Source organism: Cibotium barometz, chromosome 51 (genome assembly GCF_041138505.1).
Source record: "Cibotium barometz isolate CiBa-2024 chromosome 51, ASM4113850v1, whole genome shotgun sequence".
Classification (NCBI taxonomy): domain Eukaryota; kingdom Viridiplantae; phylum Streptophyta; class Polypodiopsida; order Cyatheales; family Cibotiaceae; genus Cibotium; species Cibotium barometz.
The window spans coordinates 19622727-19694815 of NC_141096.1; positions in this window are offsets into that span (position 1 = coordinate 19622727).

Consider the following 72089-nt stretch of genomic DNA (forward strand, 5'->3'; position numbering starts at 1 on the left):
GTGAGCGTTCTAGTTGCCAATGATGCCATAGATACTCTGATGAAGGAATGATGGGAAATTATGAATCAACCGGATAAATTGGAAGATTGTGATCAGTGGTGCTATGGTTTCATTAAAGGATTGTTTTAAAGTTAGCTGATGCTAAGAAAAAGGCAATTTCATATTGGGTGTGTAAGTGGTGTGGCTAGTTTTATGTTTGCATGAACTTCCGGCTAGGGGGCCTTGGAACACTTTTCCTTGGTACCCGGGACAAAACCTAACCAAATTCCAAATTGGATCCCATCACTACAGTGGTTGGGCGGTTGGCTAACCCATGGGATCGGATGGGGTTAGACTGGACTGATGGATCCATAAATCGAGACTCAACTTTTGTTATTACGATAGATAAAGTAAATCCCGGACAGTAATTGTTCTATGGATAGGAATCAACGGCTGTGCCTCTTGAATGGGGAAAAAAGCGTTGATCCCAATGATCCAAGTGCAAGTTTCTTCCTTGATCCGACCAAATATCTTATAGATGCAATTGGATCACTTTGATCAGAAATGATCTTGACTACATTAGAGCAAAAAGTTATCCTGGAGGAATCGCCCGTGCTTTCCGGTAAAGGAAGTTTTTCCGGGTTCGGTTTTGGAACAACCGACGGATTAGTCTCTTATCCGGATATCCGTGGGTGAGGCCCCAAGTGTGGGACCCCTGTCCCGCGCGAGAAGTGCTACTTCCGCTGCTAGTACCCCGAATCCGTTGCTCGGTGGGAACAGGGATCTCACAATCATGATAGAAAAGTGGCTAGTTCAAGAATCATTGATATACATCTCAGAGTTTCTTAGTCAAATAGATCCATGTATGCCTCAACTTTGGCACAATGAAGATGTTGTATGTGTAGTTGGAGAGGTACCACAAGAAAATGGAATCACTTTTAAGATGGATGAATGCTTATGGGGTATATGCATGAAAAGGTGGTACACTAGCTACCACTGGATTTCAAGGTTGGGAGCTAGGAGGTAGCTCAGTTGGTAGCCATAGGAATGTTGGGAATTTTAAAAGACTTCAATAAGTTTTTTAATTTATTCAATTCAGGGCGCGGCAAAATCAAAGGAGTGAGGGCACTACCTTTGCACCACTCGCAACCATCATGAGGAGTGCCCGTCGGTTGTTGCAGCAGCAGCAGGGGCCCTCGTTTGGGGGGGAAGCTTGCCAGCATGGAAATGCTAGAAGCTTGAGAGCAACAAGAAAGCATCCGAGAGGGAGGTCAGACACCAGGACACACAGGGGAAATGCTGCAGGTAGAACTTCCTCTCCCACTTCTTCTCCTGCTCCCTCAGGCTTTGAATCTTCACCAGAGCCATCCCCAGCCAAGAAATCTCGCAGGGTGCTAGCTTCCTCCTCTCCTTCCTCAGCTGCAGCAAAGGCCAAAGGAGCTATAAGAAAGGGGAATTATCCTCTTACACCCAAATCACCTACTACACCAAGCAAGAAGTTCAACATGCAGCTGGGCTCAGATGCCACTCCAAGCACAGAGGTGAGCATCTTTACACATGTTGTTGTGCATCCAATTTTTGTTCAGGTGCCTGGCTTGTGTGAATTTTTCTAGAGGTGTGTTGCACATGCATGCTAGGGTATTACCATGCTGTTCCAGGGGGTAATGGAGTGAGTGTGCTCACAATGTCATCCATGAAACAATGTCCCTATTGAATACCTTACAAAACAATTTTTTTGCTTCAATGATGACTCCTCACTTGTCGTGTGTATTGTAATAAGTGTGTTGCATACCAAAACATCCCTTGAAAAATTCAAGTTGTGGGCAATAGTGCTTTATTGAGTTTTAGTGACACTACATTGCATATTGCATGCTGACAACACACTGGAGAACACATTTTCTACACCTTTGATACTCTCACACCTTCTATACATGCACACAAGCATTGTTAATATAAGCATACTTGTAGCCTCATGCATATATATGGAGGGTGCATGTCCAAAGCAAGCAAATCATACATGAAAATATGTTAGTATAAATGTGTTGGACTGATTCTGGTTGTGCTATGGAATGTTGCAGGGCAAATCGCGTTGGTACCCTCCATATGTCCAGTTTGAAAGAAAGTCAATTTCCTGTATGACCAAAGCCCAAGCACATGAAGTCTGCGGTCTTTCAAATTCTGGAGTGGATGCGCGAACATTGGGTGAGGCTAATTTTACAGATGCAGATCATGTTTTGATGAGGTGCGAAGAAGGGGCAGTAAAGTAAAATGCAGGACTTTGAAGCTAGAGTTGTGGCCCAAGTTCTACACCCTTTTTACTTCGGTATATCAGGAACCTCCTAGCAACTATGGGATGGAGGTGACCAAGGCATTTGCAAGAGGTTTTTTGCATGACTGTACAAAAGGGCCAGTCGATTGGGCTTTATTTTTTGAGAGCATGATAGCGGCTATGGATGCAAAGAAGCTACAAGCAAAGAAGCACCGATGGTCTATTTTCCATTCTTCCTCTGCACCGCATACCTCCAGGTTTGAACAGGTGAAGCCTCTTGAGCAATCGGAGACAGTACAAAATATGCATGTGGACTCAGAGGCAATTGCTGTGTTGGACGGAATAATTGAGGTGCTTGAAAGGAAATATGCTCATGCCCTGTCAGAGCTCAACGAAGCTACGAGAAAAGTTGACAAGTACAAAGCGGATATGCATCGAGATGAAGGGGCACAGCTTCTGGTTAGTAGTTTGAAAAGACAATTGGAAGATGCACAATCTGAGTTGCAAAAGGTTGAAAATGCGTCAGGCCCAGCAGATGCTGGGAAGTTACAGGAGCTGAGGATGAAAGTGGACAGATTGTCTCGCTGACCATCCAAACTATGGATGGAGTTGTTATGGGTACTCTTCCTGGTAGTGCGGGCTATGAAAGTCAAGAGTTTCTAGAAAATGCAAAACAAATAGAGATGCATGTCCGTGCTCAGGTGGATTTTGTGAAAGACATGCAAGCAAGAAGGAACAAAGTGTTCCTATCCTTGCCAACACCTAAATTACCACATGCAGATATGGGCTTATCGGATGCGCACAATATTTGTTCTGCTTGTGGATTGGTCATGTATGATGCAGATGGTCTTTGCATGTTTATACCTCCTTGTGGTCATGCTTATCATATTTATTGTTTTGCTCACCTTGCTACAAGCAAAGAGATTTGCATGGCTATGGGATGCACGCAAATGATCTCGCCTGCTCTACAAGGTCTTTGGTGATGCTTGGCCACATTGATGCCCCCGGTTATGCAAGGGAGTCACGAAGCACAGTACCCTCCATGCTTCCAAACACTGCTGCCAAATCGTGCTTTTCCCACAGTACGTACCATACCGTTATGCTCTCTAACCCTTGTCTTCATTACTGGTTTTTTTTGCACCTTTTTGTAAGGTGGGCGAGGGTAAGATGCATGTGGATAAATGGTACCACCTAGAGTTGTCATCTGTAGCATGGCAGCTGATTCTGGTAGCAAGGTAGCTATCTTATGCTACTTGGGAGCTACATTGATGGGGTGGTAGCTAGATTATGAGCCTAGAAGCTACCACAAATAAGAGTACATGTACAGGTCTATTTCTTTGGTGATTGTAAGTGCTTATTTGGTAGTTGTGAGTGCCTACCTGGACTGGTAGATACCAGTGTGGCTGGTAGATTTTACTTTGAAGACTGGTATTAATCCTTGGAAACCTGATAGCTACCTTAGTTTTGAAGCCTGTCAGCCACCTTTAAGAGCCTAATAGCTACCCTGGGAAGCTTGGTATTTTCTTGCTACCTACCCTTGAAGCTTGTCAGCTATCCTTAATAGCCTGAAAGCTACCCCATTGAAGCCTGGTAGGTACCTGGTATCTACCCTTAAAATCTTGGTGTAGCTACCAAGACTTTGCTGCCAACTACTAAGGCAAGGCTACAAGCTTTGAATGAAAGCATGGAAACTACAAGTAGAGCCTAGAAGCTACCAAGGCAAGCCTGAAAGCTTTCAAGTACAGCATGGAAGCTACCAAGGGAATCTTGGTAGCTGCCAATAGAGTCATGGTAGCCACCAATAGAGTCCTAGTAGCTCCCAGTGTAGGCATGGAAATTACCCTTTGATGCCTAGTAGCTACACTTTAAAGATTGCTATTAACCCTTGGAAGCCTGGTGACTATCTGGTAAGCCTATCAGCTACCCTTATAAGCTTGAAATCCTGGTAGTTACTTGGTAGCTACCTATAAAATCTTGAGAGCTACTCCATTGAAGCCTGGTGGCTACCTGGTATCAACCCTTAAAAGCCTGCCAGCTACCCTTGGAAACCTAGTAGCTGCCTATGAACCTTGTAACTACCAAGACATTGACTACCAAGATGAGCTTGAAAGCGTTGAATGAAAGCATGGAAACGACCAAGTAAGGCCTGGAAGCTACCAAGGCAAGCCTGAAAGCTTTCAAGGATAGCATGGAAGCTACCAAGGGAATCAGCTGCTAATAGAGTCATGTGATATTAACCCTTAGATTCCTGGTAGCTACCTAGAAAGGCTGTCAGCTACCCTTAAAAGCCTGATAGCTATCCTTTGAAGCCTGATAGCTACTATTTGAAGACTGGTGTTAACCCTTGAAAGTTTGGTAGCTACCTTCAAAGCCTGTCAACTACCCCCTTAATAGCCTAAAAGTTACATTTGGAATCGTGGTAGTTACCTGGTAGCTACCTTCCAGCTTTTCAGCTACCCTTAAAAGCCTGAGAGCTTCCCCATGGAAGCCTGGTAGGTACCTGGTAACTATGCCTCTCAACTATCCTTAAAAGCATGATAGCTACCCTTTGAAGCTTGGTAGCTACCTTTGGAAGCCTAAAAGCTACCCTTGGAAGCCTAGTAGCTACCAAGGGATGCCTAAAAGCTACCAAGATATGCTTGAGTCTTCCATGCTAAAAGCTACCAAGGGATACCAAGATGTTAAGGCATGCTGAAAGCTACCAAGGCCTCCAAGGCAAGCTGGGAGGTTTGAAGGTAAGTATGATATCTTCTAGTATGTAACTTTTGTAACTGGAATCGGTAGAGCTTGTGTTAAGTTTTGAGGGTTTACTTTCAATTTGGTATGGTTTACTGTCTACTAAGGTGGGAAAATATTTTCTAATGATTGAATTTATTGCAGATAATGAGGATGCCAAAAACATTCAGCTAATGGATGAAGTTTTTTCAACACCAGGTTGTAATGTAGAAAATTTACAGTTGGACACGGAACTTGAGACCGTGGCAGATTTCCTTGGAAAAAACAAGGAACCTGATCCAAAGGATGACACTATCAAGGAGAGAGAACTTGTGGACTTGGGTGTAGAAAGTCCTGTAGATAGTGACATGGACAAGGAGAATCATCAAGAAGAGAGTCCTTCACTTCTACAAGCCTTAAAAATGTTGAAAAGGGGAAGAAAGAGGAAAACGAAAGGTTGTGTTCACTTTTATAATTGAATGTAGACTAATATGTTTTTACTTGCTAAAATGATGATTGTTTTCCATGCAGGAGGATCTTCTAGCCAGCGTCCTCCAACTTCAAGCAATAAGGACCTGTGTATTGTCGAAGTGAAACAAGTGGACTACGCTAGACAACTGTACGGTCGAAGTGTAACCAAAAAAAAAATCCAGAGAGTGCTATTTGGTACCTGAATGTTGTTCCAGCATTCCAGCACCCAATAGGTGCATTGCACCATCCACGAGGAAGATTTAGTGCATTGTCATTACACGATTCAAGAACGACATGAATGCATACATTGTCAATACACGATTCAAGATAGACATGAATGCAATACTATCAATTCACGATTCAATATTACTATCAAAATTTTATGTGTACACATATATACAAGGGAGTCCATATGTTGAAGTAGCCCATGGCTTGAATTATAAACAAATATATACAAAATCAAATTGGTTTGTCTAAAAAAGCCCATGGCTTCAGTTACAAAAATATATATACAACCACATCCTCAATATGGAATGTGATACTATAAGTCTGAGTACTACTCAGACCCAGATGATGACCCACTGCTCCCTCCATGATCAGATGAGCTCACATCGGTATACATGTCCGATGAGTAGTGCTCACGTCCAGCAGGAGCAGTGGCGGCGGGTGGATCATCAATGGCAGGAGCATCAGCAGGTGTAGCGCAGCTTGTGCCTGTTCAAGTAATATATCGTATATAAGTATATATATATGTAATTCAATAAACCAAAATCATTTGTTTAGAGTTTTCAAGTACATGTCGACCGTATGGTCTCATGGCCATCTCAAACTGCGCGTCCGTAATACGTCCCTCAGCTCTGAAGAGAGCCCACGTGTCACATCTGCTATGCCGGCGAGCATACCCAGTATCGTGGGCTGTGGGCTTCCTCCCCATAACCCGTCGCTGTAACATAATCAACACAATTTGTAAGATTAAAACAATCATAGAATCAATGAATTAAGTAAACAATCAAATAAAGTGGCAACATACTTACGACCTCTGCCTCCCATGACTCGACGCTGCCAGATCCGAAATGTGAAGATCCAATGGTCTCCATCTGGATCCGTTGTGCCTCCACATGCTACCTACTCTTCACACCACCCTCTGCTCGTTTCTTTGCCTCCTTCCACTCGCGTTTGTGCGCAGTGGTAGGTTTCTTGGCAAGATAGCCACCAGCAGCTACATTTAGCCCATCATCGTACGCGAGTTTCTTAAGGTGAGATCTTTTATTAATTAAGATCTCCCTTATTCGCGTCCTTCCCCATACATCCGAGAATGTCGCATGTGGGAGATTGGGGTACCAACTATGTACAACATCTATCACCTCCCCAACTAATCGGCTATTTTGATCTTTAAATTTAATAAAACAATTTCTGTACAAGTTTGAAACTACCCCACGCATGTACTCCATTACCTCTTTCCCCCTCGCATCCATCACTACCCCACCCCTATCCGTTACATCATAGTAAATCACTCCCTCCACCTCTCTCACCTCCTCCTCATCCTCACTGTCTCCTCTAACTCTTCTCCCTCTATCTCCTCTCTCACTGCGTGCCCTACTACCTCCCCCACGACGAAAGCACCCACTGTATCCTCCACTCCCACTCTTTTTATTGTGGTTTTTGCTCTCCTCTGTACTGCGGGTGGAGTCACGACTGGGGGATTGTGTACGTGACTGTGGCTGTGAGGGAGTACGTGATGGTGGCTGTGAGCCCTGACGTGACGGTGCCTGGGAGGGTGTGCGTGAGTGTGTCTGGGGACGGGGTATGTCTCCTCGGTGGGCGTGGAATAGGAGAAACTGCATGCCGTCTCACCGGACTCGTAGGCATAGACAGTGGAGTGACATGGATACTCGGGGGCGGGGTGACCATACCAGGGAATCCAGGAGGGGGATGGGCATACATGTACTCTGTAAGCTCAACTGGACCAAGATGGCGCCCAAAATGATTTAGCATCTATTTCATCCAAGTGCCGTACGCAAATGGATCGGATGAAGAACCTGGATCCATGAAAGTATATACATGAAGGATCATCTCTCTCTTGAGCTGGATCGACAATCTGTATGCTTTGGATGACCAAACATGCAAGCTGGACAAGAGGACAAGCAAGACACGCAAGCATGGGTGAACTTTAAGGACAAACACAATCGCGTGTAAAAACCCGTCCAAAAATGTGTGTATCTGCACGTGAACAATCTGTGCAAACAGGGTACACGCAGACATACACGCGCTCGTACACGCGGCCTGCGCAAAAACTTTTTTGAAAACGACAGACCACCGACAAATCTTTCTTAAAAAGAAAGCCCATCGTTCATAAAAATACTGAAGCAGGCACGACCAGAGAAGGACGGAGACAATCACATAAGAAAAAGAGACAATCGCATAAACAAATGGAAGGAAAGAGACACAGGACAAAGGACAAACTCACTCACCTCTGGAAAAGTGAGTCTTCTTTTTGGCTGGTTTCCTTCACCCGTGTCTGCTCCTTGCACTTGGCTTTAGTTCTCTGTTGGAAGAGGGAAGATTTGGCGGCGACGAAGGAGAGGAAAGATGAGTTTGAAAATGGTTTTTGGAGAAGGCGGCGGGTTATGTGTTAGGTATAGACAGGTGGTCATGTGTAGGAGTGCGTGTATATTCGCATGTATAATAATCAGTCGTGTTCATACACGCATGGTTTTCTGCTAGTAAACCTCTCCTCTGGAGTTACATCATGTATGGCTGCAGTTGGAGTCCTGTTCATGATGTATACTGCTGTAGAAATGGCCTCAGAGCCCAATAGCTATGCGGCATATTCTTCTCTTCCATCAATGCTCACACAATCTCAGCAATGTGCCTGTTTTTCTGCTCAGCAACTCCATTTAGCTGCGGAGTGTATCTGCATGTAAACTGTCTCCGAATACCACTCTTCTTCAAAAATTCAGAGAACTCATTGGAGAAGTACTCTCCCCCTCCATCTGACCTTAGGCACTTTACATATTTCCCTGTTTGCTTTTCAACCAAAACTCTGAAATTCTGAAAGTGAGTGAACACCTCACTCTTCTCCTTCATGAAATATACCCACACTTTCCTTGTGTGGTCATCACTAAATGTCACATAATATCTGCAGCCTCCCATAGACATGGTCTTCGTAGGACCCCATACATCTGAATGCACAACATCTAGTGCATTTTTGCTCACATATCTGTTACATGGAAATACATGCTTTGTTTGCTTTCCAAATTGGCATGCTTCACATATTCTCTGCATACCTTCCACTTTAAACTTTGGCAGCCCTGTGACAATTCCTTTAGTCTGCATAGACTTCATTCTCTCCACATTCACATGTCCAATTCTTTTATGCCGAATGTCTGTGTCTGCAACAATTCCTGAACCATTTGCAAACATCGCAGCACTCATTTCAGGCATGTCTACATTCAATGTAAACATTCTGCCCACTCTGTTGCCTTTTGCAACCACCTGCACTTGTCTTTAAAGTCTTCAACATAACAACCATCAGGGTTAAACCGAACCTGCAAACCTTGCTCAATCATCTGGCCAACTGAAACCAGATTCTTTGTTATGTTCGGAACGTGAAACCAGATTCTTTGTTATGTTCGGAACGTGAAGTACATCTGCAAGGTACTTCACTTTGCCATCCTGCGCATAGACAATGGCACATCTCCAACATGGGCAATTGGATGAGCAGTGTCATCCCCTGTTTCCACAAAACTTGGTCTTTCCGGGTTTTTCATCTCTTTGAACCACTCCCCATGACTTGTCATGTGGTTAGAAGTACCTGAATCCACATACCACACATCATCTTTTTGTGCTGCTTCAACATTTTCAGACATGGCATTCACGACATGCTGGATAATAAACAACCTTTCATTATCCTCATTATTTCTACTTGAGGATGCATAGTTGTTTTGCTGCACTTTCCCATTTTGCATGTTAGCCTGCTTCTTATAACATTCTGCCTACACATGTCTAGGCTTACCACACAATAATAGCATTCACGTGTATCATTATACTGCCTTTGCCAATTTCCACGGCCTCTTTGACTCCCCCTGCCTCTGAATTTGCCTCTTTCACCTACGTGTTGTTGTTGTTGTTGTTGTGTATTCTGGGACTGTTGTTGTCGCAGCTGCTGACCATAATTCTGATTACCTGTTCGGCCACCTCCTTGACCGCATCCACGGCCTCCTCTACCTCGTCCTCTTCCTGAACTTGTGTAGAAGGCCTGTTGCTCTGAACTATTTTTGTTTTGTGAAGACTGTTGGTCTTCACCCAAGTTCTTCTTTTCTATAATCAGCATAGACACCAAATCTATAAAGTTGGGAATGTTTTCCTGAGTCTGAATAGACGTCTTGAACGCCTTGTATTGTGGCCCGAGACCACGTAGACAGACTTCCACCTTATCATCATTATCTATACTGACACACCAATAGATGCAAGGGATTTCACAATACCTTTTATCTTCAATGCATAGTCATTCACAGAGTTAAAGTTCAAACAGGTAGCACATGGAAAGCGCAAGGAGGCACATGTAGTGTGAGCATTTATGGACACATGGTTGGCACTAGGGTGCACACAAAGCATGGATTGAAGCCCTTCCCAAGGCTATAAATATGGGTGTATGGGTCTTGATTATCGCAATGAGATTATTGAGTTTATGTCTTTATTATTGTGTGATTGCTTAATATCTAGCATAATGTTATATTAGTATTTTTCTTAAGCTTCACCATGGATTTGATTTCTTGCTATGAGCCACCCTGGACACTAAAAGAAAAGTGACCATAGGTGCATTTTTGACAATGTGGTTTAAAATGTTACGGGCTCATTTATAAGTGCGTCTAAAATCATGTCTACCAACACGTGTCTATAATAGAGGCCATAAGTGCGTCTATATGCGCGTCTATACTACATAATAGACGTGCTTATAGACGCGCTCTGGAATTTAAAAAAATTTTCAAAGAGCTGCCTGTGCAGATGTACAGCTACATTTTCTACACATGCAGCTGCATTTTCTACACATGTAGCTGCATTTTTTGCACATGCAACTCTTTGGTTTAAGGTTTGTGCTTACTTGTACATAGACGAATCAAGATCACCAAAGATATCAACATAAAAACTTAAATTAAAGATAGATATGCACAAAAAGATTTGTGAACACACTTCGAATATTGATTAAAAAAGATCAGAAAATACATTTTATATCCAAAAATGTGTCAATACATGATCATAGCCACATAAGACTTGAATAAAAACATAGATACATGGTAGCCACATGAAGCTTGAAAAAGAAACATAGTTGTATAAACCAAAACTATACATGAAGAAAAACTAGCAGGTGACTACTCGCGGAGGAATCATCACTCTCCGAGTCTTCTTGCCCTCTTTCTTATCCACCTTGTGCCTACACAAAGTGAAGATATATATAAATAAAAATAGAAAGTATTATAAAGGTCGAAACATGTTTTGTAAATAAAAATAAAAAGTATTACCTGCATTGGTGTTCTTCTTGCTCGATTATATTGTTCGTCAGAGATGATCTCTTCATCGTGAAGGTAATCCCATGTATCTCCTCTATTGTGGTGACGATAGTAGCTAGTCTCTACTGGGGTAGGATCTCTACCCACAATGTCACGCTATATCACAAGACAAACATTACAACAATTATAACACAACTCAAATAGAGAGCATACAAAGAAAAGACATGAAGTTGCACTATACATATAAACTTGACCTCCCATGATGCATGACCTCCATATTCGAAGTGCAAGAATCCATATCGCTCCATTTGTATTCGCCGCACTTCTCTTTGCTGTTTGTTCACTACTCCTTCTAAGAGCTCCTTCTTGGCTTTCTTCCACTCACCCTTATGAGCAGTAGATGGCTTACCATGTCCATTTTGACTGGCATCTATTCGGGCTTTCTCTCCTTTGCATGTCTCCTTACTCTAGAGACCTCCTATTCTTAAGTATGTCTTTGATTTTGAGTCGTGCCCTACTGTTAAACCTTTGGTCGTGAGGATTAGGATACTTCCTATGGATAGCTTTAATGCAATCATCCACTAGGCTCTCCCTTTGCTACTTAAAATGTATAAAGAAGTCTTTATAGTGTGCAAGAACTACTTGGCACAAGTAGTTTACCACCTCCTTCCCATGAGAGTCATCAACTATGCCACCCACATCTGTAATATGATATATCACTATGATATGGTGGTGACTCTGAAGAACTATCCGCACCCCCAAAACACTACCCTAGGCATCCTTTATCTCCTCTACCTCCACTCTTAGTGCTAGTGCGGCGTGAGGTACGACCGCCACTATCTCCACACAACTACTCTCCCTACAATGACGACTGCCACTATCTCCACACGACTACCCTCCCTACGATGATGACTGCCACTCTCATGAGAGCCATGATAATTGTGAGGTGTCACATCTCCTGAAGGTGGAGGTGTAGGAGATGTTGTGGCACTAACTGAGGCTAATGGGGATGAGGGGTGAATGTAAAGGCAAGGGTGAAGTTCCTGGCAAGGGTGAAGTGCCTGGCAAGGGACTCTGTTGTTAGGCTGTGGGAGGACCTGATGGTAAAGGGGTGCTTGCTGCATAGGCTGCCAACTACTTGGGAGTGGGAGTATAGCCAAAGATGCCCTCTACCTCCCTAGCAAACCGTCGTTTATGAGACTCGATGAGAGCCTCAATTTGTGGGTCTGTGGGACAAGAGAATGAGGACCTATGTCACATATATACAAACAAAGAAAATATTATGAAATGAAGACTTCCGGGCTCTTTAAGTCAATTGACCCTGGGAATCATCTCATTCCTCAAAACATAAAAAATAATCAAATATTAAGAAAATATTATTAAATGAAGACTTCCCGGCTCTTTAAGTCAATTGACCCGGGGAATCATCTCATTCTCCAAAAAAAAAAACAAACCAAGAAAATTTTAAAAAAATTAAACTAGTCCCGGCTCTGTAAGTCAAATAACCCTGGGAATTAATACATAGACAATGCAATAACCACCACAGGAATTTAAACAACTAGTCCCAGCTCTTTAAGCCAAATGACCCCGCTATGCAAGCCACTATGCAAGCTATGCAAGCCGCTATGCAAGCATTATGTTTAAAGCACTATGCATAAGCTATGCAAGCCGCTACGCAAGCCTTATGCAAGCATTATGTTTAAAGTACCATGCATAAGCTTAAAATACTATACCTTATATTTAAAGCACTATGCGTTATGCAATCCGTTATGTAAGCCTTGCATTAGGCCTTATGCATAAAGCATGCATGAGGCCTTTTGCATAAAGATTTAAGCATAAAGCTATGAATAAGGCCTTATGCATAAAGCTTATACATAAGGGGGTGGTTGCGAGATCAGGATGCCCAGTTTTATCCACTCAGACACCCTGTAAATAGTAAAAAAATAGGCAATTGTTTATCTTTAGTGGCCAATCTCTCTTAGCTAACGAGGAATTTCCTTTCAAGTTCTTTTGTTGGAACATCATATGCAAAGTTGGGAATATATTTTCATAATCTAATTAAGAATTATATAGTCCAAAGTTCTCATTTCCTTAGGTACAAAGTCAATGTATACACCTTGTCCCGAATTTGGACTGATTCCATGAAATGCTAATATCTTTTACATATAAACTCATATGAGATTCCCACTTTGGACCTTATATATTCACATAATATAGAGCTTTTAACTTGATTTTTTGAGAAAATTTTAAGGTGTTTTTCTATTTTCTTTAAATATTGCAAGGTCTTTAAGGTGTTATAATATATGCCACTTTTTGCACCCATAATAACTACCACTTAAAATGCTCAATCTTGTAGATCAAAAGAGTGATAGATAGTGAGACATTAGTAGAATGTTATCGTTAGTCAAAATTTCAAATCTAATGGTTGGATTTTTAATGATTGCTTTTCTAAAAATCTTCCAGGCTATCACAGAAGGCCTGTAAATATTAATAATCTAATTATTAAAATTACATTTTTGATCTAGATCATCTAAAACATATAGGGACTATTGTACTTGTAATGGTAAATCTATGGAAAAAAATTTGGATCACTCTTAAGTATGGAAAGATCTTTTTTTAATCATTTTATCATGTTTTTGATTAATTTTGATTAATCAGCTAATTTCTATTAATTTAAGCTATATTTGGTTAATTTGAGTGCATGTATATTTTCTCTTAGTTTCTTAATCTCATTTGAAGTACCTTGCCCTCCCCAAATTTTATCTCTAAGCATTGTCCCAATCCAGCAAAAACTGGACAAAACTGGATACCTCATCTTGCAACAACCCAAGGCTTATGCATAAAGCACTATGCATGAGGCCTTAAGCATGAGGTCTTAAAGCATAAATCTATGCATGAGGCTTTTTGCATAAAGCTTATGCATAAAGCCTTAAGCACGAGGCCTTAAACATAAAACTATACATGAGACCTTATGCATAAAGCTATGCATGAGGCCTTAAGCATAAAACTATGCATGAGGCCTTATGCATAAAGCTTATGCATGAGGGCTTATGCATAAAGCTTGCATGAGGCCATATGCATAAAGCATGCATGAGCATTATGCATAAAGCTTATGCGCAAACCTACAAAACAAATCCCGAGCACCCAAGGGTGCAATAATAATAGAGGAAAGAGAGGAAAGATATGAAAGAACTTACCTCTTTTTCGTGATGTTGAAAGAGAGGATTAGAGGACCTACAAAACCAACAAAAGGGTGAGGAAAAGATTATTAATGCATACATACACAAGCTTATGCAAGCCCCTTGCAAGCCTTAAGCCTTATGCAAGCTACGGTAAAGCTTATGCATAAGGCATACATGAGGCCTTATGCCTAATGCTTTATGCATGAGGCCTTATGCTGCATAATAAAGCTTTAAGCATAATGCTTTCTACATGAGGCCTTATGCATAAAGCACTATGCATGAGGCCTTAAGCATAAAACTATGTATGAGGCCTTATGCATAAAGCATGCATGAGGCCTTATGCATAAAGCTATGCATGAGGCTTATGTATAAAGCATGCATGAGCATTATGCATAAAGCTTATGTGCAAACTGACAAAACAAATCCCTAGCACCCAAGGGTGCAATAATAATAGAGGAAAGAGAGGAAAGATAGAAAAGCACTTAACTCTTTTTTGTAATGTTGAAAGAGAGGATTAGAGGACCTACAAAACCAACAAAAAGGGTGAGGAAAGGATAGTAATGCATACATACAAAAGCTTTATGCAAGCTATACCGCTATGTAAGCCTTATGCAAACTATGCCGCTATGCAAGCCTTATGCAAGCTATGTTAAAGCTTATGCATAAAGCTATGCATGAGGCCTTATGCATAAAGCATTATGCATAAGGCTTATGCAAAAAGCATGCATGAGGCCTTATGCATAAACCCTATGCACAAAGCTATGCATTAGGCCTTATGCATGAGACCTTATGCATAAAGCACTATTGTTAGATTATTGTAACGCCACTATGGGCGTTACCACAAGAGGGAATGGGCCTCTGGCTCACCACCCAGCCATAGAGAAAGAATGAGGATTGCCCCTCATCCCCTAGGCTATATAGAGTGTGGCCTTCCGTCCACACTAGCCTAGCTGCCCATGACTCCGCATGGGCATCCTCTCCCACTGAACCCTGGATGGCCATGTCCTCGGTGCTCCGACCGAGGCGTTGATGCTAAATCCCCGTCTGGCCATCCGGTCTGCCGGTTTCACAGGCGTTACAGCCTACGTGACATTACCCCTCCTTAAGAAGAGTTTCCTCGAAAACAAACTGGGGAAACCTCTTGGAAATTGCACTACGGTGTTCCCAAGTAGCTACCTCCTCATCCTTGTATGTCCATTTAACAAGTACCTCCTGGTACACTTTATGTCGGGTTTGTCTGTCACGATACTCTAGAATCTTCTCAGGTTCATGTGGTATCTTTGGTGGCTCTATCAAGTCCACCAAAATCTTTGGAGAAACTGTGTTCTCTAACCCGTGAACTGATTTCTTCAGTTTACTGACATGGAAGACATGATGGACTTGAGAACTCTCCGGTAACTCAAGTTTATATGCTACGTCCCCAATTTTCTTAAGGATTTTAAATATCTCGGAGAAAGTTTATCACACTTTCCTGTTTTCATGGTTTCTGACTACACAGGAACCTTAAGGAATACAAAGTCACCTTCTGCAAAGGTCACCTTTCTACGTCCTTTATCCGCATCATAAGTTTTAGCGCGATCCTGAGCGCTACAGATGCTCTCACGTGCGGCTCTGAGTATATCATATCTTCAAGGAAATCCTTGACAGATTGAATCTTATCCTTTTCTAGGCCTATAGCATCGGAGATCTCGGCTGGAATCCATACATTAACATGAATGGTGTAAATCCAGTTGCCGCTGAGTGTTTGGAGCTGTTATAGGCAAACTCCAATAAGGGCAAGTACTCTTCCCAATTAGATTGCTTCTTACTAACATAAGAACGCAACATATCCTTTAGAATTTGGTTAACTCTTTTAGTTTGACCATCAGACTCCAGATGATCTGCCGTGCTCATACTCAGAGTGGTATTCAACTTTTTGAAGACTTCCCTCCAAAAATGACTTTTGAACTTTCTATCTCTATTCGACACTATATCTACGGGCAGGCCATATAGCTTGTAGAGATGTTCAATAAAGAGTTTACCCATCGTCAATGGAGTAATTAGCATATTTCTCCCTCGGACGAAGTTTATCACTCCCCTTTGAAGCCGTGGCAGTCAAAGGTGATGAAGGGCCTACGTCAAAGGTGATGAAGGGCCTACGTCAAAGCTCTCCGGCTCCAAACTATACCCAGAAGACACAGCTAGTCTCTCCGGACTAACTCTCGCTTCCCTTCCCGTTGCACCTTCGGCCAGTCTCTCCGGACTAGCAATCCGTGCCAATGAGGGAGGTGGTCGCATTTGTGAAGAATTCCGTATGCGTACAGCGCGCCAGACCTCTGTAAAAGATGGATCGTGCTCACATAATCCACGTAGTGACTCCAAGAAATCATTCTTGAAGACTGTGAAACTAAGTTCATTAATCTGTGGCATGCGACTAAGTGCATCTACCACCACGTTATACTTACCTTTCTGGTAACATATCTGAAGGTCAAACTCTTATAGAATCTCCACCCATCGAGCTTTTCTACCCTTTAGTTTTGAGTAGAAAACCATTTCAGATTTTCATGATCTGTCCGGACCTCAAAAGAAGCACCATATAAATAGTGTCTCCACTTTTTCAGTGCATGAACTATCGCTAGCAACTCTCGCTCATAAGCTGAGTAGTTATGCTGTGCACGATCTAACTTTTTACTCTTAAATGCAATTGGGCATCCCCTTTGCATAAGTACGGTCCCAATGGCCTCATTACTAGCGTCTGTTTCCAAGACAAACGGCTCATTTGGATCGACAATAGTCAAAATAGGTGCAGCTACTATACGGTCACCTTGAGCTTATCAAAGCTCTTCTGTTGGGCTTCCCCCCAACTAATGTTTTTAGTTTTTGACCGTAACTGGTCACTCAACGGGACTGCGATCTTCGTGTAGTCCTTCACATTCTATCGGTAGAACCCCGACTTGCCAAGAAAAATCTGCAGTTCCTCAAGATTCTTTGGCGTTGGCCATTTAAGAATAGCCTCTACTTTTTCTGGCTCCATCCGCGTACCATCGAGACGGATATAATATGGCCAAGGTAGTGAATTTCTGTTTCAAAAAATTCACATTTGCTCTTCTTTGCAAATAGTTTGTGCTCTCGCAACAACTCGACACTAGATGCAAATGCTCTATGTGTTCTTTCTGTGTCTTACTGTACACAAGAATATCATCTAGGAAAACTACTATGAATTTTTCCACATATGGACGTAAAATGCTATCCATCAGCGTCATAAACATTGCTGGAGCATTGGTTAGCCCAAACGGCATAACCAAAAACTCAAAATGCCCGAAACGGGTCCTAAATGCTGTCTTCGCAACATCTTCTGCTTTAATTCTAACCTGATGATATCCTGATCTCAGGTCTACTTTTGTAAAGTATCTCAATCCATAGAGTTGATCAAACAACTCATCCATGCGTGGCATCGGATACTTGTTCTTAATCATTGTTATTTGATTAAGAGCCCTATAGTCTATGCACATCCGCATAGATCCGTCTTTCTTCTTTACCAGAAGAATAGGCGATGCCCCCCACAGACTTGAACTAGGCCGAATGAAGCCTTTGTTCAAATATTCCGTCAATTGTTTTTCCACCTCCTGTGCCTCGGAGTGGCTTAATCTATAAGCAAGTTTGCTTATGGGTTTTGATCCTGGCATAACTTCGATGCCATGGTCTACTTCTCTAGATGGTGGTAAACCATCTGGCAAATCATCAGGAAAAATATCTTGAAATTCCTCTAATAAATTCATTAAAGTATCTACGTACTTTTTCTTTAATGTCTCTTTCACCTTGGATTTTTTCTTGTTTGAATTGCATGCATGCCAAACAGGGTTTTCAAACAGTGGGTCTCGTCCAAGGCTATTTTGTTTTCCTTGTTTGTCTATGCAAACATCATTTACAGTTTCATCTACGAAAACATAATTTAAAAGAGGGTAACAAGCATATACCTCTGCTATTTGGTCTCTACGGACCGCTATGCACAGCTCCATGGAGGAAATAAGTGGTGTAGTAGGGATAGTACGGTCGCCGTGTAGGGTAATGTCTCTACCTCCATGCTCAAAACATAGCGTATTATGTAGGTAATTCCGAGCTAGACTAGGGCCTAAGCCATATAGCCACTCCCTGCCTAGATATACGTCAGCTCTGGCTAAGTGCATGACCTGAAAGTCAAGTGGAGCCACGTAGTCCTGAGATAATGGGACCCCCAATACTACGGTATTCCATACCATTTTGTCATACCCGTTGGCTAGGCCAACAGTATACTCATGATCGCTCTGGGTCTCAGTCAACCCCAACTTCTTGACTAATGCCGAGTAGTTCAAGAAGTTGTGGCTAGCACCATCATCGATAAAAACTGTCTCTACGGCCACCTATGGTGCCATACATGCGCACCATGTCATGCGGACCTACAGTAGGCTGCCATCGTTGGTGTCACTGTACAAGCGTGATGCTCATCACAATGACACACTGTCACCTCTCTGAACTCTGTGGAACTGAGAGGGAGTCTCTGCACTATATGCAACTGCCTAGAGGATTTACCATCTTTTTTGGGCTCGTTGCCACTCGTGCTGGCTTTAGGCTTTGGACACTTAGCCTTCGTGTGCCCTACATCATTGCAATTAAAGCAGCGATTTTCCTTTCGTGCTTTAATATACTGCTCTTTCTTTTTGGATTTTGCTGTCTCTTTTCTTCTTGGATGGTCGCGGTTTTTTAGACCAATGACCACCCTGTCCTTCCTGGTCCATCCTGTCCCCTTGCTTATCACTGCAGAACCCTTTTCTTTTAAGACCTGACCTCCTCTTCTCACTACCCTCAGCCCTGCTAGAACCACCACGCGCACTACGGTGCTTGATGTCATCAAATATCTGCGCATACTTAATTGCCTCTGCTAAGTCTTTAGGCTGTAAGGGCTCTACGTATTCAAGGTAATCATCTTTGAGGCCTCTTTTAAAGCCTCGCAATGTCTAGAATGCATCTATCCCCTTTAGCTTGAGTACTATCTCCCTATAGTCTGAGATGTACTGAGTTTAGGGATTTGTTCTCCATCGAGCACTTGTCCCACAACTCCTAGCTTCTCTCCGCCTCATTAACAAGTAAAAACTCTTTTTGAAACATCGCTTCAAACTCCGTCCAAGTGGCAGGACGAGTTGTCAAACTCATCCACCACTTGAACGCTTTGCTGGCTAATGAGAGGCTAGCCTCTACGGGCTGTATCCAGCTAGGCTGTATTCGGCTAGGCTGCTGTCGCAGCGCATGCAAGTCTGACCACTTCGCTAGAAACATGTTGACCGAGTCCTTGTTTCTCTCCTTCTCCTCGCCACCACCAAAACTAGGCGGCTTCAAGTCTTTCAATAACGACGAAGCTGTCTCTACGGAAGGCCCCGCAAGTGCATCGGCCTGTACTCCTGCAAGCACTGGCGAGGCTACGCTCACCCGTGTTGTAGGAGCTCGTCTATCATGAGGAGTCGGAGTACTAGTTCAGGCGACTGTCAGTGCATCTAACCGTGTGGAGATGCTCTGTAGCATCGTGACTAAGTCAGCCTGGACTTTACCCTTATTGTTCAGTTTTGCATTAAGATATTTAAAAAGTCCACTAGAGAGCTCCATCTCTGTCAGGACGTCGGCAGCATCCAATAGGTCATAATTGTCATCGTCATATTCCAAGAGGTCCTCCTCGGTCCCCTCGGTGACATCGGTGTTCATGTCATCTGGCTCATCCGGCCAGAAAGGGTCATCTGCTACTACTGCGGTCACTCTGCAGGCTTGCTGGTCCTAAGGCGGGGTCAATAGACAAGGAGGGCGCTGGTGGATCACACGTGATTGACGAGCGCACTCCGGACACCGGACAATGGTCGCACGTATATGGCCTAACAATTCGGTTGGGGTCAAACCCGCGAGACGACCGAGGACAAGAGGCTTGAAAACCCTAGAGAAGTAGAAGGCGGTGGGGACACACTACGCCTAGCAGACATCTTTAATTCTTGCACAAAAAACAATGCGAGAACTCAGAGATTACAAAAAAAAATGCTAATAAAATGAGCAGTGGTGTAGAGAGAATAGTCACCCCCTTACGGTCGCTGTGACTGTCGTCGAGACTGCCGATTTGTGTTGCGTTGCGAGCCTCAACAAGATTCGCTACTCCGGGATGCTCTGATCCAAGAGAAAAGTGCCTACAACTCATGAAAAAAATTAATCTTCTAGGGATCCTGTGCCTGAACCACCTAGGCTTATCCCTTCATCTCTGGGATTATCCCTCCACTGCCGGGAGAGAGGTGTTCGTTTGGTTTTTTTTTAATAAAATAAAATAAAAAATAAAAAATATTAAAAAAATGGATGGCCGTCGGCTACTGGCTTTGGGTGGCCGCCTGCTGCACTGGCCTAGCTGACCGCCACCACGCTAGCCGCCGCCGCCGTGTTAGCCTGGCTGGCCGCCGCCGTGCTGGCTTGGCTGGCCGGATATGGTCTGGCCGCCATCGCGCTGGCCTGGCTGGCCGGATATGGTTTGGCCGCCGTCGGTGCACTTCACAGCCCCAGACAGATCTTCAGCTCCACAGCTCGAGACAGCGACCTTACTACTAGCGTCGAGGCCAGACAATTTGACAAGCTCCAGCTGACTCTCTCTTCACAACCGTTCTCTCACTCGAAGTCGACACCACTCTCTACATTAGACGAAAAGCTTCTCTTTCGCACAGACAAGCTCCAAAAGCAAAAACAACGACATTGCTTACCTGCAATGGAGCGATTTGGTGTGTGCGACGGAGAGAGACAGAGAGAGAGAGAGAATTCTTCCTTCCAGCTATGGCCGCCTCCCTCCACAGAATCGATTGTGGAGATTAGGATAAGATTTTTTTTTTGAATGGTTGAAAACCATTGAGTGGGCTCCGGTCCCTGGTCACGCGCACGGACCCTGACCCAATTGAAACTGACGCTCTGATACGAGTGTTAGATTACTGTAACACCACTACTACGGGCGTTATCACAAGAGGGAACGGCCTCTGGCTCACCACTCAGCCATAGAGAAAGAATAAGGATTACCCCTCATCCCCCCCAGATTATATAGTGTGTGGCCTACCGTCCACACTAGCCTGGCCACCCCATGACTCCGCTTGGGCGTCCTCTCCCACTGAACCCCATATGGCCACGTCCTCGACGCTCTGACGGAGGCGTTGACGCTAAAGCCCCGTCTGGCCATCCGCCGGTCTGCTGCTGTCGATCACAGGCGTTACAGCCTACGTGTGACAACTATGCAAGCCACGTTAGCCTAAACTAAACCGTACCCCGACACTATGCAGTAAGCATGCATGCATAGAGATTAATGCATGCATAGATTAAGCTCTATGCATAGAGCTTAATCTATACATAGATCTCTATGCATTATGAATGCATGCAATTCTGGTTTTCTGCTAGTAAACCTCTCCTCTAGAGTTACATCATGTATGGCTGCAGTTGGAGTCCTGTTCATGATGTATACTGCTGTAGAAACAGCCTCAGCCCAATAGCAATGCGGAATATTTTTCTCTTCCATCAATGCTTGCGCAATCTCAGCAATGTGCCTGTTTTTTCGCTCAGCAACTCCATTTTGCTACGGAGTGTATCTGCATGTAAACTGTCTCCGAATACCATTCTTCTTCAAAAATTCAGAGAACTCATTGGAGAAGTACTCTCCCCCTCCATCTGACCTTAGGCACTTTACATATTTCCCTGTTTGCTTTTCAACCAAAACTCTGAAATTCTGAAAGTGAGTGAACACCTCACTCTTCTCCTTCATGAAATATACCCACACTTTCCTTGTGTGGTCATCAATAAATGTCACATAATATCTGCAGCCTCCCATAGACATGGTCTTCGTAGGACCCCATATATCTGAATGCACAACATCTAGTGCATTTCTCCTCACATATCTATTATGTGGAAATACATGCTTTGTTTGCTTTCCAAATTGGCATGCTTCACATATTCTCTGCATACCTTCCACTTTATACTTTGGCAGCCCTGTCACAATTCCTTTAGTCTACATAGACTTCATTCGCTGCACATTCACATGTCCAATTCTTTTATGCCAAATGTCTGTGTCTGCAACAATTCCTGAACCATTTGCAAACATCGCAGCACTCATTTCAGGCATGTCTACTTTCAATGTAAACATTCTGCCCACTCTTTTGCCTTTTGCAAACAACCAACCTGCACTTGTCATTAAAGTCTTCAACATAACAACCATCAGGGTTAAACCTAACCTGCATACCCTGCTCAATCATCTAGCCAACTGAAACCAAATTCTTTGTTATGTTCGGAACGTGAAGTACATCTGCAAGGTACTTCACTTTTGTTGAAATTTGAGCTAAATGATGAGCTAGGGTGGATCATACACTAGAATCAACATGATTAACAAAGTGATTAGCAAGTGATTAAGACGTAATTAGTGAATAATTATCAGATAGATTAATGTAGGCATGGATACTCAAAAACCAGCAAATTATCATTAGGGCTATGCCTCAATTTATAGTGTTTACATCAAGCATCAAATCCCCTTGATTTCTCCATGATTCACTCCCTGAATATCTCCACCTGCCTGATTCTCTCCACCTCTTCTCTTTTCCCTGAATATCTCCCAGAATAACTCCACACTCCTAAATTCCCTCATGCTACCCATTATTCTCTCCCAGTAGATTCTCCTAACCTTTTCACAGGTTCTTTCACAATTACATCTCCTCTTTTACAGCCTCTATCCAAGAGCTTGTTCCCACACACACCCTATTCACTTGTATATTTCAACACCTCCCCTCAAGTGAATACTCCTAGTACACCTAGACCCTATACCAAGTTTGCCACCCTTTACTTGGTAGTCCGCGACCAGTGTCTACTCCTCCCCTCAAGTTATCTCAGCACACCTGGACCCTGTATCAAGTTTCTTTCTTACTTGATAGTCCGCGACCAGTGCCTCAAGTCCCTAAACTCCATAGTCCTTGACACTCTCTCTCTCTATGTGTCCAAGGCTACTATAAGTGCCCGCGACCTTGACTAAAGTGCTCACACATACATCTACCACGTGGCCTACATCATCGGTGGCTCAGAGGTGGTTTTACTTTATTGGGGCAGGTTACATTGGGTTGTGGGGTCTCTCTCTCTCTTTCTCTCTCAGACATTTCCACATGGCTCCTCACTCTTTGGAGCCTCACATCTTCTCTTGTCTTCAGTCTTCTTGTCGTGGCAGCATCTCTCCACGCGTCCGTCTCTTCTTTCAGTCTTCTCAGGGCAGCTTCTCTTCTTGTGGCAGCTTCTCTTCTCGTGTCCATGTCTTCCTTCAGGTCTTCTTCTCGGTGTGGATCCTCTTCTTGGGAAGAGATATTCTTCTGCTTCCATGGTTGGGGCCATGAGCTCGTTCGTCAGGTCATTTTGCTCCATGTGAGCAACATGTTTCAATGTTTTGCTGACAGTTCCTTTGGGCTTTTGATATTCATCTTTTATCATTATGCAATGCAAACCCAAATTTATGCGGGAGGTCTTACCTCTTGCCTTAATCTGGACAAGGGCAGTGTCTGTTCCCATTTTTACACTGATAAAATGTGCCCAATACATAATGCGTATAGCATTCATTCTCATGCACATTCCCAAATGCAACTCTGGCTGTGAATAATCTTGAATTTGAGTGAGATTTACAGGCATTAACCAAGGGTTAAATGCAAAATGATGATTTTCACAATTTTATCAGCACAATTTTACCAGAAATTACACTAAATTAAGGGTAACCAATTTGTACGGGATGGTTGGAGTATCAAACCAACTCCGATTTGAAATCTGAAGTTATAGGGATCTGTATCAGATACCTAATGGTTAATTTGAACCCTCAATTGCACCAAAGTACAGTGATTAGCACTGATTAATCATTGATTAGCAAATTAATGCTCTGGTTTGTGTGCAGAAAACAGAGTATGCGGGGAGCTCAGATCTGGTGCCTTTCACTTCAAATGAGCTCAAATGCTTTCAAAGGCATCAATAGCAATGAGTCTAGTAGAGGATTAAGCCAAGAAACACAAGATTTGACCAAATAATGAAAGCTTAATCTCTGTTTTACCAAAGTCACCTGCAGATTTGATGAAGAGCTTGGATCTCTCTGTAGACTTGATGAAATTGATTTCTGTCTTCACCAGCTTGTAGAGCATGCTTGAAAACCCCCGGGGCTAAGAGGAATTAGCTCAATTTGATTTGAGGAGCTCAAGATCTGCAGAATACTCAGAAAATTCAGCGCTGGAAAAATCGCGTAGATCTCCTGAACCCGTCGGCGGTTTGCTGCGTTTTCTTGATAGGCTTGAAGCCAAGGACCTTAGCTAGCTTGTGTTAGAAGCACAAGACCTAATTTTAACTGTGCTAGATGCTAGAGACCCTCCACTGGCTGGGGGTGAAGGGGAAGAGTGAAAGCTTACTAAAAATTTGATTTTTTGCTAATTATTTTACTAATCCTAATTAATTCACTAATGGGCTCATAAATCTGGTTGATTCTAGGCATGGCTCTGATACCATGTTGAAATTTGAGCTAAATGATGAGCTAGGGTGGATCATACACTAGAATCAACATGATTAACAAAGTGATTAGCAAGTGATTAAGACATAATTAGTGAATAATTAGCAGATAGATTAATGTAGACATGGATACTCAAAAACCAGCAAATTATCATTAGGGCTATGCCTCAATTTATAGTGTTTACATCAAGCATCAAATCCCCTTGATTTCTCCATGATTCACTCCCTGAATATCTCCACCTCTTGCCTGATTCTCTCCACCTCTTCTCTTTTCCCTGAATATCTCCCAGAATAACTCCACACTCCTAAATTCCCTCATGCTACCCATTATTCTCTCCCAGTAGATTCTCCTAACCTTTTCACAGGTTCTTTCACAATTACATCTCCTCTTTTACAGCCTCTATCCAAGAGCTTGTTCCCACACACACCCTATTCACTTGTATATTTCAACAACTTTGCCATCCTGCATAGACAATGGCACATCTCCAACATGGGCAATTGGATGAGAAGTGTCATCCCCTGTTTCCACAAAACTTGGTCTTTCAAGGTTTTTCATCTCCTTGAACCACTCCCCATGACTTGTCATGTGGTTCGAAGAACCTGAATCCACATACCATACATCATCTTTTTGTGCTGCTTCAACATTTTTAGACATGGCATTCACGACATGCTGCATAACAAACAACCTTTCATTATCCTCATTGTTTCTGCTTGAGGATGCATAGTTGTTTTGCTGCACTTTCCCATTTTGCATATCAGCCTGCTTCTTATAACATTCTGCCTGCACATGTCCAGGCTTACCACAATAATAGCATTCACGTGCATCATTATACTGCCTTTGCCACTTTTCACGGCCTCTTTGACTCCCCCTGCCTCTAAATTTGCCTCTTCCACCTGCGTGTTGTTGTTGTTGTTATTGTGTATTCTGGGACTGTTGTTGTTGCTGCTTGCTGGCCATAATTCTGATTACCTATTCGGCCACCTCCTTGACCGCATCCACGGCCTTCTCTACCTTGTCCTCTTCCTGAACTTGTGTAGAAGGCCTGTTGCTCTGAACTGTTTTTGTTTTGTGAAGATTGTTGGTCTTCACCCAAGCTCTTCTCTTCTATAATCAGCATAGACACCAAATCCGTAAAGTTGGAAATGTTTTCCCGAGTCTGAATAGACGTCTTGAATGCCTTGTATTGTGGCCCGAGACCACGTAGATAGACTTCCACCTTATCATCATCATCTACTGACACACCAATAGATGCAAGGGATTCCACAATACCCTTTATCTTCAATGCTGCATAGTCATTCACAGACATGCTCTTTTTCTCCACAGTATGAAGTTCGTTCTTCAACTGTATCTTGCGTGCCTTGGTATTTGTTTCATAGAGTTTTACCAAGGTGTCCCATGCCTCCTTGGGGAACTTGGCATCCTGAATGTGCCCAATCATGGTGTCCTGCATACTAATGGAGAGCCAATACATAACTTTCCTGGCTCCTTGGTTCCAGTCTTTATACTCTTTCACATCTGCAGAGCAGTCGGCCGGTATCTCCGGTGCCTCTTCATGCTCACCTTCTATGTAGTCCCAATAGCCCTTTTCCATCAGGAAATTCGTCAACCTGAACCTCCAAGCATGGAAGTTATTCTTATCAAGCTTCTTAGCCACAATCTAGGTTATCCCATCATTTGACATCTTGCCAAACACACAATTTTACTAGAAATAGCACTCTAGTTTGTCCTGCACAAACTGCTATATTTTTTTCAGCAGCGGTACTGTAGTACTCTCAAATGTCACAACCAGTGACCTCAATGTGCATACATACACCCAATGGCAACTGTTGACCTCTTTGCAGCACACACAGTGTCTGCATAGCCAATGTCTTCCTGCAGTTCTTAAAACAGAGTTCTGCAGAGATTCGATGACTTACCCGCAATGCTCGAAATCACCTGCTTTCTGAAAAACGGAGGTCCAGACGCGCCCGAAACGCTTTTTCGGCCCTGAAAATATAGTCCAATAGGACAGACCGATAGGACAGTTAGTATAGTTGCCCTGTAGCTTTACTCCCGCGAAGAAAGCTCCTCAATCAAAGATCGTTTGCCGGTGCCTCCCGTAGAGCTCCCGACAAGGGTGTAGTCACCAACACAAATAGGAAAGAGTAGTTGAAGCTCTTACCCTCGTACCGCTTCCTATGGTTCTCTTGCTTGTAGCTCGGCCCTTAGCACGAACCAGGCTCTGATACCATGAAAAGATGTAGGGGGGAAGAGAGCTTGAGCTCTTGCAAGCACACACACACTCACAAAACCCTAATAGAGAACACACAAGGTGAGAGGCTGGAAATATTCTTCTTCTTCACTCAACACTCAACACACCATATACAAGATAAGAGTACACATAATATGAAAGGTACTCGACCAATACATACACGGGTTCTCTATAGTGTGAACCCAACTAAATGAGCTAGCGCTATAACTATGCCAGTCTCTAGAATGGCTGTCACATAGCTTGTCATCCCACTGGCCGCATATCACCTATGATCTCACCAACCATGCCAGTGGTGTAAGTGTGGGGCCTATCCCCCAAGCGGGTCATCAGTGTCCACCGCCTCACTGGATGAGCTCGATATCTCAACAGTAACCACAATATTATTAGGGAAATCCTTAGTCCAATGATTTATGCCACAATAGTTACAATTAGTCTCAGTGGCATGTTTGAGGGAACAACTTGGTTAAGTTGAGGAAACTTTATAGGGAATTCCAAAACTTGACAGTGGTAACATTGAAGAGGCATTCTCCTTCCTATTGCATTGATGTTTTGGCCCCTTTCTATCGAGAAAAGTTGGTAAACTAGCTTAACTCCTCCTCTCCCATCAACTGCATATAATAGTCGAGAGATGAATCTCCATATGGTCCTCAAAGAGCTATGGGGTGGGTTTAACATCAACCTTATATTTTTGGTAATCAGTAGGCTCCTTGAAGCTTACTTGATTAAGAGGGGATACCCTTGGTGGAGGTGGTTATGGTCATAAGACTAGTGTAAGTAATGGAACATTGGGTGCATTGTGCATGCCGTTTGATAGGATTTATTGCGTGGGATGCTCAACCATTTCTTGATTTCTTATAGGACCGAGTTTGTTATAGTGCTAGCAATGCTAGCTATGGTCTCGTTGTGTTGGCAATAGCCTGTAGGTGTGTTCGCAAAAATCTCATAGGCTTTGTGACCATAGCGCCCACAAAATAGTTATCATTGTAAATAACGAGCTCTTAACTTGGACATTCGCTGGTGGTATGTCCTTGATGGGAAAATGGAACACCAATGTAGCTCTTGCTGCCTTAGGTACATGTGCACATTGTCTGAAGCTTTCGTGGCCTTCATTTCCTCTTGGAGAGATTTTGAGAAGTTAGTCCAAGTCATTTCTGCCAAGGTATTACCTTTAGTTACTACAAGTTTTGTAGTGGTGGTGCTATGACCACTAGCTATTACTGATGCAACAGACTCATAATCTCAAGCTCTAACTCCCCTTATTCACATCAAGTTGGATGGCATTAGCTGTATAATCCTCCCATCATGTGGTGATACTGTGACATGAAAAATTGATATCTTTCATTTTCAATTTTGTACATATTTTGATGGTTTCTCAATGGTAATAAGGTGGAAGCTTGTCTAAGAAGATTGCGGCGCCCCCACAATGGAATAACGGCGTGGTGATGCGGTGGCTTGGTAGCTACCCTGATAACAGCATTCTATCTTCAAATATAATGGTTTTACTTGATTTAGGGTGCACACATTGTAAATGCCACAAGTATGCTTGATAAATACTTTGGTATGGTAGATAGGCTAATGATGTGGAAAATAAAAGTGGGCCTTCATGCTCACATGGATTTTAATTGTATTATTAATATAGTATTCACCATAAGGCTACAAGTTGGGGAGTGTGGAAGGCATGTGGAGGAGTGTGTGTGGGTGCATAATTGGGAAAGATTCTTCTAGAATGCCTACATGGAAGAGGAGAATTCTACCATGTGTAAGTGGGATCTCCACCTACATGCCACTTAGACTTGGCTATTATCTCATCATACTTTCAAAGTCAAAAAGTCTTCAATTTAATGATCAATAGAAGACTTAGCCTAAGAGGACAATTGATGGTGACATCTACCCTTATGTCACTGAAGGGTTGAAGATTTTTATGTTGTAATTTGTAACAATGGAAGAGAGGGTGATTCTCCACCTATAAAGGGAGCCCTCCTCTCCCTTTCAACAAATGAAGGGAATGAAGCCTCCTCAATTGAGCATTTTGTGTCATTGCCATTCTATTATCTTTTCAAACCCTTATTCAAACACTCTCTTTACATGTGAATGTCTCATTTAGCATTAGCTCCTCATGCTCAAAGTTGCTAACTTTTAGGTAAATTTTGGCAGTTTTATAATCTTGTAGTAAAATGCTCATAACTTTTCGCTCGGTTGCCCGTTTTTGAAAGTTTTTATATACACACAAAGCTCTCTTCAAGCTCTACATACTTATGTTATCCTCTTTTGTAGAGTCTATATGGATTTAAAACTGCAATTCTCTGTGTATCTCTATTTTTATAGACTTTTGGCCATTATTTCTTCGTAATAATGATTAATTCCTCTTAATCTCTTATCAAAAAAGCAAATCCCATGTATCTTATCCTCTTGTAAGTGATTGCTATATTCTTTTACTTTAGGATGTTCCGTCCAAATCGCCCAATTTGAACGGATGAACTTACCAACATTCCCCGTATGTTTTCGTTCACATGATCCTGAGTCGGAAGATTTTCTTCCAAAACAACAAAGAATTGCCCTCTTGTTTGGAGCTACAAGACTGGCAGAAATTCTTGCTTCTCCAGAGCCTTTCATCTTTTGTTCCATGAATTATGATCTCACCTTTGATGTGTTTATATTTATCTTAACCTAGGGAGAGAAAGGGAGGTGAGGAGGCTGTGAGGTTTCATACAAGTGTGTTTTGATTCCAAGAAGTGACCGAAGTCAAAACCCCAACTTTGTGTCACAATACCTCTAATGACCAAACCATTATGGATATCTTCATAAGTTTAAGCATGTGGATTATAACATCTATATCCCTTTTTCTCAAGGGAATACCCAATAAACACACATTTTTCTACCTTTGGATCTAGCTGAGTACACAACTCATATGGCACATGCACATATGCAATACATCAAAAAACTTTCAAGTGAGACAAATTAGATTTCTTGCCAGTAAACTTATCCTCTAGTGTTACATCATGTATGGCTATAGTAGAAGTCCTGTTCATGATATAAATTGTTGTAGACACAGCCTCCACCCAATAGCTATGCAGTATATTCTTCTCTGCCATCAATGCTTGCGGAATCTCAGCAATGTGCATGTTTTTCCGCTCAACAACTCCATTTTCCTGTGAAGTGTATCTACATGTAAACTATCTTCCAATGTTATTCTTTTGCAAGAAATCAGAGAACTCATTGGAGAAGTACTCTCTCCCTCCATCTGACCTTAGGCACTTCACATGTCTGCTTTTCAACCATCACTCTGAAATTTTGAAAATGAGTGAGAACTTCACTCTTGTCCTTCATGAACTACACCCACACTTTCCTCGTGTGGTCATCATCAATGAATGTTAAATAATACCTACAGCCACCCATGGACGTAGTTTTTGCAGGACCCCATATATCTGAATGCAAAACATCTAGTAGATTCCTGGTCACATTTTTGTCATGTGGAAACACATGCTTTGTATGATTTCCAAATTGGCAAGCTTCACATACTTTCTACATACCATCAACTTAGGCAGTCGTATCAGAATTTATTTAGTCTACATAGACTTCATTATTTACACATTTACATGCCCAATTCTCTTATGCCAAATTTTTGTATCTACAACAACTTCTGATGATCCATTTGTAAACATTGTAGTACTCACTTCAGGCATATTTACATTTAGTAAATGTTCTGCGCCCACTCTGATACCTTTTGCAACCAACCTGCACTTATCCTTAAAGTCTTCTATGTGTAACAACCATCAGGGTTAAACCATACCTGCAGGGCCTTGCTCAATTATCTGGCCAACAGAAACTAGATTCTTTGTAATGTGTGAAACATAAAGTACATCCACAAGGTGCTTCACCTTACCATCCTCCATAGACAATGACACATCTCCAACATGGGAAATTGGATGAGTAGTATCATCCCTTGTTTCAACAAAACCTGGCTTTTTAAGATTTTTTATATCCTTGAACCACTCTCCCATGATTGGTTATGTGGTTTAGAGCACTCTAAATCCAAATACCTGGCTTTTTAGGATTTTTTATATCCTTGAACCACTCTCCCATGATTGGTTATGTGGTTTGAAGCACCTAAATCCAAATACCATACATCATCATTGCATGTAGATACATCATTTTTCGACACAGTATTAATCACATGTCGCATAACAAAAGACCTTTCATTGTCCTCATTACTCCAGCTAGACAATGCATAATTATTTTGCTGCACTTTTCCACTTCTCACATGTCATTTTGCTTCTTATAGCAATCTGCTTGCACATGCCTAGATTTGCCACAATAAAAATAGGTTCGTGTATCATTTTGTTGCCTTTGCCAATTTCCACGACCTCTTTGACTCCTCTTGCCTCTAAACTAGCCTCTTCCACCTGTGTTGTTGTTGTTGTGATTCATGGGACTATTGTTTACTGACCATAATTTTGATTACCTTTTCAGCCACATGGCCTTTACCTCATCCTCTACCTACACTTGTGTAGAAGTCATGTTGCTTCAAACTACCTTTATTTTGTGAAGACTTATCTTCACCCAGACTCTTTTCTTCAACGATGATCAGCATTGACACCAAATCTATAAAGTTGAGAATGTTCTCCGAGTTTGAATACACATTTTTAATGCCTTGTATTGTGGGCCAAGACCGCATAGGAATACTTCCACCTTATCATCATCATCATCAAAACAAAAACACTAAATAGATGCAAGGGATTCCACAATGCCCTTGATCTTCAAGGCATAATCATTCACATACATATTTTTCTTCTTCAGATTATGAAGCTCATTCTTCAATTGAATCTTTTGTGCCTTGGTGTTAGTTTCATACACCAAGGTGTCCCATGCCTCCTTGGGTGACTTGGCATCCTATATATACCTAATAATAGTGTCATGTATGCTAATAGAAAGCCAATATATGACTTTCCTTTCTCCTTTATTCCAATCCTTGTACTCTTTTACATCTACAACAGTTGGATTAATCTCCAATATCTCTAGTGCCTCCTCATGTTCACCTTCAATATAGTCCCAATAGACTTTTCCCATCAAGAAATTTGTTAATCTAAACCTCCAAGCATGGAAGTTGTTCTTGTCAAGATTATTTGCAACAATCCAATTATTTCCATCATTCGACATCTTGTTTGCTAAACTCACCAAAAATGGCACTCTTGTTTGACCTGCATAAACTACTGTATTCTCTGCACTACTATACTGCACCCTAACTGTCACAACCCCACTGACCTCAATTTGCATACATACACCCAATAGAAACTATAAGACCTCTTTGTAATACACATAGTGTCTGCATAACCAATTTTCCTTCCTGGAGTTCCAAAAACAAAAATCTGCAGAGAATCAAAACTTACATGCATTGCACGAGAACGCCTTTGGCAAATTGAAAAATGGAGGTCAAGACATGCCCGAAATACATTTTCAACCTAAAATGTTGTGTTCAAAGGGAACGATAGTTGCCTCTTGTAGCTTCCCTCTTATGAAGACAGCTCCTCAATCGGACTTCATCTATCGGTGCCTCTTGAAGAGATCCCAAAAGGGTGTAGTAGCCAACACAAAAAGGGGGAAGAGTAGATGAAGCTCTTACCCTCGTACCACTTCTTGTGCTTCTCTTGCTTGTGCTCGGCTCCTTAGTATGAACCAGGCTATGATACCATAAAAAGATGCAGGCGAGAAGAGAGCTTGAGCTCTTGTAAGCACACACACACACTCACACAAATCCTAGAAGAGAACACACAAGATGAGAGGATAAAATATATTCTTCTTCTTCTTCCACAAAGGAGAAAGGAGATAAAATAACTACCACATACTAGAGTATTTCCATGGCTGAAGCACTGCGGATGGCAAAGGATTTCGCCAAGGCCTTTGTTGTCAAGGTCCCGCCCGAAGCCAACACCATCATCTTTCAAAAGATTCCTAGCTCTGGAAGGTGATTCCAACTTTCCACCTCCTAAGAGACAACAAGGTCAAACTCAGGATACAGGAAGTTCTAGAATGGAAAAAGGTCTTTTTTTCGGAACACAATCCCCCGGAATTCAACTTCAAAAGTTCCACCTTTGAACAAAGAAGTTAAATGCTTTAACTGCCAAGGATACAGTCATCGTAGTATGGATAGCCCAACTACTTTTGGATCAAGGTTTTCAGAAGAAGAAAGTCAAGGACCCAGATTCCAGATGCCAGCTCCTTCCTCCTAGAGTAATCAAGGTCCTTCCCGTCAAAATCAGGGAATCCCAGGAGGTAGACCCCCTAACAACCAACCCTCAGCTTCAATGCAAAGTAATGCAAGACCTCCACCTCAGAATAGGGAAAGTCAAAGAGAGATATTTTCAAATCAGCCATCTACTTCCAAGGCAGTAACGTTGGAAGTAATCGAAGAAGAAAGATATGAAAGAGATTATCCTCCAACTGTTGCGAGATGAAGACATCTCGCGTTTTTTAAGTGGGGTAAGATGTAAGATTCCTCCCCCCCAACCTTTGAGATGTAAAGGTGTAACAACCTCCCCTTCATTCTCTGTAATCATCCCCTAGAATGCAAGAAAATATTATTTTCCCTTGTTTTTAGCTTAGAGAGAGAAAATGTTTCAGAGAGAGGTAATTCAATTTTGAGATATTTTTGGATACAAAGTTTCTCCTAATATCTAAGATGAATTCCCCTAAAACAGAAGTTCAAAAAGAATTTTCCTATGTGCATTAGAAATTAACTGAATATGTGTATTAGAGACCTTAGCCTAAGGGTCCACATTTTTTGAAATTTTTGACTAAGGTCCAAATAAGGTTATAAAGGGCCAATAGGATTAATTCAAGTGTTGGGATGAGAAAAATAAAAAGAATAAAAGAAAATTTTCCAAAAATGAGAAAATGCTTACATAAGATGAAGAGTGGACCAAGGACTTGGTTTATTAGTTAAAAATTGGGATATTTTAGTAAAATTGTGAATTTTTGACACCTCAATAAGGAGGGAGGCCCCATGAAGTAGGAACCTTTTTCTCATCATTACCTTGCATTTTTAATTTAAAAAATGAGATATTTTTCTCTCCGACTGTAAACTGGATTAAAACGTGAGCTAAACTGGTCCAAAACTTGTCTAAAATGGATCAAACTGAAGTTGAAGGCTTTAGATCCCAGTTGGACTTGGTTAGTGGCCTCCCTCACCTATAAATAGACCCTCATTCCTTTGTATTTTCATCTTTGAGTAATTACATGCCAGTATTATCTTTATTTTAGTGTAATTCTATTATTCCTCTATTTTACCTCTACTTTTGGGAGCTTTGGAGCTTCTCAATTCTCCATCCTCTCTTGGAGACTACCCTCCCCAACTTGGTGGCCAAACCTTGCTTTGCAGGCTTCACTTCTCTCCAAAAGAATCAAGACAAAATCAAAGGTATGCCTTAATTCAATGGTTTTTCTATCTTTCTCAATGACTTTCTTCTTCCCAACCCTCTAATGCTTGTGAGGCTTTCAATTAAATGGTTTTTTCTCAAAATCAAGTTTTCTTAATGATTCATAATGCTTAAATGGTTTAATACTAATCTTTATGCTTAATTATAGTATTTTTATTAGTAAAAATCTCTTTCTTGGAAATATTAATCATCTTTATGTTTAGATCCTTGTTAGAAGGAAGGTTCTTAATGATAAACTCATTATCTTAAACAAAACTCTAAGCTTGACAAGCTAGAGAAAAAGATTAGGTATTTTTATGATTGTAATCTAGTTAAAAATGATGATTAAATTCTTTAATGTTGTTTATGATTTAGAAAAATTTCATAAACTCATTTTTAGGTTAAAAGAGTGTTATGCTAACATTTTATAAGAATTCTCCTATAGAAATGATGAATAGATGTTTTAAATCAAGAGGATTAATCAAATTTATGTTCATAATTATGCTAAGTATGCATAATAAAATATTTAGTTTAAAAGAGTATTTATTATCACATTTCAATTATGTGTATTCATTTAAGCTAGAAAATTGAACATTCTCAGTTAATTGCAGCGCAACTGTGGTAAAATTTTCCAGAAAAAAGAAAAATCTTATAATTGATTTTCTAAAATTTTCTCAGTATAATTGATTTTATAAATCCCATGAATCTTTTATTCAAAAGAAGAATATTGAGCGTGTTTTTTTAAGAGAAATTTGAGAAAGAATGTGAAAATATTGAATGGATGTGAATGTATATAGGAATAATGTCAATGGATATAGGAATGATGTGAATGGATGTGAATGAATGTGAATGGATATAGCAATAATGTGAATGGATGTGAATGAATGTGAATGGATATAGGAATGATGTGAATGGATGTGAATGAATGTGAATGGATATAGGAATGATGTGAATGGATATAGGAATGATGTGAATGGATGTGAATGAACTTGAATGGATATAGGAATGATGTGAATGGATGTGAATGAACTTGAATGGATATAGAAATGATGTGAATGGATGTGAATGGATATAGGAACGATGTGAATGGATGTGAGTGAATGTGAACGGATATAGGAACGATGTGAATGAATGTGAACGGATATAGGAACGATGAGAATGGATGTGAATGGATATAGGAATGATGTGAATGAATGTAGGAATGATATGAATGGATGTGAATGAATATAAATGAATATAGGAATGATGTGAATGGATATAGGAATGTTATGAATGGATGTGAATGGATGTAGGAATGATGTGAATGGATGTAGGAATGATGTGAATGGATGAGAATTGATGTGAGTGGATGTTGGAATAGTGTGAATGGATGTGAGTTGATATAGGAATGATGTGATTGGATGTGACTTAACGTAAAAAATATGGGATAATAAGAAATGACGTGGAATGATGTGAAAGGATGTGGGATGATTAGGAAAGATGGAAATTTTGTTTGGAACTGTATTTGTATGTGAAACCTATTTTTAAAGATTGTTTTATGTCAAGAATGCTGTGGAAGCATTTTGACTAGGATGAAAAATGCGACGAGGATGAAAAATGAGTTGCGGCTGTTTTATGAACACGGGCATGGATCTGGTTGATTGGCCTTGCTGGTCTTCAACGGATGAGTTCATGGCTCTTTTACATGGATCTTGTTGGTTGATCTTGCTAGTCCCCAACTGAGAGTCCATATGGTTTTTATGTGATTAAACTCCTAGGTACTATGGGCTAGGAACTATTGAAAAGGCCCCTAAGTGAGAAGGTGGTGAGCGTTCTAGTTGCCAATGATGCCATAGGTACGTTGAGGAAGGAAGAATGACTGAAATTGGATCTTAGGGATGGAAAGTGGAAAAGTTGGAAATTGGATCTGGAAATGGAATACTGAAGATTAGGAAGGAAACACTATGGTTTTATTGCAAATCATTCATGGCTTCCATAGCCTTCTTCACACCAGGTGTCCTCATTGCTAGAATCCCAAGCTCCTCATCATCAAGGCTCATCTCCAAGCCACTAGAATCTCTAACAAGAGAATGCCCTGCAAAGATGTCAGGCATACTAAGGGGCTCAACCACTTTCTCTTTGCCTTTATGTGATGTACCAACTACATTTTCAGGACTGGTATTATGAAGCAGCCTGCCACTCCATGGTCTATCAACAGAATCGCTAGCTGAGGACTCTCCTGGTCCACTCAATGACTGTGATTGTTTGTTGATCTGCATTCTGTGCAACCACATTCACTTACATCAGTCCCAACAACATCCTTTTCAGTAGCATACTAGATACTCATCTCATCAAATACAACATCTCTGCTTACCCTCAATTCACGTGTAGCAAGATTATAACAGCTATATCCCTTTTGCTCAAGGGAATACCCAATAAACACACATTTTTCTACTTTTGGATTCAGCTTGGTACGTAACTCATCTAGCACATGCACATATGCAATACATCCAAAAACTTTCAAGTGAGACAAATCAAGTTTCTTGCTAGTAAACTTCTCCTCTGGCATTACATCATGTATGGCTAGAGTGGGAGTCCTATTCATAATATAAACTGTTGTAGACACAGCCTCAGTCCAATAGCTATGTGGCATATTATTCTTAGCCATCAATGCTCGTGCTATCTCTGCAATGTGCCTATTTTTCTACTCAACAACTCCATCAATGCTCGTGCTATCTCTGCAATGTGCCTATTTTTCTACTCAACTCCATTTTGCTACGGAGTATATCTACATGTAAATTGTCTCTCTGAATGCCATTCTTTCGCAAGAATTCAAAGAACTCATTGGAGAAGTATGCTCCTCCTCCATCTGACCTTAGGCACTTCACATGCTTTCCTGTCTGTTTTTCAGCCTTTGAAATTCTGAAAATGAGTGAATACTTCACTCTTCTCCTTCATGAAGTACACCCACACTTTCCTCATGTGGTCATCAAAATAAATGTTATGTAGTACCTGTAGCCACCTATAGATATAGTCTTCGCAGGACCCCATACATCTGAATACACAACATCTAGTACATTCCTGCTCACATTTCTGTCCTGTGGAAATACATGTTTTGTTTGCTTTCCAAATTGACATGCTTCACAAGTGCATTGAATAGAGTCTTTTTTAGAAGAGTCTATAATCCGATTCAGTGAGTTCATTGTAGCTTGGATAATAATTTAAGCCTACCTGTAAAGTAATTACAAGTCTTCTGTGTGTTTGTTTGATATCTTTCAAACCCATTGTCTCTGGGTTGTTGAGACATCCTTTTTGGCTTTGAGTAGAGAACAATGAGTTTGAAGCTTGAATCTGAGCATTTGTCAATGAGTAATTTTGTTTTAGGGTTTGGTTGGAGTTGACTAGTTGGATGTAGTCGAGATTGAATACCTGTGAGAGGTAGTGTCTGTGGATTTAGGAGGATTGAGTTGCTTTATGTTTGTAACTATCTACTTTTGTTGAGAGTATGTCGCTAGAATGGGTCGGAAGAGAGACAACCACAGGTAGTCAAGTGTCCAAGGGTTGGCTGATCAAGAAAAGGGGTCATTTTAATCATTTTGGGTGCAAAGCATTCTGAATCAAGTTTGTCACTCAAAAATCTGTTAGAGGATAGCTTGGTTTGTGAGTAGATTGATCTATCTCAAGCAGCTGTGATTAGAAAATGATCAACTGAATGTCAAGTGGGTCATATTTTAGGGTGGTTTTAGTGTTTTGAGGTTTTTAAGGTCGTAGCTAACCCAGAGCTAAACAAGTCTGTTCAAGTTGTCTGAGCAAATCAGTATTAATCAACAACAATCAGATGTGAGACCAAATTACAGAAGTCGATTGTTGGCAGCCAAGTGTGTTTCAGAACATATCATAATAAAATTAGGGCAGTTTTAGGACTAGTAGGATATAGCTGACACAAGAGTGAGTGTCTCTGATGTAGACATGGATTCAAAGTTGATTAGTTCTGACTTTGAGAATAGAATTGGCCATAGTAGAATCTAGTTAGATCTATGTCAGTTAGAGGTCACAAAAGATCATAGAGGGATGTCTAATACGGCTCTATGGTTGATAGTTTGATGGTAGCTAACAAAGGAGGTCATCAAAGAGATCCAGGAGGATAAATAGTGCAAGTGTCACCTAGGGCTGGTTTGAGACAACGGGGTGTCAAAGAAGGAAGGATCCGATAGGTTTTAAGAAGGTTGGTATCAAGTGTTTGTAGGTAGCTGCCACACTAGAGGATATTATGGAGAACAAGTAGATGCGATTCTGTTGTATACATCTATTCCAAGCCACAAGTAGAATTGGTTTTTTGCGTCAGTCGTCTGAGACAGTTATCTTAGTTTTTTTGGTCAACAAGAGAGAAGAAGGGACTCGGTGGGTAAGGATGTGAGAAAATGCTTGTAGATTTTGTTGAGGTGAGAGGATCACAGAGGATCTAGAAAGACTCATTTTGGACTTGGAAATTTGGGAAAGGTTCCAAAAATGGTTTTCCTTGATTTTTGCATTGGTTGAAGTGAATTTTGGTCAACTGAAGAGGGCTAATGTATGATATCGAGTTTTGAAGCAAGTCATAATTTGGAGTATTCTTATGCTGGCAAACAATTTTTGTTATGGGGTCATCAGATAGCTACTGTTTTGGATGAAAATCAGTATATGATCTGTCCGAGGTAACCGAGAGAAATTTAAGTGAGAAACACATCCACTGAAGTCAGTTGAGGCTTTTGGGTGAAATATTTGAAGTCTTGGAGGTTTGGTCGGATGGTAGAGGAGTGAAGAGTTAGCAGACTAAGTTTGACAGAAAGGTATAGAAGGGTTCATTCATGGCGATTAGAGGTAAAGGGATAGAAGCTGAGCTGATTGATGCCATTTGAGTTATGACCTTAGATTCCTCAAGTTTTGATCCTCTTACATATTAATCTTGTGTGTCTACTGGTGTTGTTATAGAGGCCTTTACCCAGCCACCACACAACATGATCCATGGTTAGTGGGAACTCAAATGCAATATCACCATTATATTGCCTAGGAATCTCCAAGACCTTGATAACCTCTTTAAAATGTAACAAAATCCTTGTTAATGTGTTTTCCTTATTCATGCTCCAAAGGTATTCCAAGGTGCTCTTAACCTCTCCTCTTGCAACTATGGATGAGGTTGATGCATCGGTTTTGTTGTTATTTTGTAGGGGGCTGCATTAATCTATCACATTTGATTGAGTTGGAAGTCCTCTAGGTGGGCTATCTAAGATGGCTATTGGTTGTGGGTCTGAGATTAATCAACTATTACAGAGTAATTGGCTGAAAGAGAGTGTTTAAGAATATAAAACTCGCCCCCCTAATGATTAGAGGTAGGCTTTAGAGGGACACACAACTCTTGGGACATAATATTTACTGTTGCTTTGCAATACAAAGAATGACATGGGGGCTACTTATACTTGTAAGAACTTTTCACTCACAAGAACTCAACCATTAATGAAACATAAATTCTTCTTAGAATATGGGAAGGAGATTGTGCAGCTCATTGTAAAGAGGAGTAAAAGGGAGTACACAACAACAAAAAAGAATGTCATAACAGGTACAAAGTACACACCAAACGAATTCTAATTATCACCTTTAAATAACGTGGCCTTTTTTCAATTGATCATTTTAATATAATTATTTTTTACTCAATATATTAATTTTCCAAAAAAATTAAAATTTATTGATATATATATATATATATATATATTATACACAAATATATATTTGCACATAGACACATATATTTATACACACAGAAACATGCTAAGAGAGAGATTTCTCAGGTCTTTACATTTATGTAATGTTTTCAACATAGTCTAATATATAATTGAATAGATTAAGTGGTAAGTAACAAAGGTAAATAAAGGAAGCAGTACACAGGTGAGGGTGAAGAGCAAGTAAAGTCAAGTGAAGAGTGTGAAGAGCTTAAGAGGCAAGTAAAGGAAATGCAACATAGGAGAGGGTAACTCAATCTCTTTCCCTTTGATGTGGAAGAAAATATCTTTTCAAGTAGCTGTTGCTAGTAGTCAAGAGCAAAAGATAGTGGTACAACAGTAAGGTGAATTGTCACATCTTGAGCCGCCCTTTCCATTGAAGTAAAGAGGCATTATATTATGTGGGTTGGAGGCCATTTAAAGCCCCATTTTTCCCTCTAAGTTTTTCACAGCATAGGCACTCTATGGAAGTGTTGTTTTTTTACTATATATACCCAATTTTCTGGTTCAACTATTGTAGAAATTTGGTTGCATAATATTCTATGCAAAGAATTTGAGATTTGCGGGTTGTGGTAGATGTATGTTCATACGACTGGTTCATGTACACTGGGTGGTAGTATTACAAGTTTATAATATCACACGAGGTGATTGTGTTGGTGGATATTGTAAGTTTCATGTAAGTGTAGAAGTTTGTGTACAATTTTGCGATAGGTAATCATATTTGACAATCTATCCCCCAGATTATAAAACAGCATGGAAGTTCAAGATAAGGATATTAGGAGTTTGTTTCAAGTGATGAGAAAGTGTCGGAGTATTCAAAAGACATTTTACTCCTCAATATGCGTAGGTCTTTAAGGCATGACATTTTACTCCTCAATAGGCGTAGGTCTTTAAGGCATGGCATAAGAAAGCCATCAAAATGATATATTAGAATCTATGATTAGTCATATAGGATGCAATGACACCTAAGGATGCATGAGATATCTTAGTTAAGATGTATCGTAGAACAAGTGCTAGGGGGATAAGGGAGATACACTTAAAGCAAGAGTTACATAATGTGTAGAGAAATAAGATTAGTATCAGTGATTACTCATTCAAAGTGAAAGGGCTTGTAGAGATGTCATCACCTCTATTGGAGCTCTAGTTGATGACAATGAGACGACTTAGTGTTGGTCACATTGAATGGGATTGGAAAGGGTTATGATTAGTTTTGGATACCTATCCAAACTCAAGAAAAATTTCCATCATTTAAGGACCTTATAGCCCTTTTGATCACACATGACATGAATGTCAGGAGTACATCATCTTCTTGAAAGACGTAAGAGTAGGCCTTTTTATGGATTATAGCTCAATTGGGGATGGTGATTAGTTTAATCAATTGTCGGAATAATACTAATCCATGTTACCTTGAACTTGAAGGATAAGTGAAATTTTTAGATGTGAAAAACTAGAGTTATTCATGCCATGAATAACTCAACCATTGGTGGGTAACTAGAGGCTCATAAACAGAATAGTTGGGTAAAGGCATGGAACTTTAGTCTGCTAAAATAGGGTTATGTGTAGTTGAGATCTAGAAAGGTTTTGGGAGACAAAATTACTCTAGAGATAATTATAGTGCATCTAAGTATTAAGGATCTTCCTACAAGAGAGGAATTGGATCCGATCCTTCAGTTAAGCATATAGCAAAGTGTGTCTGTCTACAATTTAAGTGACACCAATAGAATAAAATCTATGGAAAAAGCTCAAATGATTGATGAGCAAGGAGAGGGTTTCAATCTCCCCCACACTATTTGACAATCTATTAAACATTGCCAAAGGGCTATTTGGATTACAATCGGATACAAGTTAACAGGCTCACTTAGCCACCAAATGAGGGTCTCACAATGAGTATTACTCAAAGGTTCCTAGTTACAAGCAACACCTCCCTTATAGACATGTGTATAGAGGGAAACCTTTACCCATTCTAATGAGAAAATCTCTTTCACTCCTAGGATTTAAAGGGATACAAAAAGTATCACAAGGACATAAGAGACATTTTTCCCAGAAAGTGAGGAGATAAAGATAAAATGAAATACAGAGAGGCTCAAAGAAAAATACAAATACTAAATCAAAGGAAATAAGAACGAGATGCAAGATGGGTTTGTTGAACAAAAAAACATGGAAAGAACGCAAACTTTAGAACTAGACACCCAAGAAAGGGATAGATTGGAGGTTGCATCACAAGATCAAACCCTTGCACAAGGTGTGAGATTGAATTCCCAATCATTTCATTGAGCTTCAATAGTTTTTATTAATATGGAAATGAGGACTTTGTTGGTTCTCTCACCTTGACCATTTTCTAACGTTGTGGTGAGATGTTGGATTACATCATCAATAAAGTGTTTCCCTTGGTCACTCTCACACCAACTCAAAAGGATAGCCAAAGTGGGTAATGATATTCTCATAAAGAAATTTAGTTATAGCCACAATGTCTACTTTTCCATGTTGTAAGGTTCCCCCCTTCCAAAATAGGGGAAACACTTAAGATAGTCCACTAAGTCTTATCTTAAAGAAAATTTCCTACTCATCGACACCTTGACCATGCAAAGATTCAAGGATACGATTCATAGAGGTAAGACCTAGTTCTATCCCGCAGGGGGAGCGTGGTCTTCTAAAAATCAAATCACCCATAGGGTAATTGATCATAAATTGGGCAACTACAAGACTTGATTTCTAGAGGCAATGCTTTTTTCCTCATCCATGCAAGGCACAGCCGCTGGCCTAGTCTTCTAGAATAGAGTTGCCCAAGAACCTATTTATCTAGCATAGGGCTTTCACTTAATCTGTTGGAAAGCTACCCGACTAATCGGGTCCACCCGTCCGTAGGATGGTGCCGTCGGGGCATTCCATCCTCCCACTTTCCACCCTACTCAACGTGTCAATTTGTTTTCTAATTAATCCTACCACACTGTTTGACATAAAGAAACATGCTCTTTAATTAAGGCCCTTTTCACAAGGTTTGTTAAGACAACCTTTTTACACAATACAATAATGCCAAGACGAGATTTATAAAAAAACGTTTATAGATGAATCAATTTCATACAAGCCAAACCGGCTCTCTTATTCTTTTCCTTTATATCGCGAATGATCTAGAATTCGGCCTTCCATCCTCTACATGCTGGGCAAAACCCTACGGGACCATACAACTCATCGTCGGCCACCGCTGGCGAGGAAAGCTCAAATGATCGATGAGCAAGGAGAGGGTTTCAATCTCCCCCACACTATTTGACAGTTTGTTAAACATTGCCAAAGGGCTATTTGGATTACAATCGGATACAAGTTAAGAGGCTCACTTAGCCACCAAATGAGGGTCTCACAATGAGTATTACTCAAAGGTTCCTAGTTCCAAGCAACACCTCCCTTATAGACATGTGTATAGAGGGAAACCTTTACCCATTCTAATGAGAAAATATCTTTCACTCTTAGGATTTAAAGGGATACAAAAAGTATCACAAGGACATAAGAGACATTTTTCCCAAAAAGTGAGGAGATAAAGGTAAAATGAAATATAGAGAGGCTCAAAGAAAAATACAAATACTAAATCAAAGGAAATAAGAACGAGATGCAAGATAGGTTTGTTGAACAAAAAAACATGGAAAGAACGCAAACTTTAGAACTAGACACCCAAGAAAGGGACAGATTGGAGGTTGCATCACAAGATCAAACCCTTGCACAAGGTGTGAGATTGAATTCCCAATCATTTCATTGAGCTTCAATAGTTTTTATTAATATGGAAATGAGGACTTTGTTGGTTCTCTCACCTTGACCATTTTCTAACGTTGTGGTGAGATGTTGGATTACATCATCAATAAAGTGTCTCCCTTGGTCACTCTCACACCAACTCAAAAGGATAGCCAAAGTGGGTAATGATATTCTCATAAAGAAATTTAGTTATAGCCACAATGTCTGCTTTTCCATGTTGTAAGGTTCCCCCCTTCCAAAATAGGGAAAACACTTAAGATAGTCCACTAAGTCTTATCTTGGAGAAAATTTCCTACTCATCGACACCTTGACCATGCAGAGATTCAAGGATACGATTCATAGAGGTAAGACCTAGTTCTATCCCATAGGGGGAGCGTGGTCTTCTAAAAATCAAATCACCCATAGGGTAATTGATCTCATAAACTGGGCAACTACAAGACTTGATTTCTAGAGGCAATGCTTTTTTCCTCATCCATGCAAGGCACAGCCGCTGGCCTAGTCTTCTAGAATAGAGTTTCCCAAGAACCTATTTATCTAGCGTAGGGCTTTCACTTAATCTGTTGGAAAGCTACCCGACTAATCGAGTCCACCCGTCCGTAGGATGGTACCGTCGGGGCATTCCATCCTCCCACTTTCCACCCTACTCAACACGTCAATTTGCTTTCTAATTAATCCTACCACATTGTTTGACATAAATAAACGTGTTCTTTAATTAAGGCCCTTTTCACAAGGTTTGTTAAAACAACCTTTTTACACAATACAATAATGCCAAGATAAGATTCATAAAAAAACGTTTATACATGAATCAATTTCATACAAGCCAAACCAGCTCTCTTATTCTTTTCCTTTATATCGCGGATGATCTAGAATTCGGCCTTCCAGCCTCTACATGCTGGGCAAAACCCTACGGGACCATACACCTCATCGTCGATCGCCACCACTAGCGAGGACTCAAGCCGGCCTGTCGCCCTCTCAGGCTCCATCGCTCGATCCTCCCGCCTGTCGCCCTCTCAGGCTCCATCGCTCGATCCTCCCGCCCGTTAGAGGGATGTCAGCGCACTAGGGTGGGCTAATTCACCACACTAGTCCAGGCCCTCAGAACTAGGCAGCATCACAATCACTCACCTCAATCGGTGAACCTCATTCTCCCAATGGTATAAGGGATACCATGGGCCAACTCCGGGCCTTACTAACATCTCCGCCATCCGGCGCTATACAAGCACAAGAACGGGGCAACGTCAAGGCAGGGAGAGTTGTACCTATACCTTAATTTAACCAAGATAACAATCCATTTACTCACTAAACCATAGGACTAGAATCCATGTTACCTTCTTAAGAAAACAATCCTTTTCACAAAGATTTTAGCATTTTAACTTGAGATTGCGATTAAGACATTCTTTATTAAGGCATATGCCGTTGTTTAAAAGAATACAAACTTTAAATAGTAAATCAATCAAATAGATCACTATTAACAATTAATAGAGAAGCCCGGGGCCATACCTCAACCCCTAGGAATGATATGTAATTGAAAAACAAAATATGTATATACCTTATAGAAATTTGTCGTTTATCGTTACGTTTGCTCGATAACAAGAGCTTTAGAACTTGACATATGAGAATAGAGTCTTCTAATACCTTCTCTTACGATTGAAATCATCCGATCATCCCCAAGATTTATCTCCTCTTACTCGTACTGTGACTTTTCTTTCTTTCGAAGGTCTATGGCAAAATAGCCTTCTCTTGTGCAGGGCTACGGCATACTATTCTTTCCTTAAAAAAACGCTATGGAGTTTTGGTCTCTTCCTCCGAAAGACCATAGAAATCTAAGCTTCTTTTCTAAGATATTAGATAATAATGAAGGGATATATACATCTCAAGCTCTAGGATTACTTTGAGACTACTTGTTGTCTACTTATAGTTTTCCCTGTGTAGAGACTCTGACAAAATCAACAAATTATTTCGGCCATAACTCTCTGATAAAAACTCAGAATATGGTTATATAACGAGTCAAAAGAACCGGAAGACATCTAGTCTACAAGCGAACGTGGGTAGAATAGGCAAAAACATCTGTATATAGCCACAAACGTGCCATCTTTAGAAACGAGTTGCTTTTCCACATTTTTAGTATGCATGGACTCTAAATATGTAAAAGTACTCTAAATATGACCTCTTATCACCTAGATTCGAATTTCTATTTTTGGAGATAGTTAATAGAACTATTCTTGTCTTCTTATTTCTTTTAGGATTTTTGGAGCTAATATTTTTATTCTAACACTTTCCTAATGTTTCTAGCCTTATTGTCTCACTCTTCTCTAAGTACACTCTCTTTTCTTATTGAAATCTATATTAAAAGAGACACATACATACATGGCTTGGGAGAGACCTTACAATCTCCCCCACTTAAAAGATTCGAGATGTCCTCATCTCGCGAGCTGGGGTAGTATCTAAGTAAATCCTCCTGTCTCTTTCAAAGTGGTGTCCCCACTAGGTAGAAATCTTCTTTTATCTAAACATTGTTTCGAGTCCCATATTTCATGTGTTTGGCTTGTTTTGTTGTGCCTCCAAAATGTCTATCATTCTAAAGTTAATTGGCTTTATTATCCTAAGTTCATGCATCCATATACCTCTCAAATGCTATGAACCTTCGAATTCCTTATTCTATACCCCCATGTAATATGGTACTTAACAAATTGTCATGGAGAAACATAAGGGAATCAATCCTTTACGCAATCTAACCTATGATAGCAATTTCATAATCTTAGTATCGTCTTGTAGAATACCTCTATTCATCATGCACATTACTTCACATGAATCTTGCACCAATCCTCTTCTATTTACTCATAGAAATACTTGTTGAATTCGGTTATCTTTAACCCAGCTATCCCTATTTCTTGACCTAATTTTTGCTCTAGCTCATGATTCCTTGTAGTCAGGGGTGGGCTTGACGTTCCTCTTGAATTAGGAGACCTCTTCTTGATTAACATGGAAGGACTCATGTCCTTCTTGAATTAGGAGACCTCTTCTTGATTAACATGGAAGGACTCATGTCCTTCTCGACACTTTCTATATAAAAAAAACTTTATCACAGTCTCTGGCTATAATTATGGCTTCTAAAATAGAGGATGGTTTCACATTCTTGATGAGGTTATTCAAAGGTAGATTAAGCTTCCAAATGAATTGATGGAGAAGAGTTACCTCATCCATCTTTGCTGGAGCAAATCGGAGAAGTTTTAACAAAAGTTTGATGGTATTCTTTTAGGGTCTTCCCTTCTTGGGTTAGCTCCAAAAATTCATTCATTTTATCCTCTTAAAATCCTAGAGGACAAAACCTTTCATTAAGGTGTACTTTCATGGCATCTCATAACTGATTCTAGCTCTAGTGGTTAGATTGACAACAGTACTTCCAACTAATTCGGCATTTCTTACGATTTTTAGACGAGCAAGGGTGAACTTGCTTCTTTCATTGTATCCATGAAAAGCTCAAAACTATCAAATACTTATCATAGCGCCACATCTAAAGGCACTCTGGATTAATATATGTGAGATCTTAATTTTTTGAGGATTACACATCTGGTGCCTTGGGATTGACACATCCAAAGACTATCAGGATTAACATGTCTGAGATGATTAGTTTTCTGAAAATTACACATCTAGTATCTTGGGATTAACACATCTAAGAGCATGATCCTCTGGGAATTACACATCCGAAGTTAGACCCATGTTTGTCTGAGATGGGTTCAAGATCTTGGATGATCGTCCTAGTGTAAAGCATCCAATGGATGACATTCACACGTCAACTATTCAAACCTTAATGGAGTTATAATCTTAATAATTTATAATATGTGAACTAATGAGATATATCCTGAAAATTTCTCTAAACAAAGTTTCGGTCTATCCTTCTATTCAGTCTCTCACTAGTTTCTTAATTTGATCACCTTATGTTTTTCCTCACAAAAGGTTTTCTCCCCAATCTAATTTCTCAAGTTTATTGTACAAATATCTTGCATGTGCACCCCCAAGATACAAGCACAATTTCATAGGATGATTGTCTCAACATGTGAGGATATTCAAATCACTTCTATGGCCAGTAGAGATGATTGATTCGTCCTCATATGATAAACTATCACTTGTTTTAATCCCTTTTATAGTTAACCTTTGAAAAACAAATCCTAGGAACTAAAATCGGCTCTGATACCACTTGTAAGGTTCTCCCCTTCCAAAATAGGGGAAACACTTAAGATAGTCCACTAAGTCTTATCTTGGAAAAAATTTCCTACTCATCGACACCTTGACCATGCAGAGATTCAAGGATACGATTCATAGAGGTAAGACCTAGTTCTATCCCGCGGAGGGGGAGCGTGGTCTTCTAAAAATCAAATCACCCATAGGGTAATTGATCATAAATTGGGTAGCTACAAGACTTGATTTCTAGAGGCAACACTTTTTTCCTCATCCATGCAAGGCACAGCCGCCCCGCTGGACTAGTCTTCTAGAATAGAGTTGCCCAAGAACCTATTTATCTAGCGTAGGGCTTTCACTTAATCTGTTGGAAAGCTACCCGACTAATCGGGTCCACCCGTCCATAGGATGGTGCCGTCGGGGCATTCCATCCTCCCACTTTCCACCCTACTCAACGCGTCAATTTGTTTTCTAATTAATCTTACCACATTGTTTGACATAAATAAACATGTTCTTTAATTAAGGCCCTTTTCACAAGGTTTATTAAAACAGCCTTTTTACACAATACAATAATGCCAAGACAAGATTTATAAAAAAAAAGTTTATACATGAATCAATTTCATACAAGCCAAACCGGCTCTCTTATTCTTTTCCTTTATACCGCGGATGATCTAGAATTCGGCCTTCCAGTCTCTACATAGGCAAAACCCTACGGGACCATACACCTCATCGTCAATCGCGCTGGCGAGGACTCAAGCCGGCGGCCTGTCGCCCTCTCAGGCTCCATCATCGCTGGATCCTCCCGCCCGTCAGAGGGATGTCTACGCACTAGGGTGGGCTAATTCACCGCACTAGCCTAGGCCCTCAGAACTAGGCGGCATGTAAGATCCCTGTCCCCCACCGCGCAACGGATTCGGGGTGCTAGCAGCGGAAGTAGTACATCTAGCGCGGGGCAGGGTCCTACACTCGAGGCCTCGCCTACTACGGATATCCGGACAGGTGACTAATTCCTCGGTTCTTCCAAAACCGAACTCGAAAAAACTTCTCTTGCCCGGAAAGCACAGGCGATTCCTCCAGGATAAAATTTTACTCTAACGTAGTCAAGATCATTACTGACCAAACTGATCCGACTGCACCTATAAAGATACTCGACCAGATCAAGGAAAAAACTTGCACTTGGATCATAGAGATGGGTGGTTGCAGGATCAAGGTGCCCAGTTTTGTCCACTCAGGCACCCTGTAAATAGTAAAAAAATAGGCATTTATTTACCTTTAGTGGCCAATCTCTCCTAGCTAACAAGGGAATTTCCTTTCAAGTTCTTTTGTTGGAACGTCACATGCAAAGTTGGGAATATAGTTGCATAATCTAATTAAGCATTAGATAGTTAAAAGTCCTCATTTCCTTAGGTACAAGCTCAATGTATACACCATGTCCCAAATTTGGGCTGATTCCATAAAATGCTAATATCTTTCACATATAAACTCATACGAGATTTCTACTTTGCATCTTAGATCTTCACATAATATAGATCTTAACTTGATTTTTTGATAAATTTTAAACTATTTGTCTATTTTCTTTAAATATTTCAAGGTCTTTAAAGTGTTATAATATATGCCACTTTTTGCACCCACAATAACTACCACTTAAAAATGCATAATCTTGTAGATCAAAAGAGTGGTAGATAGTGAGACATTAGTAGAATGTGGTGGTTAGTCAAAATTGCAAATCCAATGGTTCGATTTTTAATGATCTCTTTTCTAAAATTCTTTTAGGCTATCAGAAGGCCTGCAAATACTAATAATCTAATTAGTAAAATTACATTTTTGATGTAAATCATCTAAAACCTATAGGGACTAGTGTACTTGTATTGGAGTATCTATGGAAAAAAAATTAGATCACTCTAAGTATGGAAAGATCATTTTTTTATTGTTTTATCATATTTTTAGTTAATTTTGATAAATTAGACTAATTTATATTAATTTTAGTTATATTGGGGGTAAATTCGAGTGTATGTGTATTTTCTATTAGTTTCTTGATTTTATTTGAAGTACCTTTCCCCCCCAAATTTGTTGTCCAAGAATTGTCCAGAGTCCAGCATAAGCTGGACAAAACTGGACACCCTGATCTTGCAACAACCCAGATCAACGTTTTTTTCTCCATCAAGAGGCACAGCCGTTGATTCCTATCCATAGAAAAATTACTATCTGTGATTTACTTCATCTATCGTAATAACAGAAAGGAGTCTCATTTTACGGATCCATCAGTCCAGCCTAACCCCACCTAGTCCCATGGGTTAGCCAACCGCCCAACCACTGTAGTGATGGGATCCAATTTAGAATTTGGTTAGGTTTTGTCCCGGGTACCAGGGAAAAGAGTTCCCAAGCCCCCTAGCCGGATATTCATGCAAATTTAACACCAGTCATGCCACTTACACACCTAATATGAAATTGCCTTTTATACAGATTCAGCCATCTTTAAAACAATCATTTAATGAAATTATAGTATCACTGATCACAATCTTCCAACATATCCGGTTAAATCTTAATTTCCAGTCACTCCTTCATCGGAGTATCTATGACATCATTGGCAACCAGAACGCTCACAACCTGTCCACTCAGGGGCCTTTTCAATAGTTCCTAGCTCGTAGTACCTGACAATATAATCACTTATAAAAATCAAGATGGAATCTCCATTGAAGATCAGCAAGATCAACCAACAGATTCATATAAAAGAGCCATGGACTCATCCATTGAGGACCAGCAAGGTTAGTCAACCAGATCCATGCCCAGTTCCAAAAAATAACTCTTACTCCTTGTTCCAATATCTTCCACGCCGCACGTGTGGGTATCTTCGGTGACCCAGAGCCCGAGCACCGTATGGTCAGCACCCTCTAGGATCCTTCGCAGGTCACCTAGCGCTTCAATCATAGGCCGCTTCCTTGGTCCCTCATCCACAGTGCCGGAAGCTCACCATTTAAATCGAACTGAGGCTGGTCAAGACCTCGGTCGACCTTGCTATGCAAGACGTCCTCCGTTGACTCTCCGTCCGCTGTTGCAACTTTATCAGTTAGGTCTCCACGACCTTATTCACAAGATGATCAAAAATGCTTCCCCAGCATTCTTGACATAAAACAGTCATTTACAAATAGGTCACAAATACAGTTTCTATAATGAAGTCTCGTCTTTCCACATTATCCTTCATAAGTCCACATTACTTATTCCATATTCCATTCATATGTGTACTCATTCTCATCCAATTACATCATTTTCCATCTCTTCACATCAGATTCATTACATATCATTTGTTCACATCCCAATTCACATGTCATCACATCTCATCCATTCACTCATCGACGTCACATCATTTCACATACACATTTGCATTCATTATTCCACCTACACCTCCACATTCATACATACACATCCATATCCACATCTATACATCCACATCCACATCCACATCCACATTCATACATCCACATCCACATCCACATTCATACATCCATATCTACATCCACATTCACATCCATACATCCACATCTATACATCCACATTTATACATCCATATCCACATCCACATTCACATCCATACTTCCACATTCATATTCATACATCCACATCCACATCTCATTCGCACATCCACATCCACATCCTCATTCGCACATCCACATCCACATTCACATTCATACATCCACATCCACATCCTCATTCGCACATCCACATCCACATTCACATTCATACGTCCACATCCACATCCTCATTCGCACATCCAATTCCACATTCACATTCATACATCCACATCCACATCCTCATTCGCACATCCACATCCACATCCACATCCACGTCCTCATTCACCCATCCACATCCATATTCACATTCATACATCCACATCCTCATTTGCACATCCAATTCCACATTCACATTCATACATCCACATCCACATCCTCATTCGCACATCCACATCCACATTCACATTCATACATCCACATCCACATCCTCATTCGCCCATCCACATCCACATCCACATTCACATTCATACATCCACATCCACATCCTCATTCGCACATACAATTCCACATTCTCATTCATACATCCACACCGACATCCATACATCCAGATCTATACATCTATATTCACATTCACATTCACATTCACATTCATAAACATCCTCATCCACATTCCATACATCCATTTCTACATTCACATTCATACATTCACATACACCTTCACATCTATTCTTTTATAACACAACTATTCTCATCCTATCACAACCCATACACATCTTATCACATCAGATACACTTCTTACCTCATCCCATACACATCTTATCACACCTTATCACATCTCATACGCATCTTATCACATCCTATCACATCTTATCACATCTTATCACATCCTACCACATCCCATACGTATCTTATCACATCCTATCACATCCCATATGCATCTTATCACATCCTATCACATCTTATCACATCCCATACGCATCTTATCACATCCTATCACGTCTCATACACATCTTATCGCATCATCTCATCCAATCACATCCCGTACACATCTTATCACATCAGATACACATCTTATCACATCTTTCGAAGTCTATGGCAAAATAGCCTTCTCTTGTGCAGAGCTATGGCATACTATTCTTCCCTTAAAAGAAAAGCTTTGGAGTTTTGGTCTCTTCCTCCGAAAGACCATAGCAATCTAAGATTCTTTTCTAAGATATTAGATAAGAATGAAGGGATATATACATCTCAAGCTCTAGGATTACCTTGAGACTACTTGCTTGCCCCACAGTTTTCCTTGTGTAGGGACTCTAACAGAATCAACAAATTATTTCGGCCATAACTCTCTGAAAAAAACTTAGAATATGGTCATATAACAAGTCAAAAGAACTGAAAGACATCTAGTCTACAAGCCAGCGTGGACAGAAAAGGCAAAAACGTCTGTATATAGCCACAAACGCGCCATCTTTAGAAACACGTTACTTTTCTACATTTTTAGTATGCATGGACTCTAAATATGTAAAAGTACTCTTCTTATTTCTTTTAAGATTTTTGGAGCTAATATATATTATTTTTGGATTATGGTCCAATTAAGGTTCCTATGGGGCAATAGAATTAATCCAAGTGTTGGGATGAGATAAATCCAAAGAATAAAAGAAAATACCCAAAAATGAGTAAATGCTCACATAATCTTGATGAAAAGTTGATTGATTACAAGGTTTATTTGTTAAAATTTAAGAGATATTAGTAAAACAATGAGATATTTAGGAGAAATGATGAATTTTTGACACCTTGGTAGGAGGGGGAGCCCCATCAAGTAGACGCCTTTTTCTCCATCATTGCTTGGGTTTTTTAATTCAAAAAAATGTGATATTTTTCTCTCTCCTCTCTCCTGGATCAAAAAGGGAGCCAAACTGGTCCAAATCTTATCCAAATTGAGTCAAACTGAAGCTGGAAAGCTTTAGAACCCAATTGGACTTGGTTAGTGGCCTCTCTCACCTATAAATAGACCCTCATTCCTTTGAATTCTCATCTTTGAGCTATACTGCCAGTATTATCTTAAAATAAGCATATTTCTATTATCCCTTAATTTTCCTCTTCTCTTGGGGAGCTTAGAGCTTCTCTCTCTCTCTCCAACAGCTCTTGAAGTTTGCTCTTCTCCTCTTGGTGACCAATTGATTGGTTGGGGGCTTCATTGCTTAATTAAAGAATCAAGCCTAAACTTAGAGGTAATTTTTATGGTTTTTTCAATTATCTCAATGACTTTCTTCTTCTCAACCCCTCTCAAGCTTGAGAAGCTTTCAAAATGATGGTTTTTATTCAAATCAAGCTTTCCCTAAGATTCTTAATGTCTAATTAGAACTAAGTTAATCTTTATGCTTAATTATAATTCTTTCCTTAAGTAAATCTCTCTCTTTAAAAAGAGTAGTCATCTTTATGGCTAAATCTTTAGCAAAAGAATGTTTCTCAATGATAATCTCTTATTTCAAAACCAAACTCTAGGCTCGATGAGCTAGAGATTAAGAATTGATATTTTCATGATTTTGTATTAGTAAAAATAATGGTTATTTCTTTTTAGATTGTTTATGAGTAGATAAAAATTACTTTAACTCATTCAAATGAGAAAAGGATTATCCTAACAAATTGGGAAAAGAGGAATATTTAATTTATGTTAATCAAGAAAAATAATCATAATTATGCTTATAACTATGGTTAAAATTATGATATGTATACATAGTTTAATTTTAATCTTAAAATAAGAATTTCTATCATATTTTCATTATAATTTTTTATTCAAGTAGAAAAATTGACAATTATCAGTAATAGTAGCGAAGCTATGGTAATTTTTTTCAAAAAAAAATACATATCTTATTTTTATGCATAATACTAAAAGAATAATTCCTACCATATTCTAGGTTTAGAAATTTTAAGCAAAAAGAATGATTTTTATCATATTCATAGAAGAATACTTTTTTGAATTTATTCATAATTATTTAATTAACAGAAAAGATGGATTTTTGATAAATTTATTTTATGCATAAGCATTTTTAATTGTTAAAAGAGGAATTCCCATGACATTCGGGATTCAATCATTTAAATGCCAAAAGATGAGTTTTTGGCATATTCCAAAATATGGATATTTTTATTTAATTTAAAAAGAGAAATTTTCATGGTATTTAAGTAGAAAAAGGTCTAAATTAACTTTGATGATAAAAGAGGAGTTTTCACCATAATTCCACATGGAAAATTAGGGTATACTAATGTTGATGACTAACTTGGTGAAAAGAATATTTTAAGATATTTATATGTGGATAAATCAATAAAATGATATATACTCAAAATTGGATTATTGGAAGAAGAATATTTTTATAAAATCCCGATATTCTCGTATAGAACTATTTCTTAATTCTATTGTGGTTAGGAAGGAAAGAAACTCATAAAGTAAGAATTTTCTTTATGATTAGAAGTTCCATTAAATTATCTGAAGAAAATCCTTAGAAATCAAAGCTAGAAGTAAACCGAATAATTTTTTGTTAGACCTCGACCGTGAGAATGGCGGCCAGTAAATCACTTGCCCATCTCTCGAATCTGAATCAAGAAAAAATCTCGTGAGACCAAATCCAAATTTTGACACAAGGAATAGACTACCGTTGAATTAGAGAAGTTTTCCTTTAACCGAAATCACCAAGAATCAAGTTTAAAATTTAGTCAGATGATGGGTAGATTACCTTGATATGAGATCAATGATTCTCATTAAGAAAATCTGGATTGTAGGAAAAAGGGTTTGTGGAATCAAACTCAAATCAGGAATTCTACTTGCATAGAACCTCTGTTTTTTTTTAAGGATTGATTTATGCCAGAATGCTGGAGGAAGCATTTAGCTTGTAATTTTTAACTAAGTTTCTTAACTAAGGAGAGATTCGTTGCAACCGCTGGGGCGGGGAGTCCTCGAGGGACATCGCTCGTGTCGCGGCAAAGCTTGCTGAGGCCTTGACCAGCCTCGGTATGGTTAAAATGGTGCGCTTCCGGTATGATGGGTGAGGACTGACGAAGCGGTCCCTGAGTGAAGTGCTAGGACACCTAAGTAAGATCCTAGAGGGTTTTGTGATCAGGTGATGCACGGGCTCCCAGGTTCTAGGACACCCATGCATACGTCGAGGAAGATATGGATGAACTGGAGAGGAATTACTTTTGTGAACTGAATTTTGATATTAGATCTCGTTGGTTGACTAGTTGGTCTTCAAACGGAGAGTCCGGATGATATATTTTTATAAAACAATGAACTCAATATTTTGGAGGATTATGATTAGTAATACTATGATTTCATTGAAAGATTATTTTAAAGACAGTCGAATCTATTAAAATGGCAATTTCATATTGGGTGTGTAAGTGGTAAAAAAGTGACTACTTGAATTTTTCTTGAAGCGCCGGCTAGGGGGCTTGGGAACTCTTTTCCTCGGTACCTGGGCAAAACATAACCAAAATTTTATAAAGGAATCCCATTAATACAGTGGTTGGGCAGTTGGCTAACACATGGGACAGTTGGGGTAGGCTGGATCGGAGGATTTCGTGATACAAATAGTTACGATTAAGTTACGTTAGTTAGATTAAGTCCTAGGAAGGCCCTTGTTCTGTGGGAGGGAATCAACGGTTGTGCCTCACAAAAGGGAAAAAAAAGCAGTGATTCTATGGACCAAGTGTGTAAGATTCCTCCCTCCGGCTTTTGAGGTGTGCAGGTGTAAGAACCTCACCTTCTGATCTTATAATTATTCCCCTCTCGAAAATAAAAGAAAGATTCTGTTTTAATCTGTTTTGGCCTAGAGAGAGAAAATGTCTAAAGGGAGGTGATTCAAAATTGAGATATTTTTGGATATAAAAATTCTCCTAGTGTCTAAAATGGTTTCCCCTGAAACAGAAATTCAAAAAGAACTTTCCAATGTGCAATTGGAATCAATTAAAAATAGGTATAAAGGACCTTAGCCTAAGGGTCTAGATTTTCAGAATTTTTTGAATTATGCTCCAATTAAGGTTCCTATGGATCAATAAGATTAATCCAAATGTAGGGAGGAGATAAATTGAAGAATAAAAGGAAATCTCCCAAAAATGAGTAAATGCTCACATAAGATGAAGAGTTGACTAAGGATAAGGTTTATTAGTTAAAAAAGAAGAGATATTTAGAAGAAATGATGCATTTTTGACACCTTAGTGTGTGGGGATCTCCCCTCATGAAGGAGGCACCTATTTCACATGTGTGGAGGAGTTTTAAACTAAAAAATAATGAGATATTTTCATCTCTCCTCTCTCCTGTTTCAACTAGATCCAAAAAGTAAGCTAAACTGACCTAAAAATGGTCAAAAATTGACTAAACTGAACTGGAAAATTCTAGAATCAGTTTGCTTGGTTAGAGGCTCACTTTTTCCTATAAATAGAAGCCTCCCCCTTTGTAAAAGGTTAATAGTGTTTATGCACTGTTACTCTACTCCTACCCATTGAATTTTCTTGATAATTCAATTATTTTTGACTTAATCCTCTCCAAAGTAATTGGTGGCCACTCTTGATCCAAACAAGAGTAGAACCCTCAATCCCTCAAGCCAAAGGAAAGCTTACAAACTCTACGTAAGCTAAATTCTTCTTACTTTTAAATTTTAAATCTATGGTTTTCTTAATCTTCTTATTTTTAATAGTTGATTAAATTAAATTCTGATGCTATGCCTTGATGAAAAGGCCATCCCCTTCTCTTCCTTACAATTCAACCTTTCTTTATCCTAGAATGATTAACAAACAAATTGATTAAACTTTTCTTATTGTTTACCTTCTTGAAATTGAAAATTGTGTAGATTAGAGTCCTTTATATCTTATTGTTTACCTTCTTGAAATTGAAAATTGTGTAGATTAGAGTCCTTTATATCTTATTGGAGTTAATTTAAATAGAAAATAGAATGTTAAAAATTGAGAAATGGTCAGCTATACAAAGGAGGTTATGGTAAAATTATCTTGAATTTTTGTGGAAAAGAATAATTCTAAAAGAGTAATTCCCACCGTTTGTGCATTCTAAAAGAAATATTCTAATTTACTCCATGTACATATTCACCTATGAATATGCATGGATATCACTGATATAAATTATAAAAATTAATTTCTATGCATAGAAAGATGCATAATAAAAATTTTTATTATAAAAGTGTTGTTTTCATTGAATTTAATTTCTATGCATAGAAAGATGCATAATGGAAAGTTTTATTATAAAAGTGTTGTTTTCATTGAATTTAATTTCTATGCATAGAAAGATACATAATGGAAATTTTTATTATAAAAGTGTTGTTTTCATTGAATTTAATTTCTATGCATAGAAAGATGCATAATGGAAATTTTTATTATAAAAGTGTTATTTTTATTAAAATTAATTTTATGCATAGAAAGATGCATAAAAGATTTATTTTTATTTCAAAAGTGTTATTCTCATTAAAATTGATTTTATGCATAGAAAGATGCATAAAGGATTTATTTTTTCTTTCAAAAGTGTTATTCTCATTAAAATTGATTTTATGCATAGAAAGATGCATAAAAGATTTATTTTTATTTCAAAAGTGTTATTCTCATTAAAATTGATTTTATGCATAGAAAGATGCATAAAGGATTTATTTGTTTCTTTCAAAAGTGTTATTCTCATTAAAATTGATTTTATGCATAGAAAGATACATAAAGGATTTATTTTTTTCTTTCAAATGTGTTATTCTCATTAAAATTGATTTTATGCATAGAAAGATGCATAAAAGATTTATTTTTATTTCAAAAGTGTTATTCTCATTAAAATTGATTTTATGCATAGAAAGATGCATAAAGGATTTATTTTTATTTCAAAAGTGTTATTTTTCTAAAAATTAAATTTATGCATAAATATATTTTTATAAAAGTGTTATTCTCACTGAAGTTGATTTTTATGCATAAATAGATGCGTAAAGAATCTTTATATCAAAAATTAGAATTCTCCTAAATTCTACATTTAAATTCTATGAATAGATGTGATGAGATGTGATATGAATCAGATAGATGTGAATGGATGGATGGATGTGATGTGAATAAAGGTGATGAGATGTGAGGTGAATAGATGTGATGAGATGTCATTTGAATCAGATAGATGTGAATGGATGGATGGATGTGATGTGAATAGAGATGATGAGATGTGAGGTGAATAGATGTGATGAGATATAATGTGAATCAAATAGATGTGAATGGATGGATGGATGTGATGTGAATAGAGGTGATGAGATATGAGGTGAATAGATGTGATGAGATGTGATGTGAATCAGATAGATGTGAATGGATGGATGGATGTGATGTGAATAGAGGTGATGAGATGTGAGGTGAATAGATGTGATGTGAATCAGATAGATGTGAATGGATGGATGGATGTGATGTGAATAGAGGTGATGAGATGTGAGGTGAATAGATGTGATGTGAATCAGATAGATGTGAATGGATGGATGGATGTGATGTGAATAGAGGTGATGAGATGTGAGGTGAATAGATGTGATGAGATGTGATGTGAATCAGATAGATGTGAATGGATGGATGGATGTGATTTGAATAGAGGTAATGAGATGTGATGGGAATCAGATAGGTGTGAATGAATGGATGGATGGATGTGATGTGAATAGAGGTGATGAGATGTGAGGTGAATAGATGTGATGAGATGTGATGAGAATAAGATAGATATGAATGAATGGATAGATGGATGTGATGTGAATAGAGGTAATGAGATGTGAGGTGAATAGATGTGATGAGATGTGATGAGAATCAGATAAATGTGAATGAATGGATGGATGGATGTGATGTGAATAGAGGTAAATAGATGTGAGGTGAATAGATGTGATGAGATGTGATGAGAATCAGATAGGTGTGAATGAATGGATGGGTGGATGTGATGTGAATAGAGGTGATGAGATGTGAGGTGAACAAATGTGATGTGAATCAGATAGATGTGAATGAATGGATGGGATGTGATGTCATGTGAATCAGGATGTAAATGAATGATATGGGATATGAGTGGATGATAAGTGAAGAATGGATGTGAATGTATAAGTGAAGAATGGATGTGAATGTATATGTAAAGAATGGATGTGGATGTATGTAAAAGAATGGATGTGGATATGTATGTGAAAGAATGGATGTGGATGTGTATGTGAAAGAATGTGATGTGAATGTGTATGTGAAGAATGGATGTGGATGTATGTGAAAGAATGGATATAGATGTGTATGTGAAAGAATGTGATGTGATGTAAAGAGATGTGATGTGTCATGAATATATGTGGATGTGAAGTGATAGATATGAATGTATGGATAGATGTGAGAAGTCGTACATGTGAACAATTGGATGGATGTGGATGAATGAGATGAGATGTGTATGAATGAGATATGATGTGGATAGAAGTGATGTGATATAATGTATGTGATGGGATGGTTATGAGAATTGTGAGATCCCACTGCCCCCTCTGCGCACCGGATTCTCGGATGGTAGCAGAAGTAGCTTCCTCTTGCGCGGGGCAGGGTTTCCCACTCGGGGCCTCGCCCTCGAATGTCCGGGCACGAGACTAAGCTGGTGGTCATTCCGAAAACCAAAAGCGAAAAAATTTCCCATGCCCGAAAGACGGGGACGATTCCACCATTTTGAATTTCTTAACGAATTTTTCTAACGAGGTCAAGACTGAACTAACCTTCATTTTAATAAACCGGATAGAAGGGAAACTATAGCAGACTTAACTTGAAGGAATCAACGCTTTTTTCCTAATTGAATTAGGCACAGCCGTTGATCTATTCATTTGAGAAGTCTCAGGTTATTATTTAACTATTCGAGTTCTAAGAGTAATCTTATTAATCAATTTTATTATTAAAACTCTACTGAGTCCAGCCTCGCCCCATGGGTTAGCCACCGCCCAACCACTGGAATAGTAGAACCAGACAAGTACTCACCCACCCATAATTGAAAGCCTTTCTTAACTTTTGCTTTAGAATTGCTTTAGAATACAGATACTCACACACTCCTCTTTTAACTTTAATCTATAAAACAATCCATTGACAAACAATTACTGGGTATAGGATGTCACAACTCAAAATTTCCATTCAATCCTTGTTTCTCACAAAACAGTATTACTCTGGACTCTCCGTTGAGACCAGTAGGTCAACAACAAGATATTATTATTTTACTGAATTCAAAACTAAACACGAATTCCTATGAGGAATAAAGTAGTCAAATATGCCTAAAAGTGAGTGTTGCAATTTTTACAAATGGATCAAGAGCTCTTATAGACATAGACATTTGGCATAAGACAATTGGGCATGTAAATGTGCAAATAATGAAGTCATGTAGACTAAATAAATTGTTACAGTGCTGCCTAAGTTTAAGGTTGATGGTATGCAGAAAGTATATGAAGCATGTCAATTTTAAAAGTAGACAAAGCATGTATTTCCACATTATAGAAATGTGAGCAGGAATGTACTAGATGTTGTCCATTTAGATGTATGGGGTCCTGCAAAAACTACGTCCATGGGTGGCTGCAAGTATTATGTAACATTCATTGATGACCACACGATGAAAGTGTGTGTGTATTTTATGAAGGAGAAGAGTGAAGTTTTCACTCATTTTCAAAATTTCAAAGCCATGGTTGAAAAGCAGACAGGGAAGCATGTGAAGGCCTAAGGTTAGATGGAAGGGGAGAGTACTTCTCCAATGAGTTCTTTGATTTCTTGTAGAAGAATGACATTTAGAGACAATTTACATGTAGATACACTCTGTAGTAGCAAAATGGACTTGCTAAGCGAAAAAACAGACACATTGCAGAGATAGCACGAGCATTGATAACAGAGAAGAATATGCCACATACCTATTGGGTTGAAGCTTTTTCTACAACAATTTATATCATGAACAGGACTTCTATTGCACCCATACATGAACAAGAAACCTGGTTTGTCTCACTTGAAAGTTTTTGGATGTATTGCCTATGTGCATATGCCAGATGAGTTGTGTACGAAGTTGGATCCAAAGGCTGAAAAATGTGTGTTTATTGGATACTCCCTTGAGAAAAAGAGATATATATGCTATAACCCTACTACACGTAAGTTGAGGGTAAGCATAGATGTTGTGTTTGATGAAATAAGTAGCTGGTACGCTGCTGAAAAAATGCTATTGGGGTTGATGTAACTAGAAATGTGACTGCACACAGAATGCAAGTCAGCAATCATAGTCATTGAGTGGACTTGGAGAGTCCTCTTGTGTTGGGTCTGTTGATAGACCATGGAGTGGTAGACTGCATCAAAGTACCAATCCTGAAAATGCGGTTAGAATACCACTCCTAAAAAAGGCAAAGAGAAGGTTAGTGAGCCTCTTGTTATGCTTGACATTTCTTCAAGGGCATTCTTATGTTGATGGAGAGTCTAGTGGCTTGGAGCAGAGCCTTGATGGATGAGCTTGGGATTCTAACTATTAGAACACTTGGTGTAAGAAAGGCAAGAGAAGTTGCAAAAATGCTAGATAGTGATCATGGACAACGTAGCTCAGGGAGATTCAGAAAACCTATTGATGATAAGTTGACATATAATGGTTATGTGCTCATCATTATGCATATATGGCTAAATTTTTGCAAGATGTTGAACCCACATGTTTTGAAGAACCTATTTGGTAATTTAGATTGGGAGAAAGCCATAGATGAGGAGATGAATGCATTGTATGGAAATGAGACTTGGGATTCGATGCCATTGCCTGAAGGCAAGAAAGGTATTGGATGTAAGTGGGTGTATAAGGTGAAACATTTGATCAATGGGTCAGACCAAGTCAATGGTGTAAGGCAATCTTGTCCATACAAAACTTTAAAAGGACTCATCCCAAAGCTTTGATGATAAGAAGCATTGTAAGCAAATTCAACCAGATGCAAATGGCTTAACCACTTCTTAGGTTCCCTGCCACAGCATGACCAAAGGATATCTTCTATTACCTAGTCACTCTTTCAATCTGACCATCTGTTTCGGGGTGATAGGTTGTGCTACGATCCAAGCCTGGTTCTTACTGCTTTGAAGAATGCAGTCCAAAATTTCGATGTGAATTCGGGATCTCTATCACTTACTATCCTCTTGGGTAAGCCATGCAATCTGAGATCTCTTTAAGGATAAATCTGGCAACATCCATTGCAGTGTATGTTTCTTTCACTAGAATCAGATGGGCAACTTTGGTTAGCCTGTCAACTACCACAAAAATGGAGTTGTAACCTGATTGTATTGAAGGTAATCTAGTGACAAAGTCCATACTGATGCATTCCCACTTCATCTAAGGAATGTCTAGAGGCTGCAGTTTCCATGGCATCTTGACTCTCTCTGCCTTGCTCTCTGACACATTAAGCACTTCCGCACATAATCAAGTACATCCTTTTTGCCAGAAGAAGCTTTTCTTCACAGACATATAGGTTTTTAAAAACCCTGGATGTCTAGCTATCAGGATATCATGGGCTTCTCTTAGAATTCTTCTCTTTATTCCCTCATCATTGGGAATACATAGTCGATTATTATAATACATGCATCCTTCATCCAATTTGTACCCAAGAACTTGACTCATTTCCTGAGGAGTCTTGCTTTCCTACATCAGAAGGGTAGCAATAGGGGCAAAGAATTTGTCCTGCATGATTTTCTCCCTTCCTTCATTGATCAATGGATTTGACACCACTGTAATTACAAGCAAGGAGGCTTTTCTACTGAGCGCATCTGCCACCACATTTTCTTTCCCCGACGGTCGATACTTAATTTCAAAATCAAATTCCTGCTGGATCTGCATCCATCTCCTTTGATGCATGTTGAGATCCCTTTGGGTGAAGATCCACTTCAGACTTTGATGATCTGTTCAATCATCAACGTGAACCTTTGTCCCAAAAGATAATGTCTCCACAACTTCACAGCATGAACTACTGAGAGTAATTCCAAGTCATGGACGGCATAATTTCTCTCATGTGTTCTGAGTTTTCTGGATTCATAGGCCACTGCATGATCTTCCTGCATAAGAGTGCCGCCTAAGGCAAACCCACTGGCATCAGTAAAACTACCTCAGCTCTACTGGCATTTTGTATGTACGTTGAGCTACTGGCTAAGCTCTAGGTTTTAACTCGATCTTATGATCTACTTCGTGAGACAGGCATCTCAGTCAGCTCTTCAGGGAACACATCTGCATACTCACTTAACCACTCTGGTTCTTTAGCCTTGCATTTTATGTCTACTAGATTCATCTTAACGACATAAACGGCTTGCCTCTTTCTGAGCCCTTTTAATAATTTAGAAGCCTTGACTAATTGCAGCACACTGGGGATCCGAAAATTCAAGTTCCTTGAACTTTATTCTTGTGAAGGTGAAGGAAAGCGATAGTTCCTTTGTGACAATGAATGTCAGCTTGATTCTTGTGGAGCCAATCCATTCCATGGATTCCATCATAGACTCCCAAGGGTAGGACTCTGAACTGGCACTCTGTTACCTTCCCATCTAAACTAAACTGAATAAGGTTTGTCTCAAGGTGTGTGAAAAGAATCTTTCCACTGGCCAATTCCACTTGCATAGGTTTCCCTGATTTTTGATTTAGGAAAAATTTACACAGACATCGTGGGGAAATAAAAGAATGAGTACTGCCTGAATTAATCAAAAGCTTGAATTGCTTACCCTGGTACTCTGCTGGAGTACTCTGCTGGAGTCTGGAGGACTGAAAATTGATGGTTATTCCCCTAATGCTCTATTGCAGCATAGTTTTGTTCTTTTTCTTCCTCCACTTCCTCAGCTATAGTGATGGCTCTAGCTACTCTCTCTCTTTGGTTTTCCCAATTTTGGGAGGGAGTTTGGAGACTGGTTTGCATGGAGGCTGCAGGCTGAGCTAGCACTCTTCTGGGATTACCCTGATTTTGGTACGGGGGACCCTAATTGAACTAATACAAAGGAGTCTATCTATGAATTATGGGACCTTGGCTTCCTTGGCCCACAGAAGGAGATGGGCAATCCTTGAGTTGGTTCCCAAATCCCTGACATCCAAAGCACCTGTTCTCACTTCGAAGCTCTTCCCTTTGCATTCTTTAGAGAGCCGGAGTTCCTGAGAAAGTACTTCGAGGAAAAGGTCTTCCTTCATTCTTGAAACTTCCCAACTCCAGATTCTAGTTGGGACCTTGGTGTCTCTTTGGAGGCAGAAGGTTGGAAGAACTTCCCGGTGATTGGAATCTCTTGAAGGATGAGGGAGCTAGCTTTGGCAGGACTTTTACGATGAAGAATGAACCTGGCCATAAGTTTCTCTTTGTCTAGTGGTGGTGAGTACTTGAGGAGAAGAGGAAATGCCTGGTTATTCTTCAATGGTTTTGCTCCCCTCATTCAGCTCTAAAAACTCATTCATCTTGGTTCTAAAAATCCGGGGGGACAAAATCTCTTCCTTAGATAGGCTTTAAGATCATTCCAGGACTAGGTATTCCTATCCAGATGGTTGGTGTCGCAATGGTTTCTCCATGCCACCCTGGCTATTTCCACAATTTTTAGCCTAGCGAGAGCCATTTTGCTCCTCTCGTTGTATCCGGTGACATCAAAATATTCCTCCATTGCTTTATCCCACTTCTCCACAGCCTCGCCCAAGTTCTCCCGTTCACCTTTGGGTCCTGACTGAGTTTTGAGAAGAGCCTTACGAACGTCGGGGTCAAGCTCTTCTTCATCAGTGAGAGGATCTGGCTGACGACCACGGTTCCCTCGCTTGATGATTCTGCCAAAAATGATACATTATTAATTTTTTTATTTTGATTCCGTCCATGAGATCCTAAGACTTAAGAGATTCAGAAAATAATTTCTTAAACAAGATAAATGATCTTATTGGAGATCTATGACATATGCTCGGTAACAAATTTTGCTTCATCAATTCGTCACTTAATAACAATCACTTATACAACAGGGAATTTTCACAAAGCATTGCTTTATTTATATAAAGTTTGCAATATGTACATAAAGCAGCTCGGCTCCAGAAGTCAGAATCTCCTCGAGAGGACAGCGACAGTGGGCTATAGACATGCCCTGATACAAATGTTCCCTTACTACCAAGGGAGCCACTATCTTCTCCTTAGGAATAACTTTAGCGAGACTAAAATGGTAGATATGGTAGGAAAGTCTAAAATTTCGAGGCATTGGGTGATATAAAATAACACCATGTATCACTTTCAGCCTCATCAGAATCATGGTCAAAGACATGTTCTGTCTCAGCATTGCACGCTGGTCAAGAGGCGTGGACGTACTGCCTTGCAAACCACTTGTGCTGCCATCTCTCCACCGCTCTCTCCGCCACTCGGTCAGGGAAATATAAATCCTTGAAATGGCCCGTGAGTCTCTGGCTCGGCTCGTTCGAGTTATAGTGGAAGAGATGAGATGCTCGAAGGCGCAAGCAGTCATATCTTTGACTGGGTGAGGTCGGGAGCACCAGATAAGTGTGGAACTTCCATCAATAAAATCAAATTCTTTGATTAAAAATCTTCAATAAGGAATGAAAATACAATACGTAAATGCTCTTTTTGAGTTCTTATTAACAATTCTTGATAAGAATTCATTTATCCTTATTAGCTTTCAACAATGCTCTAATACTAGCTGTGAGACCCCTGCCCCCTCCGCAATGCCCCCTTCAAGGGTGCTGGCAGCGGAAGCAGCATCAGCCTCTCGCTCAGGGCAGGGATCCACACTCAGGGCCTCGCCCAAGAGACTAGCCTAGCGGCTCCTCCGAAACCGAGCCCGGAAAAACTTCCCTCGCCTGAAAGGCACAAGCGATTCCACCACGAAAATCTTCTAAGGGGGAATTAATCTAACGAGTCAAAGTCTTAACTATTCAAACTGATCCGACCAAACCTAAAGTCACATGGTCAGATCAAAGAAGAGACTTGCACTTGGTCCATAGAATCATCGCTTTTTTCCTCCTTTAACGAGACAGCCGGCTGATTCCCTCCCATCATAGAACAAGGGTCTTCTTAGAACGTATTCGAACTGACGTATTCTAAGTATTCTAACTGACGTAACTAATCGCAACTTATTTGTAGCGCAGGAATCGGCCCATGGGTTAGCCCCGACCACTGTATTGGTGGGATTCCTTTATAAAAATTTGGTTACCGAGGAAAAAAGTTCCCAGGCCCCCTAGCCGGCGTTTCATGCGAAATTTAAGGTAGGCATATCACGTACTCACCCAATATGAAATTGCCATATATGAATCTTCCTCGATGCGTGCATGGGTGTCCTAGCAACCACAAGCATGTGCATCACCTGGTCAGAACCCTCTAGGATTCTTCTTAGGTGTCCTAGCACTTCACTCAGGGACCGCTTCGTCGGTCCTTGCCCATCGTACCAGAAGTGCACCATTTTAACCATACCGAGGCTAGTCCATTCTTTTTAGTCCATTTGAATCTTCCTCGATACATGCATGGGTGTCCATTTCTAGAAAGAATAAGACTTTGTAATACAATTATGATAGAATAACTATCCTTAGACTTAAATCCAATTTATGGAATTAAATCATAAGTTTACCATAATTTTATTAGCATAAAAGCATAAAAATGCCATTTTCTTAACCTCTAGCTTTTAACTAGCATAGAGTTTGATTTTTGAATTGAAAATTTATCAATCAGAAGAGAGATCTACATAAAAAGCATCCTAATTAAGTATAAAGATTGACTTTTTTGTGATTAATCATTAGAATTCTTATATAAAGCTTGATTTGCATTGAAAACAATTAATTTAAAACTTCTCAAGCTTGAGAGGGGTTGAGAAGTGAAATCTTTTGAGAATATTAATGAAAACCATGAAATTACTTCTTACCTCTAGATTTGGCTTGCTTCTTTTTCTTAGAAGGAAGCCCCCAACCAATCAATTGGTTTAGTGTGTTGAGAAGAAAGCTCCAAGGATTGTTGAAGAGAGAGAGAAACTCCAATCTCTCCAAAAGTAGAGGATTTTTAAAGGATAATAGAAAATATGAGTATTTTAATGTAATACTAGCATGGTATAGTTCACATATGAGAATACAAAATAATGATGGTTCATTTATAGGTGAGGGAGGCCACTAACGGAGTCCAACTAAGTTCTAGAATTTTCGAGCTTCAGTTTGGCTGAATTTGGACAAGATTTGAACTAGTTTAGCTCCCATTTTGATCCACTTTGATCCAAGAGAGAGGAGAGATAAAAATATCTTAATATTTTTTAATTAAAAACCCTCCCACACATTTGAAGGAGGTAACTACCTCAAAGGTCTCCCCTTCCTTACCAAGGTGCCAAAAATTCATCATTTCTCTAAAATATCTCATTTTTTTAGTAATATCTCTTAATTTTTAACTAATAAACCTTGTACTCAATCAACTCTTCATCTTATGTGATCATTTACTCATTTTTGGTTATTTTCTTTTATTCATTGGATTTATCTCATCCCAACACTTGGCTTAATCTTATTGGCCCATAGGAACCGTAATTGGACCATAATCCAAAAATTTCTGAAAAGCTTGACCCTTAGGCTAAGATCTTTTAAATCATTTTTAATTGATTCCTAATGCACCTTGGAGAATTTATTTTGAACTTCTGTTTCAAGGAAATATATTTTTGATATTAGGAGAATTTTTATATCCAAAAATATTGATAAAAGAGGAGTTTTCACCATAATTCCACATAGAAAATTAGGTATACTAATGTTGAGACTAACTTGGTGGAAAGAATATTTTAAGATATTTATCTGTGGGATAAATCAACAAAATGATATATACTCAAAATTGGATTATTGGAAGAAGAATATTTTTATAAAATCCCAATATTCTTGTATAGAACTATTTCTTAATTCTATTGTGGTTAGGATGAAAAGAAACTCATAAAGTTAGAATTTTCTTTACGATTAGAAGTTCCGTTAAATTATCTAAAGAAAATCCTTATTAGGAATCAAAGCTACAAGTAAACCGAATAATTTTTGGTTAGACCTCGACCGTGAGAATGACGGCCAGTAAATTACTTGCCCATCCCTCGAATCTGAATCAAGCAAAAATCTCGTGACCAATTCTAAATCTTGACACAAAGAATAGACTATTGTTGAATTAGAGAAGTTTTCCTTTAGCCGAAATGACCAAGAATCAAGTTGGAAATTCAGTCAAATGATGGGTAGATTACCCTGATGTGAGATCAATGATTCTCATTAAGAAAATCTAGATTGTGGGAAAAAGGGTTTTGTGGAATCAAACTCAAACCGGGAATTCTACTTGGATAGAACCTCTGTTTTTTTTCAAAGAACTGTTTTATGCCAGAATGCTGGAGGAAGAAATTGGTTTGTAATTTTTAACTAAGAAGAGATTCATTGTTTGCCAACAGCTGGCGGGGACTCGTCGAGGGGCATCGCTTGCGGCAAAGCCTGCTGGGGTCTTGACTAGTCTCGATATGGTTAAAATGGGGCGCTTCTGATAGTATGATGGGTGAGGACCGATGAAGCGGTCCCTGAGTGAAGTGCTAGGACACCGAAGTAAGATCCTAGAGGGTTCTGACCAAATGATGCATAGGCTCGTGGTTGCTAGGACACCCATGCGTATGTTGAGGAAGATATGGATGAACCGGAGAGGAATTACTTTTGTGAACTGAATTTTGATATTAGATCTCGTTGATTGACCTGCTGGTCTTCAATGGAGAGTCCAGATGATATATTTTTGTAAAACAATGGACTCAATATTTTGTTGGATTATGATCAATAATACTATGATTTCATTGAAATATTATTTTAAAGACAACCGAATCTGTTAAAATGGCAATTTCATATTGGGTGTGTAAGTGGTGTGACTACTTGAATTTTTCTTGAAGCATCGGCTAGGGGGTCTGGGAACTCTTTTCCTCGGTACCCAGGCAAAACATAACCAAAATTTTATAAAGGAATCCCACGAATACAGTGGTTGGGCGGTTGGCTAACCCATGGGCTAATAAGGCTAGATCGGGGGATTCCTGCAATACAAATAGTTACGATTAAGCTACCTTATGTAAGATTCCTCCTCAGCCTGAATAATGAATAAGCTTTTACCTCAATCCCCTGTAATCATTCGCTATTTTTTGAATACAAGAAAATATTATTTTTCCTTGTTTTGCCTAGAGAGAAGAAAAATTCTAGTGAGAGGTAATTCAATATTGATAAAATTAATTTAGACCTTTTTCTACTTAAATACCATGAAAATTTCTCTTTTTAAATTAAATAAAAATATCCATATTTTGGAATATGCCAAAAATTCTTCTTTTAGCATTTAAATGATTGAATCTTGAATGTCATGGGAATTCCTCTTTTAACAATTAAAAATTCTTATGCATAAAATAAATTTATCATAAATTTCTCTTTTCTCTTAATTAAATAACTATGCATAAATACAAAAAAGTATTCTTCCATGAATATGATAAAAATCATTCTTTTTGCTTAAAATTTCTAAACCTAGAATATGGTAGAAATTCCTCTTTTTTTAGTATTATACATAAAAATAAGATATGTATTATTTTTTTGAAAAAATTTGCATAGCTTCGCTATTACTGATAATTCTCAAATTTTCTACTTGAATAAAAACTTGTAATGAAAATATGATAGAAGTTCTTCTTTTAAGATTAAAATTAAACTATGTATACATATCATAATTTTAACCATAATTATAAGCATAATTATGATTATTTTTCTTAATTAAGCTAAATTAAATATTCCTCTTTTCCCAATTTGTTAGGATAATCCTTTTCTCATTTAGAATGAGTTAAAGTAATTTTTATCTACTCATAAACAATCTAAAAATAAGTAACCATTCTTTTTACTAACATAAAATCATGAAAATATCAATTCTTAATCTCTAGCTCATCAAACCTAGAATTTAGTTTTGAAATAAGAGATTATCATTGAGAAATATTCTTTTGCTAAAGATTTAGCCATAAAGATTACTCTTTTTAAGAGAGAGATTTACTTTGAAACCATTACAATTAAGCATAAAGTTCACTGTGCAAACAAGCCGAGGGGTTGGGGGCAGGCACTACTACTATGCTCTCTCTCTCTCTCTCTCTCTCTCTCTCTCTCTCTCTCTCTCTCTCTCTCTCCTTTTCTACTTCTAGGATACTCCTTGTCATCTCAAAATTGAGGCCACCTCTATCTTCTTTAGAGATAGGACTATGAGATTATGTCTCCCCCAATGACATCTTTACGAAGGATTGATATCAGCTACCCAATCTACTCCTTGATCTGGCTTTTCTTCTTCTCTTGGGTGTCCTCTTGTTCTTGTCCTCCAACGATACTACTAATTTAGTCATCTATTGGTTAGTGTAAAAGAGGGAAAGATTAGTGAAAGGATTAATCTTAGATTAATTCTTAATCACCCTTTAACATAACTCATTAAGGCTAATGAGCATTCAATGAGTAGATGCTCATGAGTTGTTAATTTGTCCATTTTGGGGGTCATTTATGAACCCCATGCCTTTGGAGTAACCTCTTTCACATGTTTCTATATAGATTCCTTTGTTATTTTCCATGATTTTTGTTACGCCATTCAAATGATCTTGATAATGGTGGTAGCTCGTGAAGGTAAGCTCTTGTGAATGTGTTTTTGGAGTGACCACCACCAACGGGCCATAACAGCCTTAGGTGGTGGTTTCTTGGAATTAAAAATGACTTTATTTATGTCCATTTCCCTCCTTGATCTATAAATTATGGAAGTGTGTATAGTCTATATGCTCTACCTAGGGGAAATTATTAAGTAGAGAAGTAAGCATGGTTATTAGATGTTTATAGATATATTGGTATAACTTAATAATACCATACAAGGTATACTATATGCTTTCATGAGTTTTGAGGTATTAGAAAGTGGCATAAGTATATAAACACCCATAGATTTGGAACCATTCCAGACTAGCTTGTATGAGGTCTAAATAGGTGGTACTAAGGGTAGGTTGTCTATTATATAGTTTTGAAAAGTATTCTCTATGATCCGGAGTTTACACTCTACACTAGGATTTAAAGTTTAGGACAATAGGATGGAAAGTGTAAAACCAAACTTTGAGGACCTTATCGCCCTTATGATAACTGCAAATCAACTTTCAAAAAAATATAAAGGAGTAGGCCTTCTACACAGACACAAGTAGAGGTAGATCTTTATCTAGAGGTCAAGGGGTAGCATTGGTTGTTGCCTTGTATGAAGTTCTATAGGCCCAAAGTGCAGCTGGTAACTTTTCTTCCCAATATTTGTGGTTGGCCTCCACTGTTTTGGTCAGAATGGCACATAGGATTTTGTTTGTGCTTTTTGCTTGGCCATTCACTGTGGGTAATATGGGGAGGACTTTTTGTGGGGTGACAAGAAACTCTTGTAAGAGGAATTTAATTACCTCGTTAATGAAGTGCGTTCCAATGTTGCTGATGAGCTCGAGGGATCGTAGTCATACAAGATGTGGCTATAAAGGTATCATCATAATATATGCCCTTCTTCAAATCATAACACTTTGCAAGCGTTTCCTTGTAATGGTCACACAATACTACCATCAGCTTTATGCTTAAGCTTATAAATCCACCTCGTACCAATAGCTTTTTTACCATAAGGAAAATCTACTAAATACCAAG